This window comes from Coregonus clupeaformis, chromosome 25 (genome assembly GCF_020615455.1).
Source record: "Coregonus clupeaformis isolate EN_2021a chromosome 25, ASM2061545v1, whole genome shotgun sequence".
Taxonomy (NCBI): Eukaryota; Metazoa; Chordata; class Actinopteri; order Salmoniformes; family Salmonidae; genus Coregonus; species Coregonus clupeaformis.
The window spans coordinates 16,269,839-16,341,927 of NC_059216.1; the positions used below are offsets into that span (position 1 = coordinate 16,269,839).

The 72,089-nt window shown below is 42.2% G+C and overlaps 2 protein-coding genes across 5 annotated transcripts in view; both read right to left on the reverse strand.

Annotated features, from left to right (window-relative positions):
- The window catches only part of LOC121538775 (thyroid transcription factor 1), a 4,564-nt gene extending 3,852 nt beyond the window's left edge, over positions 1 to 712 (reverse strand). For both annotated transcript variants that reach the window (XM_041846938.1, XM_041846937.1), the window contains exon 1: positions 642 to 712. The gene's annotated coding sequence lies outside the window, so the exon portion shown is untranslated. The remainder of the gene's footprint in view (positions 1 to 641) is intronic.
- A 32,680-nt stretch (positions 713 to 33,392) lies between these two features.
- Positions 33,393 to 58,037, reverse strand: LOC121539170 (homeobox protein Nkx-2.2a). Of its 3 annotated transcripts, none has more exons than XM_041847474.2 (3): positions 53,876 to 54,558; positions 52,921 to 53,223; positions 33,393 to 33,842 (listed from the first exon to the last, which is right to left on the reverse strand). In XM_041847474.2, the coding sequence occupies exons 1-3, from the start codon at positions 54,129 to 54,131 to the stop codon at positions 33,649 to 33,651; spliced, it is 753 nt and encodes a 250-aa protein (XP_041703408.1). In that variant the 5' UTR covers positions 54,132 to 54,558; the 3' UTR covers positions 33,393 to 33,648. The 3 variants fall into 3 exon arrangements, with proteins under 3 accessions (XP_041703408.1, XP_041703410.1, XP_041703407.1); XM_041847476.2 differs by lacking the exon at positions 33,393 to 33,842 and adding an exon at positions 37,738 to 37,902 and having other exon boundaries at positions 53,876 to 54,556; XM_041847473.1 differs by lacking the exon at positions 33,393 to 33,842 and adding an exon at positions 57,891 to 58,037 and having other exon boundaries at positions 52,061 to 53,223; positions 53,876 to 54,181.
- Positions 58,038 to 72,089: the final 14,052 nt, after the last annotated feature.

Consider the following 72,089-nt stretch of genomic DNA (forward strand, 5'->3'; position numbering starts at 1 on the left):
TAATTTAGGGTGACCAGAACTCACTAAAACAAATAAAAATATCCATAACCCAAAGCACCAATGTTATCATATATGGTGGCATATTTCCCTTTGTTGAAGAGGGAAAATAATGGTCTAAACTCACACCATAATTTGATTTAGTATGACACGTCAGTAAGTAGGCTATCCTAATCGCGCAAATGAAGATGCGGCATGGTCAGCCATCAATTACTGGCAACGCAACACCAATCTCCGTTTAAGATGTTCATTATGAATAATAAATCATTGTTGTTATGCAATTTAATTCAGTAAATATTTAGGTTCTCACTTGCATCCTTCAATTACTCACAAACCCTTCTCATCGCATTTATCCAACGGAGTGTGTGGATTTTGTATAGGTTCGGAGGCATAATACAGGAGACAAGCTAATTCACGGCACTCAAAAGTCAGTAGCATTATGCATAAAGTTAACCTCACGTCAGAGTAAATATCGTACCAAGACCATATGGTAATTTATTTTGTTTGAAAAGTTTATTGCAATTCAACTGCAAAACACATACTACACGTGTTTTTACTTTTCTATTTCAGTTAAACCTCAATTCACCTGCTTTTATCAATATACTGTTAAACATGATCCACCTAAGTACAGTATGTGATCTTACCTGCGAAGGCCATCAAACAAACCAACTCTGTGAGCCACCTCCACGCTTTTGGCTATGCGCTAGGGCTCGTGGTGGGTTTTTGGGAACATGGGAAAGGTAGGCCACAGTCATAGCATCTCTAACGTTATGTAAATGAGGCAAACCTCTCAACCTTCTGGATTATTGAGTCAGAGAGCACGACCGGGTCCAGAGACCCTCCACATTGGAAAAGCACTAAAATCTCGCGCCGGTTGGCTGCACAGTTTAGAGTAATAGTTTTGATGCGTAGACGCTTGTCTTGTGGCCTATACATTACAACTTGTAGAGCTTGTGCACATGAAATTATAAGAGGCCTCTCTTCGACAGCAAGATATTTGGACGTGCGAGGAAGGAAATACCTAGGCCTCTAGAAGGTTTGTCAGATTTATATTTGAATGGGTTTATTGGTGCAAGTTTGAAATGGAATAGATATAGCCCTGCCACTGTTATTCAGATTACATTGTAATTACATTACAGCCTATATTGTGCTTGTCTGTTATGATTGCTTGTAGTCTATTTGCTATTTAGCTTTGAAATATATTATATTTAATGTATAACTCAAATAATAAATACATGATAAATCACCCCAAGATTGCTAACTTCAAAAAAGTAAAAATGTAGGCCTATCCTATTGACTTTCCACATAGGAGTTAAAGGCTTGCCCTCCGATTTTGAGATGTATTGTCCATAGACTTTGAATCACCAATTTAATGCAGGAAATACAATTTAAATATCAAATCTTATCAGGTACATATACACCAAACACTATTTTGTCTTGGTGTCATAGTATCGTTTGCGACGGTGAAGTTGTGTATTGTCCCTCGAAGATGAATAGGTTATGAGTTTTTCTCTGGGTTTTCCCAGCGCGTTTTCTCCAATTGCTTTCTTTTTTTTTCTGCTAAATGTATAGCACATTGTTAAACCTACTTGTTAACAGGGGACAATTAATAAGCTTTGCTCATAATATATTTGAAACTATGCACTAAATATAACTTTAATTTGACAGAAAACGTAATTTTCTAATTTGTTATCACACAGTTATAATATTGAAATGTCAGGCTTTTATTATTTATTGAAACTAATATCAAATTAGGGTATGGAACAATGTTGTTCGCGACCTGTATGATAGTCTTATGACCGAACAATCTTGTTTATTTGGGCCTATTTGTAATTAGATTGTGTCCGGATTAACCAGCTCGATCAATAGATCACGTCCTCCTTATGCATATGCATGCGCTCTAGGGCCTGTAATGCGATATTATTGTGGATGTGTAGACTACCACTATGGTCCAAGGCTACAATTATTGTATTATAAGGGTCTAATGACAAACAAGGATTTCATTTAAAAAACACATTACGATTCTTTCAAGGACACATATCTTGCTTCTGTGTTAAATGTCCGGAATTGAATGGTCATCATATAATAACCTGGATGGCCACCACTCAGGCGTCAGAAGCATGCGGTTGGGCCTGATGGCTAGGCTAACATTTAGCTCCAGGCTATTTCTCTCCACACTGCTGGTCGCACTGATGTCAATGTTATTGCTATTTTGTTTCATTAATGAATTGTTATGTTGTCAAACATAAACACCAAAGCATTATTTGACGATTTAATCATAAATGGGCGATACTTTTATATTCAAAACAGCCCCTCCCCCACTGACACTGGCTGCGGTATACAGCAGCAGCACAGCAGATGGACCTGAGCGCGTGGTCACTGAAGTGCTTTCTCCATCACTGCGCGTTGGTTCAATAACCTGAGAGAGATTTGGAGAGATCAGTGAAGGGCTGGAGCGCTCGGTGTAAGAGCCGGGGTCCTGACCTACCACCTCAAAGATACACCGGCGGAACAAACCCACTCTGCACACTCTGGTTGAATCAACGTTGTTTCCACGTCATTTCAATGAAATGATGTGGAACCAACGTGGAATAGACGTTGAATTGACTTCTGTGAACAGTGGGAAGTGACTGCTGCTGGGAATCAATAGACGAGACATTGCACTACTGGTCAATGTGCTATGTTGGTAGACTGATGTCAAATGTTGTAGCCCCTTTACCGTGTATGATGCTTAAAATCACATAAACTCAGGGTCTAAAAGGATCTAAAATGGAAACTATCCGAGGATCAGCGTTTACCTGTAAATGCGTTTAGGACGCACCGCTACACGCGGCTATTACTCATGTTTTTGCTAATGTTTTCTGCTGCATTATGCCTTTAACTGTATATTCCATGTTTTTTTAAACAGCCAGCCAAAACTAAATTCCAACCATACCATAATGGCACACATTGTATAAATTGTACAAACATATCTGGTGCCAATTTTGCCAAAGATCTGTTGTTTTGGCCAAATCACCTGAAGAAGTCCAGCATACGTGTGATCCTCTTTGTTTAGTCAATTAAAAGACATTTACATATATTAGTATTATAGGCCTACTAATTTACACGTTAGTCTTATTTTAGGACTTTCTCCATGTCCAAATGAATAATTGTTGATGACTGAAGTTGCCTGTTGGTCCCATAACGTCACACTTGAAGAAGGATATTAATGTATCTAAATAGATAAACGCACACCCCGGGATTGACTGATTGATCTTACAAGCAGACTGGTATACATTAGGATATTACTTGCGAAGGAGATAGAAATGCAAATTTCAATGCAAGTGATGTGACTTTATAAAAGTTTAATGTAAAACATATAAATATATACAGTATGTCGAGCATAGGCCCTCTTTGTCAGATCTAAGCGTCTACTATTCCTGAAAAGCTCATGCACTTGTATTTAGGGGAATATCCCCCCAAAAAACATAACAATTAAGATATTTCTAAACAAAGTGCGTCCAAAAAAATAAAGAAATCCAAGAAGAAATTGTATAATTGACTAATCATTGTCTATATTCTGCCTAATAATGCATATTTTTCTATGGTCAGAATAATCCTTTAGCAATTGCGTTGGCCTACAACGGGAAATTATTCTTACCATTAGGCCTCCCCACCTCTCCTTTCCCCTTTCGGCCTGTGTGTATTTTAATGTGAATATCCTCAAAGGTAATTTGAACACGCATCTTCTTAATAATAGTTTCCCTCAAGGCCATATGATAACTACAACAATGACTATGTCTATAGACTAGTTCTAGTCGATTACAACCACAATACCTGCAATTCAATTCGAAAAAGATATGCTATGTATGACATTGGGTTTAAACACATTTTCCAGCATCCTCTTGCAGATTGATATCCAAAACGTTTAAACTATGATTGCAATATATCAATGCAAGGACACTGCGACCAAACCGAATTTTTCTGATTGTTACAAAGATTAGAACTGGGTGGGTAACTCAAAAGATCCAACACATGCACTCAGGATTTCAACAAAGCCAAACTCTCCTTTTACACTGGCGACCATTTTGTGTGTAAAGGCAGGTGCATATCTTTCATTTGCGCTACTTGAAACAGTGCAGGCCCACTGCTAAGTAGGTTAAAGGTCCTCCCAAGAGGAGCAAGTATCTGACAGGCCTCTTGAAGGCCTTTTTCTTCTGCACGAGTTTTCATTCAACTACAATTAATTTCGCTTGATGGACGAAATGATGCTAATAGCCTGCAAAAAACATAGAAGGCAGTAAAACAAGTTTTAGGCATGAAGATAATTGCAAACAGTATTTTAGTAGGCTACTAGATTTTAAATCTGGGAAGAATTTAGGATATTTGCATACCTATTACAGAGCTAGTAGTCTGGAAACAAGGTTCTTCATCTTAATCTAACTTTTGTGAAGGATCAAGTTGACGTTCCTGCATGAAGGATTGTGAATTGAGCAAGAATGAAACTTTCCGGAATTTGTACTGGTCTATATGGTTAATATATGAGTATCCTACATTGACTAATATACATTTACAAACTTTGGAAATGGTCTAACAATTGCATATAGCCTACATCGTTCACTATCAGAGATTTTCAGTTAAATGTGTCTTTGTCAGTATACAGTTCAGGTGTGAAGATTCCTTTTTTGATCATGACAATCACTATCAACTATAATTGACTCCTATAGAGTGTACTTTTCAATATTTCTTTCAAAACGTTGTTCTTGGGCTAGGCCTTCTACTTGAATACATTCACTATGGTTTGTTTATTACATTTTTAATTTGTCTCAGTTGCACTTATCTTTTAAATAATAGGCCTAGAAACATTTAACGACCTCTTATGGTTATTGGATCTAAAAACCAAATTGAATGTTGAGTAATAACAAAAACCTGATGTTGCATGCTGTAAATAATAATAGATATTCATACAATGTGTTCTCCTTTGTGAACAACTGTTTTTATTGAGTCTTCGAAAATGTATTTTAAAAATGTCAGATAGAGGAAAGCATATGTGGGAACACTTTTTAATCACTTTTTTAAAACAGGTATGCTACTATATTGTTGCTTATGGAATCTGATGCATTGGTCACGTTAGCGCTTAAGAATTGACACCAGATATGTGGACCTTTAGCCCTCTCTTCAAATGAAAGTGTTGTTTTCCACTGCTATTTATTGGTTTGATTGTGGATATTTTCACACAATTATTATTCTTTACAAAAATAATTCAGAAACAAAGCCAAGGAAAGCTTATTAACACCATTGCGAGAACAAAGCGAGGTTAACACCATTGCGAGAACAAAGCGAGGTGTACCTTGTCTGGTTAGGTCGTTATGGTCAGTGGTGCATCTCTGACACACTTCTCAGCAGCATTAATTGTCCCAACAGTAAGGGCACATAAACAAAGCTTTTGGAGCGTCTGTGTTTGTGACTCAACCACAGTTCATAGCGAAATGTCCCTGCTGCCATTCTTCTACTTTATCCAATTGCTTGGTCTGTGATTGTCCTCATTTATTGAACTCAATGTTACACAACTTCCATTCCCTTTGAAGAGAGGATGCACTTGATCAACCATGTGTTATTGTCTTCATATTTTTTGTCTGTGGTATTTTTCCATAGGTAACTGAACAGGCCGTTAAACTTTTTATTAAACAAGAAAGAGTCAGTTAGCCTACAATACATTTTTTGACGTTTTAGTTTGGCAGACCTAGTATATTGTCCTGATTGACCTGCCTAAAAAACCTATATAATAGACCTATAATAAAGTTAATGATGCACTGAGGTTCTACATTTAAGATACCATTTTTTATTAGAGTAGGTAAATCTAGAGCAAAACATCGGTCTTCTATTCACTGTTTGTCCTGTACAGAAACCTATGTGAAGTATAGGTAACTGGAAGAGTGATACTACATACAATCAATATTTTAAAAAAATTGTTCTTGAATAATTCAAGAAGTTACCCTTCTTTTAGGGAGTTTGTGGGTGGTTGATGTCATTGATATACTGTAGCAGAAACTACCTGACTTATAAATTCAATTTTGGTCTCACAATCATGTCAAAAAAACTTTATCGAGAATGGTGGCACTCCTGTAATGTTGGCAAATAGACAAGTGGTTCCCGCAGTCCATGTTACATTCACTCAATGCCAGGAACTCCATTTTGCTTGTTTTCACATAACTGTCGAGAGACGCTTGGTCTAATCCAGAGTTTTCAAAACTCTTTCAATACCAGGCATTATGTGGAGATGAAGAAAACTTTTAAATTGTTTCAGAACTCAACAATAAAAAGGTGAACAGGAGCTGAATACCAATGAGATGTTTTTTTTTTTACCTGAATGTTATTTGTCCCACATTCGGCTTCCATGTAGCTTTTATCCGTTTAACCACACAGCATTATCTCAATAGATCAAAGTTCAGACAATATACTGTAATTACACAACACAACACAACGTCAACCTTTATATTTTAGCCTCTATTATCTGATGGGGTTTGTTAGGATCCTCATCATGCATTATCATATTTGTTTATTCAAATGTGATAAAGACAGTTTGCAGTGTTGGGGAGTAGTATTTATTTGTATTTATTAAGGAGCCCCATTATCCCCACATCCTGGTGTCCAGCAACATTAAGGCAGTTATATACAATAAAGAAATATTACATGACATTACATTTCATAACACTTTTCACAACACATTACGTGTGTGCCCTCAGGCCACTACTCTACTACCACATATCTACAATGCAAAATCCATGTGTACGTGTGTAGAGTGCATGTGTTAGCATGTGAATGCGTGTGTCTGACCCTGTGTGTGTGTCTCTTCACAGTCCCCGCTGTTCCATAAACAACATGTCACTCAACTAGCCTAATTTAACTTAATTTTGCGGTAGCTTGGTGGTAGTTGAACTACATTCAAATCTAGGTAGTGCTTTCAGTAGTTACAGTGCGGAAAAAAAGTATTTAGTCAGCCACCAATTGTGCAAGTTCTCCCACTTAAAAAGATGAGAGAGGCCTGTAATTTTCATCATAGGTACACGTCAACTATGACAGACAAAATGAGGAAAAAAAATCCAGAAAATCACATTGTAGGATTTTTAATGAATTTATTTGCAAATTATGGTGGAAAATAAGTAATAAATGCACTGTTGGTTAAGGGCTGTAAGTAAGCATTTCACTGTAATGTCTGCACCTGTTGTATTCGGCGCATGTGACCAATACAATTTGATTTGATTTGATTTGATTTAAATCAGTCCCTGATTAGAGGGGAACAATTTTTTAAAAATGGGTGGAACTCAGAGGAGGTTGGTGGGAGGAGCTATAGGAGGACAGGCTCATTGTAATACCTGGAATAGAATCCATAGAATGGTACCAAACACATCAAACACATGGAAACAACTTGTTTGACTCCATTCCATTTATTCCATTCCAGCCATTACAATGAGCCCGTCCTCCTATGGTGGAACTGGCTTTGAGGTCCAGAGTTGAGTTTGAGGGGGTTAGAAAAAGGTCTTAAACTGCGAGCTACGGTGCTACATTTTTTATTTTTTATTTTTATGTTTTAACCCTATCCCAAACCTTTACCCTTACCTTAACCACTCAGAATTAATGCCTAAACTTAACCGTCAAGTTGAGTTTTGGTTTCATGACTGCCAGCTGACATACATAAAAATACTCTGTAAGTAAAACGGCCAGACATTCTAGAGACAGCACCACACACGGCCCCCACAGTGCACAATTAAAATGTCCCCACAGTGCATATCTCTGTTGCTGCAGTTATGCACAGGGACCATAGCACACATCTTTTTTTTTCTGAAAACTGGATGTATCTACTAGTTTATAAATCCATAATTTTTTTATTTTAATTTTTTATAAATCCATAATAAAGTTATAACGATGTGGAAGTTGTGATATTGTCATTTTGATGCTTGCCAAAATATGATCTTATACAGGTGCACTGTTTTAATGCCCTTACAATGTGCACCACAATACCACACAATGCATTAAATGATACACACAAAATTCCAACCATGGGTTTCAGTATATAATAGTTTATTACACATTTATTAATAAATTAACAGTCTACAAACTGGATATAAACCCTTACAAAACCTCGTTAGAAAGGGTATACTTGAATGTAATGTTGAAGGGTGGGCCACCCCAATCCATCACTAATATTCGTAGTGGAGGTGGATGCGTCCGAGGTAGGGATAGGCGCTGTCCTGTCCCAACGCTCGGGCACGCCACCCAAGCTCCGCCCCTGTGCCTTCTTCTCGAAGAAGCTCAGCCTGGCGGAGCAAAACTACGACGTGGGTGATCGGGAGCTGTTGGCTGTTGTCCGAGCTTTGACCGTGTGGAGGCATTGGCTCGAAGGGGCGAAACACCCTTTCCTCGCCTGGACGGACCACCGTAACCTGGAGTACATCCAGGCAGCGAGGAGGCTGAATCCTCGCCAGGCCAGGTGGGCCCTATTCTTCTCCCGGTTTGATTTTACACTATCATACATTCCGGGTACGAAGAACGTGAAGGCAGATGCACTGTCCCGGCTGTATGACACAGAGGAGAGGCCCAGAGACAACACCCCCATACTGCCGGCCTCCTGCATTGTGGCGTCAGTAGTATGGGCGATGGACGCGGATATAGAGCGGGCATTGCGCACAGATCCATCTCCACCGCAGTGTCCAGCTGGGCTGCAGTACGTGCCTGCTCTTATCCGTGATCATCTGATCTTCTGGGCACACATGTCACCCTCCTCTGGTCACCCAGGTATTGGTCGTACAGTGCGCTGCTTGAGGGGAAAGTACTGGTGGCCTACCTTGGCTAAGGACGTGAGGGTGTACGTCTCCTCCTGCTCGGTGTGTGCCCAGAGTAAGGCACCTAGGCACCTCCCAGCAGGTAAGCTTCAACCGTTACCAGTTCCACAACGACCATGGTCTCACCTTAACATAGATTTTCTGACTGATCTTCCCCTCTCCCAAGGTAACACCACCATCCTGGTCGTTGTGGACCGCTTCTCCAAGTCCTGCCGCCTCCTTCCTCTGCCCGGTCTCCCCACGGCCCTGCAGACTGCGGAGGCCCTGTTCACTCACGTCTTCCGGCACTATGGGGTGCCAGAGGATATAGTGTCCGACCGAGGTCCCCAGTTCACGTCCAAGGTTTGGAAGGCGTTCATGGAACGTCTGGGGGTCTCGGTCAGCCTGACTTCTGGGTTCCACCCCGAGTCAAATGGGCAGGTGGAACGAGTAAATCAGGATGTGGGTAGGTTCATACGGTCCTACTGCCAGGACCGGCCGGGGGAACTCTCTCCGCCACTCCTCTACTAACCTAACACCATTTCAATGTGTTTTAGGTTACCAACCGGTTCTGGCACCGTGGCACCAGAGCCAGACCGAGGTGCCTGCGGTGGATGACTGGTTTCGGCGCGCGGAGGAGACGTGGGACGCTGCCCACGTTCACCTCCAGCGCGCCGTGCGTTGTCAGAAGGCCAACGCTGACCGTCACCGCAGTGAGGCCCCGGTCTTCGTACCGGTGGATTGGGTCTGGCTCTCAACCCGGAATCTGCCCCTCCGCCTGCCCTGCCAGAAGCTGAGCCTGCGTTTTGTGGGGCCGTTCAAAGTCCTGAGGAGAATCAACGAGGTTACGTATAGGTTGTTACTCCCCACTGATTACCGAATTAACCCCTAGTTTCTTGTGTCTCTCCTCAGGCCGGTGGTGGTTGGTCCGCTCCAGGAGTCTGAGGTGCGGGAGGTTCCTCCACCTCCTCTGGACATCGAGGGCACCCCGGCGTACTCTGTCCGTGCCATCCTGGATTCGAGGCATCGGGTGGGGTGCCTTCAGTACCTCGTGGAGTAGGAGAGGTATGGTCCGGCGGAATGGTGCTGGGTCCCGGTGAGGGATATCCTCGATCCCTCCCTGTTGCGGGATTTCCACCGTTGCCATCCAGCTCGCCCTGCTCCGCGTCCTCCTGCCCATCGGGGTGGGGTGCTGTCACGACTTCGGCCGAGGCTGCCTCCACTCCTTGTTCGGACAGGCTTTGGCGTTCGTCGTCACCGGAGTACTAACCACTGCCGCCCCAATCATCATCACACTTGTCTTGTCAATCACACACACCTGGTTCCTATCCCCTAATTAGTCTCTGTATAAGTGTTCCCTCTGCCCCCTTGTCCTTGTGGGTGATTGTTAATTGTGAGAGTATGCAGCTCGGTGGAGCTACTCATAACATTGTGTTGCCAGGGTAGATTTCCCCCCTTTGCCTATGTATTATTGGATTCCGTTCCAGTGTATTGCCAGGGATGCCGTGCCTGTTTCGTTGATTGCTATTGGAGCGCATGTGTGTGTCAACGAAGGAATAAACTCTGTATTCGGTGATTACCCTCCTGCGCCTGACTCCTTTCACCACACTCACCACAGTAAAGTGTTTGTGGATTTGATTTGTTAACACAAGTATTGGTTATTCTGGGGGTGGGTAGACAGTACTTTAAGAGCAATTTGTATATCATCAATTATTATAATTTTCATCATTAGAAAAACAGAACTCTATATTCTACATTGAAGAAGTTCATTCAAGATTTTACATAGCTAACTGTAACTGAGACTCCACCTCAGCAAACATGCCCCTGCTGCCATGACACTGGACTGTACAGTGATATTACATCCCTTACTAAGCTCTCTTTTGTTTGTGGTTTTTGTCTTGCGCCAATGGTTCTCTCTTTGCAGGTGATCAGTCATCCCTCTACATCAGATCCTCCTGAGGATGCTTGATGTCATCTTGTCCACCTGGTCATTACACTACCTGCTCCTCTCAACAATACTGCCCTCTCCTCTCTTGCTGCTTCTCCACTTGAAATGCCTGGCTGGCCTTTTCTATCAAACCATCGTGAAATTGTGTGCTAAAACGTTGCAGAAAGTCCTCTCCTTAATTCTCCTCCCACTGGCAGTGTCTTTGGGACACAACAAAGGATTCCTCCAGACAACTTGCTATATTCAAGTGTCTGTGATCCATTTCAATTTAAAGGGACATTCCACTGAAAATGCAGACTAAAATGATAAGAAATCTGTCCAGAGCCTTACCCATTTGTGCCTTGGCCTTGCTTAAACATCCTTGCTAGACACACAATTGGTAGCTAGCTAAATGGAGCTTGTGGAGGATATGTTCAATGAGTGTATTTAGCAAATGAGTAGTTTGCATGCACCATGACAGCTAACATTAGCATTAGGCCTACAAGCTGGGGCTGTAATTAGCCTAGTAATCTGTGTCCACATTGTGTCTGTGTCTGTCATGTTCTAGAGGGAATTATTTTTCAAGAGCATAATTCCAGCTCGCCTTTTAAGCCCTGCCTACCCAAACTCTGATTTGTTGGAAGAGTTGTACTTCTGAAAATCACCCTCCCCAGAATATTTTTGGGAGGCCTAACACTTTATTCATATAGTCCATTTGTAGCTGCTCTACTACTATCTACAAACTATAGGTAATATTTCAACTATTTACTAACCCTAGGTCTAGCTCTAACCCTTACCGTAACCCTTATCCCAACCCTGAACTTAACCCTTACCCTAACTTTAGCAAGCAATTGCTTATCAACAGATAGTTATGAGCATCTATAGATGGAAAATCTGTGGCCCATATTACCCTGTGATGAATGTCCTATAATCTCCTTCACTTATCTAAAGAGATGCCTAATATAAATGACCAGACATTTTTTTATGGAACAGTTTATGAGTAGCACATGTATTTATTGATAATAATGTGGGTTTGAGATGTCCTCTTGATTATTGTAGATCACCTGTAATGAGAAGAAACATGTGAGTTTGTTGTGCAATTGGTTTGTGCGCGCAAAACCTTTTGTTGTGCGTCGCCAGGTATAGTTCTCTTTGTAAACATGTATTGAACAATCAGAAGGTACTACTAAAATGTGATCATGTTTAACTATTTAAACGTTAAGCTAAAATAAATGGCAAATACTTGCCTTGTTTTCCTTGTTTCCTGGTCAGTTTGACTGTCAAACAGTGGGTGCGTTCGAGCACATGATTTATTCAGGGTACGGTAATGCGTTAGTAGTTTATTCGCGGGGAATGTACATCACAGGAGGTTGGTAGCACCTTAATTGGGGAGGACGAGCTCTTGGTAATGGCTGGAGCGGAATGGGTGGAATGATATCAAATACATCAAGCACATGGTTTCCATGTGTTTCTGCCATTCCATTAGCTCCTTTCCAGCCATTCTTATGAGCCCTCCTCCCCTCAGCAGCCTCTACTGATGTACATGTTTATATCCCTAAATTCCATTTATGCTTAAAGCATGGGTGTAGCACCTTTATTGAAGTGTGTGCTATGGAAATACATATGTTTATGATCCGCACATGTTGTATTGTATTTCATGTCTTTTGAATGTTAATTGTCATCATAATGTGAAATGGTTTCCTATTGGCTGCTTCTGCTTCTCCTCTTCTGCTGCTCATCTGCTGCTGCTGCTGGGTTTTCCAGGCATGGGTGAAGCCAGTTTTTTCTTTTGATAGAGCTCTACGTAATTGATTCAGTTTATGTTCTTTGTTGCTCTGACCGGTTTTGTTATTTTGTAATTATTGTAAGTATTTTTGGCACCTGGTATTATCTTCACGGTTGCTAATAAAAAGCCTCACTCTCTGCAAAAAAAAGTGAGTAGGGTGTATCTGCAGACTGCGGTTATTACATGCCGCGTCCACTACATGCTGTTAGCTAGCTAGGACACCGGCACACACGGTCCTTACCCCCCGCCTGCTGAGCACTGCTTTCCCGCAGGTATTTTAAAGTTAAGGCGAGGGAAATCACTCCCCGGTAGTGCCACACGAGAGTTGGGTTTGCTGCACTTAACAGAACTGCGGGAAAGCAGTGCTCGGCAGGCAGGGTCAAACGACACTGTGTACTGATGTCCCCTAGCCTAGCTAGCGGCTTCCTTCTTCTTCGGTGGGCGTTTTCGGCAGTTGGCATCCAACGTTGGTGCATTACCGCCACCTACTGTGTTGGAGTGTGGGCCAGAGACAGCGTTAGCAGCCTCAATGTCAGTGGGCGCAGCACGTAATAAGTGACGTGTAGTGGACGCAGCATGTAGCGTGTTAAAAACCCACTGCTGGGTCAACCTCGCATACCCAGACCAGGTGTTGTTGTTTTACGATTTCTGAGACTAATTTTCCACCACCAATGTGTAGCACAGCAACCATTTGTGCCAGAACACATCAGCTAGAGAGGTGAGGAGTGATATGTGCCAATTGGGAATGATTAGGTGGCTGTGGCACTAAGGTCAACACCCCTAGTCTTACAACACCCGTACAACATTCCAATCAAAAGACAACCCCATACGCAGGGCTGCTGTGGGGCATTGGCATATTCTTAGACCAGAGGGAAGAGTGCCCCCTACTGGCCCTCCAACACCACTTCTAGCAGCATTTGGCCTCCCATCCAGGGACTGACCAGGACCAACCCTGCTTAACTTCAGAGGCAAGCCAGCAGTTGCTGCAGGGTGGTATGCTGCTGGCAAAGTCTTCAGCACTGTATCAGATAAGGCAATAAAAAATGTTAAAACTGGACAAAAGACTGAGGAACTTATTATCTAACAATCTAATTAAATCATAAAAACATTTTTATATCGTATTATCATAACATGAGAAAATGTCTCCCCAACGGACACTTACCCTGCCCCTAGCCTACCACCCCCAAATACTGGTCTAGGGATGAACTTTTACCCTATAGTAATTACCATATACAGTGGGGGAAAAAAGTACTTAGTCAGCCACCAATTGTGCAAGTTCTCCCACTTAAAAAGATGAGAGAGGTCTGTAATTTTCATCATAGGTACACGTCAACTATGACAGACAAAATGAGGAAAAAAATCTAGAAAATCACATTGTAGGATTTTTAATGAATTTATTTACAAATTATGGTGGAAAATAAGTATTTGGTCAATAACAAAAGTTTCTCAATACTTTGTTATATACCCTTTGTTGGCAATGACACAGGTCAAACGTTTTCTGTAAGTCTTCACAAGGTTTTCACACACTGTTGCTGGTATTTTGGCCCATTCCTCCATGCAGATCTCCTCTAGAGCAGTGATGTTTTGGGGCTGTCGCTGGGCAACACGGACTTTCAACTCCCCTCCAAAGATTTTCTATGGGGTTGAGATCTGGAGACTGGCTAGGCCACTCCAGGACCTTGAAATGCTTCTTACGAAGCCACTCCTTCGTTGCCCGGGCGGTGTGTTTGGGATCATTGTCATGCTGAAAGACCCAGCCATGTTTCATCTTCAATGCCCTTGCTGATGGAAGGAGGTTTTCACTCAAAATCTCACGATACATGGCCCCATTCATTCTTTCCTTTACATGGATCAGTCGTCCCTGGTCCCTTTGAAGAAAAAAACAGCCCCAAAGCATGATGTTTCCACCCCCATGCTTCACAGTAGGTATGGTGTTCTTTGGATGCAACTCAGCATTCTTTGTCCTCCAAACACGACAAGTTGAGTTTTTACCAAAAAGTTATATTTTGGTTTCATCTGACCATATGACATTCTCCCAATCCTCTTCTGGATCATCCAAATGCACTCTAGCAAACTTCAGACGGGCCTGGACATGTACTGGCTTAAGCAGGGGGACACGTCTGGCACTGCAGGATTTGAGTCCCTGGCGGCGTAGTGTGTTACTGATGGTAGGCTTTGTGATCATTTTGACCCCACGGGGTGAGATCTTGCGTGGAGCCCCAGATCGAGGGAGATTATCAGTGGTCTTGTATGTCTTCCATTTCCTAATAATTGCTCCCACAGTTGATTTCTTCAAACCAAGCTGCTTACCTATTGCAGATTCAGTCTTCCCAGCCTGGTGCAGGTCTACAATTTTGTTTCTGGTGTCCTTTGACAGCTCTTTGGTCTTGGCCGTAGTGGAGTTTGGAGTGTGACTGTTTGAGGTTGTGGACAGGTGTCTTTTATACTGATAACAAGTTCAAACAGGTGCCATTAATACAGGTAACGAGTGGAGGACAGAGGAGCCTCTTAAAGAAGAAGTTACAGGTCTGTGAGAGCCAGAAATCTTGCTTGTTTGTAGGTGACCAAATACTTATTTTCCACCATAATTTGCAAATTAATTAACTAAAAATCCTACAATGTGATTTTCTGGATTTTTTTCCCTCAATTTGTCTGTCATAGTTGACGTGTACCTATGATGAAAATTACAGGCCTCTCTCATCTTTTTAATTGGGAGAACTTGCACAATTGGTGGCTGACTAAATACTTTTTTCCCCCACTGTACATGTCCAGGATTACCCACAACAATTGAGAGGTAGAGCCGACATGCAACGTCTTCAAAATATCACAGTATTGGATTGATAGCTTTTTCTAATAAGTGTAAAATTCTTAATTCGATTTTTCAAATTAAGTCAGGCAGCCCTGTCACTTGGTTTGCAATAAAGCTGAGGGATGGTGCTGAAATAATGTTCCTTATTTCTGACTTCTCTAGGGTGTTGTTGTTTCTGTAATCAAGTTAGAGAGGCTAGGTAGTACTAATAACACCAGAAAAATGTCTCATTGCTTGGTAGAAGCTGTTAGTAGATTACTGCTAACTATTCCATTTGTCACTCCCTCTTCAACAGCTTTTCCGCCAGCATGGTGACATTGGGTGGAACTCAGTTGGTAGAGCATGGCGCTTGCAACGCCAGGGTTGTGAGTTCGTTTCCCACGGTGGGCCAGTATGAAAATGGATGCACTCACTAACTGTAAGTCGCTCTGGATAAGAGCGTCTGCTAAATGACTAAAATGTAAATGTAATAGATTACTTATGCGGCTGGTCTCAGTCCCAACGGGATAAGATTTACCATGCTGGCCATCATTGAGTCCTGTGTCTTTGTTTATAAATTACAGCCTGCGCAGAGAGTGTGCATAGTTATTATTCTGATAATTGGAAGCCTCAACCAATGAGTGGAGACTCCACTGGTAGGTTATTCTGGAGGCCTACAGGCTGTCAGAGCAGTGGGACGACGTCAACCCAACACTGCAGAGCGACTTGAGCTTCAGGTATGCCAAGTTAGAACAGCTAAGGGCTGATGAGGATGCGGAGAAAATGCTGGCGGTGGAGTCAAATTGACAGAGTATGAATTTGGGCTTCGGCACAATGTGGGCGCCTTACCTGGTCATGTGCATCGCCTGTGAGCTCTTGGGCCTGGCGGTCCCCGCCTACTTCGCCATCAACCTCCTATGGTTGGAGTGCGCAAGCAGCTTATTTGTGGGGCTGGTGTTCTGGCTCAAGAGTGACTGGTTGGGGCCATACAGCGATCTCCCTGACGACATCTGCCAGTGGCAAGTTTACTGGCTCTTAAGTAGAGGACCCGTTAGAGACTCTAACAAACATCCCAAGGCTTTGTTCAGCCTGTCAGGCAAGGACAGTAACCTGCTCCTGCATGTCTGAATCAGGCCAATCAGGCCAAAGGAAAAGCAGACGTGACTCATGATACATAGGCCTACTGTACTGCCATAACATACCTCTGATAATGTTATGATTTACCAGTATTAGAACCCAAATGCAGACAAGTACACCAAGCCAGAGAAGGTTTAACAGGTTTATTTAAAATGTTCAATAGTCCAGGTTTCCAATAATAGGGGAAGAGCAAGTCCAGGTTACAGGGAGGGTAACAGATCCAGGTCAGGGCAGGTGTGGTACCGTAATGTCCTAGTGTCCGTGGTGAGTCCAAAAGAGAGGTCCGGTAGTGGAGAGCAGGATGGTGGTGGCAGGAGTGAAGCGGAGGCAGGAGTCAGGTTCCAAATATCTGTGGCACAGGAGAAAAAGTAAATAGAACAGGCCAAAACACAAAGAGCAAAAATAAACAGGTTGAGTCGGCAGCGAGACTAACATGGTCGTCTTGACTATGATCTGACGATGAGTGGTAAGTTTGACCGGGTCTTAAAGGCTGAGGTGATTATGGTGAATGAGCTGCAGCTGGAACACTGACTCCCGCACACCAGACTTCACTCCTGCAATCAAGGACAGACAGAGGGGAGGGAGAGAGCAGAGAGAGAGCTACCTAGCAGCAGTAGGCCTAACAGTACCCCCCTCTACGGACGCCACCTGGCGGCCGGCGGGTTTATCGGGATGTAACCTATGAAACTCTCGGACCAGAGCAGGATCCACAATGAAGCTCCTGGGCACCCAGGAACGTTCCTCAGGACCATAACCCTCCCAATCCACCAGGTACTGGAAACCACGACCCGGCGGCGAACATCCAGAAGTCGCCGGACAGTGTAGACCGGACCCCCACCCACGATCCTGGGCGGAGGAGGGGGACGAGAGGGCGGGCACAGAGGGCTAACCGACACAGGCTTAATCTGGGAAACATGAAAGGTGGAATGAACCCGTAGGGAGGCAGGAAGCTGTAGCTTAACCGCGCAGGGGTTAACAATAGACAGTATCTTGAACGGTCCTATAAAACGAGGCGCCATCTTCTTAGACTCCACCTTCAATGGAAGGTCCCGTGACTTCAGCCATACCTCTTGACCAGGAGAGTAACCGGGAGCCTGGGACCGGTGACGGTTGGCTTGCCTCTGCATGTACGCCGAAGCTCGGGACAGAGCTACCCTGGCCTTCCTCCAGACCTTGAAGCAGCGGCGCATGTGGGACTGCACCGAGGTACCGCCAGTTCCCTCTCTTGAGAAGGGAACAGGGGAGGTTGATAACCCAGAGCACACAAAAAAGGAGACAAACCAGAGGAAGCGTTAGTCAAGGTGTTATGAGCATATTCCACCCAGGGGAGCATGGAGCTCCATGACCCAGGGTTAGACCCTGTGACACAGCGAAGAGCGGTCTCCATCTCCTGGTTCGCTCTCTCGGCTTGCCCGTTGGTCTGGGGGTGATATCCAGAGGACAGGCTGGATGTAATGCCCAAAGCTTTACAGAAAGCTTTCCACACCTGGGAGACAAACTGGGGACCCCTGTCAGAGACAATATCCGTGGGTAGACCATGAGAGCGGAACACATGTTCAACCAAAATATCAGCCGTCTCTCTGGCAGTGGGCAGTTTAGGTAGGGCCAAAAAATGAGCGAACTTAGAAAAACGATCAATCACCGTAAGAATTACAGTCTTTCCAGACGAGGGGGGGAAGTCCAGTGACAAAATCCATAGCGATATGCGACCAGGGCCGGCTGGGTATAGGTAGAGGTCGTAGATGACCAGCGCTGGCCTGGGTGGAGTTCTTACTCCGTGCACATACCGTACAAGCAGCAATGAAGGCTCGAGTGTCCGCCTCCATCGTGGCCCACCAGAACTTCCGTCGCACAAAGTCAAGGGTCCGCGAAACTCCAGGGTGACAGGTAAGGGGAGACGAGTGAGCCCACTGAAGTACCTGGGAGCGAGCAGACTCAGGGACAAACATCCGGTTAGGAGGACCCCTCCCAGGGTCAGCTTGATGATGTTGAGCCTGTCTAACAATCCCCTCGATGTCACATGTGACGACCGCAATACTGCAGGTAGGAGGCAAAATGGGTTCAGGGTTACTACCAGTATCAACAGCCGAATGAACACGAGACAGGGCGTCAGGCTTGACGTTGCATGACCCAGGACGGTAAGACAGAGAAAAATTGAATCTCCCAAAAAATAGTGCCCACCTGGCTTGACGGGGGTTGAGCTGCTTCGCTGACTGGAGGTAAGCCAGATTCTTATGATCCGTCCAAACGATGAAGGGTTGTTCCGCCCCCTCCAACCAATGTCGCCACTCCTCGAGAGCCAGCTTAACGGCGAGCAGTTCACGATTGCCAACATCATAATTCCTCTCTGCCTGAGAAAGTTTCCTTGAGAGAAAAGCACAGGGATGCAGTTTGTTATCTTCAGGAGAACGCTGTGACAACACCGCACCTACCCCAGTGTCGGATGCATCCACCTCCCACGACAAACTGGCGGTCGGGGTCCGGCTGCATCAGAATGGGAGCCGAGGCGAAGCGATGTTTCAGTTCTTCGAACGCTGATTCGGCCCCTTCATTCCAAGCGAACGGTCGTGAGATGGAGGTGAGAGCGGTGAGTGGCGCCGCAATGCGGCTGTAGTCCTTGATGAACCTCCTATAGAAGTTCGCAAACCCCAGAAATCGTTGAAGTTGTTTTGCGGGTAGAGGGGGGCTGGCCAGTCCGTGACAGCAGAGATCTTAGCTGGGTCCATCCGCAACTCCCCCTGAGCGATGATGTAACCCAAAAAAGAGGTCTCAGACACATGAAATTCACATTTCTCCATCTTCACAAACAGTTTGTTCTCCAACAACCTTTGCAACACCTGGCACACATGCAGTTCATGTTCCTGGGAGGACTCTGAGAAAATCAAGATATCATCCAGATAGACAAAAACAAACCGATTCAACATGTCCCGAAGGACATCATTGACTAGTGCCTGAAAAACAGCAGGGGCATTAGACAACCCAAAAGGCATAACCAGATACTCAAAATGTCCCAAGGGTGTGTTGAAGGCAGTCTTCCATTCATCACCTTTACGAATGCGCACCAGGTGATACGCATTTCGTAGATCCAGTTTTGTAAAGATGGTAGCACCATGAAGGAGGGGAAAAGCAGAATTAATCAAAGGCAGAGAATACTTGTTCTTAATGGTGATGTTGTTAAGTCCACGGTAATCAATACAGGGTCTGAGGGTCTTATCCTTCTTAGCAACAAAAAAGAATCCCGCTCCTACAGGTGACGAGGAAGGACGCATAATACCTGCCGCCAAGGAGTCCCGAATGTAGTTCTCCATAGCCTCCGTCTCCGGCCGGGAGAGATTGTACAGGCGACTGCTGGGGAGCGGGGCTCCTGGCTGGAGGTCAATGGCACAGTCGTAAGGCCGGTGAGGAGGAAGAGAAGTAGCTCTGTGTTTGCAGAAAACGGATGCCAGGTCATGATACACGTCAGGAACATTAGAAAGATCCATGGACTCCAGTGGAGGTCGAGGCACAGTACTGGCAGGAGTCAGAGCAGAACACAAACAATTCACATGACAAAATGTGCTCCATGAAACAATTCTACCTGTCACCCAATCAATGTGTGGATTGTGTCTTATGAGCCAGGGGATACCAAGGACCAGAGGGGTCTGTGGGCAGTCGATAATATGGAATTGAATGTTCTCCTGATGATTTCCCGACACTCTAAGACAAACAGGAACAGTCTGATGGGTAATATGGGTCAACAATTGTCCATTCAGACCCTTAGCCTGCAGCGGACAGTCCATAGGAACAGTCTCCAAATCCATTTGTTGAGCCCACTCTCTATCCAAAAAGCTTTCGTCTGCACCAGAGTCAATCAGCGCACTAACAGAGAGATTCTGGAACTGCCACTGGAGGGATGCCTGGAGCAGAATGCGGGGAGAAGAGGAAGAATCCGCTGCTCGGCTCACCAAAACTTCTCCCATTAATGATGAGCCGGCCCTTTTCCCGGACGAACTGGGCAGGAAGGAACGAAATGACCAGCTTCTCCACAATACAGGCAGACCCGAGCCTGAATGCGACGTGCACGCTCCTCTGAGGACAACCGTGCACGACCCACCTCCATGGCTTCGGGTTCAGTGCTCCTCGTATCGACTCGGGAAGACACGGCTTTCTCCGTAGGGGAAGATGCGGGGAGGAGTTTGTTGATGACAGACAGGTTGCTTGGAACTAACACTCCTCTCCCGGCGGCGCTCCCGAATCCGATTATCCAACCTGATGGTGAGTGAAATAAGATTATCCAGCGTAGGCGATTCATCATATGACACCAATTCATCTTTTAAAGTCTCAGACAAAGCATTGATGAACACTCCTTGTAATGCCTCGTCATTCCAACCACTCACTGCTGCTAAAGTCCGAAACTCCACTGCCATCTCCGCCACACTGCGAGCCCCCTGCCGAAGAGAAAACAACCGTTTCGCAGCCTCCTTGCCTCGTACGGGGTGGTCAAAAACCTTCCTCATCTCAGTGGTGAAGGCAACGTAAGCGTTGCAAATGTCCGACTGACTCTCCCCAGACCGCGGATCCCCAGGCACGAGCGGAACCGCTAGTAGAGTTGATAAGGTAGGCAATACGGGCTCTTTCTGAGGCGTAGGTGAGGGGCTGTTGTTCAAACACTAACGAGCATTGAGTCAAAAAATCGCCACAGGTTCCCATGTTCCCGTCATAGCGCTCTGGAGCAGGAACAAAAGGCTCTCTGATCTGGGCTGAAGGGGTAGTAAGGGCAGACACTTGATTGGTGAGTAATTGAACCTGATTAAGCAGCACCTGACTGTCCTCAGCAATCGTCTTAAACAGGGTATCATGTTGGCCAAGTAAAATGCCCTGATTGGCTATGGCAGTCCAAATTTGAGTGCACTCTGGGGTGGTATCCAAGCTACTGTCTGCTGGGTTCATCGTTTGGTCAGATCATACTGTTATGATTTACCAGTATTAGAACCCAAATGCAGACAAGTACACCAAGCCAGAGAAGGTTTAACAGGTTTATTTAAAATGTTCAATAGTCCAGGTTTCCAATAATAGGGGAAGAGCAAGTCCAGGTTACAGGGAGGGTAACAGATCCAGGTCAGGGCAGGTGTGGTACCGTAATGTCCTAGTGTCCGTGGTGAGTCCAAAAGAGAGGTCCGGTAGTGGAGAGCAGGATGGTGGTGGCAGGAGTGAAGCGGAGGCAGGAGTCAGGTTCCAAATATCTGTGGCACAGGAGAAAAAGTAAATAGAACAGGCCAAAACACAAAGAGCAAAAATAAACAGGTTGAGTCGGCAGCGAGACTAACATGGTCGTCTTGACTATGATCTGACGATGAGTGGTAAGTTTGACCGGGTCTTAAAGGCTGAGGTGATTATGGTGAATGAGCTGCAGCTGGAACCCTGACTCCCGCACACCAGACTTCACTCCTGCAATCAAGGACAGACAGAGGGGAGGGAGAGAGCAGAGAGAGAGCTACCTAGCAGCAGTAGGCCTAACAGATAATGTTGCTATAGGTTCAGATATGGACTTGAGAACACTAGCGACAACAGAGAAAGATAAACAAATAAAATAATAATAATAATAAATAAATAAAGCAATTATGCTGTTACAGACTTCTACATATAGTCTAGTTAGTAGGACTATATGATTGACAATAGTTCTTGCCCTTGACATTAGGGATGGGTGTGAGTACTTGACTACTCAATTCAAGATTTGTTTTTGATTGTTGAAAGTTGAATAGTACTCTAAATTAACAAATGCAATTGTTTATTATCTATGCATAGTCACTTTACCCCTACCTACATGTACAAATTACCTCGACTAACCTGTACCTCCGCACACTGACTCAGTACCGGTACCCCCTGTATATAGCCTTGTTATTGTTATTTTATTATGTTACTTTTTATTAAATTTTTTACTCTAGTTTTTTAGTAAATATTTTCTTAACTCTATTTATTGAACTGCATTGTTGGTTAAGGGCTTGTAAGTAAGCATTTCACCTGTTGTATTCGGCGCATGTGACAAATACAATTTGATTTGATTTGATATTTAGCAGACTGAGATGTGTTTACTATTTGTGGAGTATGTCAAATGCAGTGAAAATAAGGTCAATTTAGTTTTCAGTTGTGCATCAGAACCAGTAATTGGAACAACCCGATAACATACTGCAAACTTTTTTGCCTTCAGACCCGTTTCATGCTATCATGCGACTACTGGAGTACTTGACATTATTTTAATGAGAGTACTCGAACACAGACATTCTTTCAAACGGCCACCCGTACTTGACATAACTGTAACTGTATGAAGGTTGTTACCACGCACACTGACACATTCTCTCTCTTACACACGTGCAACGACATGGGCAACCGTTTGTGTATAGCCTACTTTATATGCTTTTTTCATGTTTCACTCTCACTCCTCGAGTTTCAGATTTCAATGTAACAGTAAGTAGGTACACACAACGTATGGTTTTTCAATATACTTTAGAGAAACTAGAGCACTGACGCCTTTAGAAAAATGGTAGAGACTTTGTTTAGGATTTTTTGTACCTTTTCCAATGTACACTAACTGACTCACACTGACAATACCAGAATGTATGCAAAGTCAATGGTGTATGACAATTTAGGCTACATCAACCTGAATCTTTCAGTAGAGATTAGGCCTATTGAGTAGGAATAAGGTGGAATACCCTACTGTATATCCACAATTTGTCAAATTACTCATGCTGACTTTGTTCATATAGCTTAATCTGTTTTATTAAATTAAATTGCATGTGAAATGCATTTTTATGACTTTGTCGTCTAGATCAGGTGTCCAACCCATTCCTCGGAGGGCCGAGTGTCTGTGGGTTTTCGCTCCTCCCTTGTACTTGATTGATGAATTAAGGTCACTAATTAGTATGGAACTCCCCTCACCTGGTTGTCTAGGTCTTCATTGAAAGTAAAAAACAAAAACCAGCAGACGCTAGGCCCTCCATGGAATGAGTTTGACACCCCTGGTTTAGATTAGATCCAAGATGGCGTAGCAGTGCGGTTGTGTTTTCTGTCGTGTCCTCGTGTAAATAGCCAGTTTTTTTGTTTTTTTGTCTATTTTGTATATATTTCTCAATTTTACTTTTTTACTTTTCATTCTTTAACTAAATATACTTTCCTGCAACCCGCCTCACCCAACGTGGAAAGGATTTTATTATTTCTTTATAACTTTTATCAAGAACCTTAAGCTGAAACTAGTCTAGCTGCAACCGAATGGCTGTGGTAGCCAGCTAGCTAGCTACTAGCTATTAGCCACCGTTAGCGTCTTCACCATTGTCCGTGGCCTGCACTACCCACAAGCCAGCTCTAGCTCTAGCCTGGACAATTTGTCGGCCAGTCTGCACAGCGTGCTATCGACCCAGAGCATATCAGATTTTCTGCCGGAATCACTGGACCCTAACGCCGGATCATCGCAACTAGCTAGTGGCAACCGAATGGCTGTTGTCGTTGGCTAATTACCATTGCCCCTTAGCAAGCACCAGTTAACCTTGAGCTAGCCTCGAGCCAGGCCCATCTCCCGGCTATCTACCTCTCTGTCAACCGGATGGGACCTCCTAGTGTTGACACGGAGCCCCGCCGATCCAACACGACTGGTCTGCCGACGAAATCGTCTGATGTGGTTTCAACAGGCATCCCGTTACGACGTCGACCACGAAGATCCATCTGCTAGCCCCGGCCCGCTAGCACACGCAAGCCGTGCCTCTTGCTCGCCAGTGCTGTAGCAGCCCCCGAACTACCTCCGAACTCTCCTATTGCTGTTCACTGGACCTTATGATAACTCAGCTATACAGCTGATGCCTGCTGGACTGTTCCTTTATACGGTACCGCATCCTGTTTATGTTTAGCCTCAGCCCAAACTTTGTCGCCATTACCAGCTGTTGTGTTAGCCCTCTCGAATAACACCTGTGATTGCTTTATGCCTCTCTCCCATGTCAATATGCCTTGCTTATTGCTGTTTCGGTTATTTCTTATTGTACTATTTCACTGTAGAGCCCCCAGTCCAGCTCAGCCTGCCTTAGATAGCTCCTTTGTCCCACCCCCCATACACGCGGAGACCGACTCAATCGGTGCCTCCAGTGATGCTATCTCTTTCATCGTTACCCAACGCTCAGGTTTACCTCCACTGTACTCATATCCTTCCATATCCTTGTCTGTACATAATGCCCTGAATCTATTCTACAACGCCCGGAAATCTGCCCCTTTTATTCTCTATACCCAATGCACTAGAAGACCAGTTTTTAAAGCCTTTAGCCGTATCCTTATTCTACTCCTCCTCTGTTCCTCTGGTGATGTAGAGGTTAATCCAGGCCCTGTAGCCCCCAGTATCACTCCTACTCCCCAGGCGTTATCATTTGTTGACTTCTGTAACTGTAAAAGCCTTGGTTTCTTGCACGTGAACATCAGAAGCCTCCTCCCTAAGTTTGAGTTATTCACTGCGTTAGCACACTCCGCCAACCCTGATGTTCTAGCAGTGTCTGAATCCTGGCTTAGGAAGGCCACCAAAAATTCAGAAATGTCCATCCCCAACTACAACATTTTCCGTCTAGATAGAACTGCCAAAGGGGGTGGGGTTGCAATCTACTGTAGAGATAGCCTGCAGAGCTGTCTGTGCCCAAACAGTTTGAGCTTCTACTTCTAAAAATCCATCTTTCCAGAAATAAGTCTCTCACTGTTGCCCCCCTCAGCCCCGAGCTGTGCCCTGGACACCATATGTGAACTGATTGCCCCCCAACTATCCTCAGATTTCGTACTGCTTGGTGACCTAAACTGGGATATGCTTAACACCCGGCCAACCTATAATCTAAACTAGATGCCCTGAATCTCACACAAATTATCAACGAACCTAGCCAGGTACAACCCTAAATCTGTAAACATGGGCACCCTCATAGATATCATCCTGACAAATTTACCCTCTAAATACACCTCCGCTGTCTTCAACCAGGATCTCAGCGACCTCATTCCATCAGTAGAGGATGCCTGGTTGTTCTTTAAAAGTGCTTTCCTCTCAATCTTAAATAAGCATGCCCCATTCAAAAAATTCAGAACTAAGAACAGATATAGCCCCTGGTTCTCCTCAGACTTGACTGCCCTTGACCAACACAAAAACATCCTGTGGCGTACTGCTTTAGCATCGAACAGCCCCCGCGATATGCAACTTTTCAGGGAAGTCAGGAACCAATATACACAATCAGTTAGGAAAGCAAAGGCTAGCTTTTACAAACAGAAATGTGCATCCTGTAGCACTAACTCCAAAAAAAATTGGGACACTGTAAAGTCCATGGAGAATAAGAGCACCTCCTGCCCACTGCACTGAGGCTAGGAAACACTGTCACCACTGATAAATCTATAATAAGGAGAATTTCAGGAAGCATTTTGCTACGGCTGGCCATGCTTTCCACCTGGCTACCACTACCCCGGCCACCAGCTCTGCACTCTCCACTGCAACTTGCCGGACTGACGATACGCACCCCTGGCTTGGTGCGTGGAGCAGGAATGGACCGGACTGGGCTGGCGACGCGCACCACAGACTTGGTGCGGAGAGCAGGAACGGGCCGGACAGGGCTGACGAAACGCACCACAGACTTGGTGCGGCGAGCAGGCACGGGCCGTGCCGGACTGATGACGCACACCACTGGCTTGGTGCGGGGGAGCTTGGATGGGCCGGACTGGGCTGGCGGCCGCGCACCACAGACTTGGTGCGGAGAGCAGGAACGGGCCGGACAGGGCTGACGCAAACGCACCACAGACTTGGTGCGGCGAGCAGGCACGGGCCGTGCCGGACTGATGACGCACACCACTGGCTTGGTGCGGGGAGCTTGGATGGGCCGGACTGGGCTGGCGACGCACCCCGTAGGCTTGGTGCGTGGAGCAGGGACTGGCCGGGCTGGGCTGGCGACGCACACCGTAGGCTTGGTGCGGAGAGCAGGAACGGGCCGGACAGGGCTGACGAAACGCACCACAGACTTGGTGCGGAGAGCAGGCACGGGCCGTGCCGGACTGCTGACGCACACCACTGGCTTGGTGCGGGGAGCTTGGATGGGCCGGACTGGGCTGGCGACGCACCCCGTAGGCTTGGTGCGTGGAGCAGGGACTGGCCGGGCTGGGCTGGCGACGCACACCGTAGGCTTGGTGCGTGGAGCAGGGACAGGCCGGGCTGGGCTGGCGACGCGCACCGTACACTTGGTGCGAGGGGCTGGAACAGGCCGGACCGTACTGGGGACACACACCACTGGCTCTACCTCGGGATCTGGACGGGCCGGACCGGACTGGTAACACACCCCAGTACCTCTCGCCGTGCCTCTACATCCTCCATCCCCTCTTCGACCAGTGGCCCCCGTAACCTGGCGGCCTCCTCTGGCAACCCGCTGGGCCGCTCTACTCGCGGCCTCCTGCTGGTCCGACGTCGTGAGCCCCCCTTTAAAATTTTCTGGGGGTCTCTCCTCCCCGTGGGCCAGGCCTCCATCGTTCTCGCCAGACTCTCACCCCACTGCTCCAAAGTCCAACCTCTCTCCTCTTCTCTTGGCTTGGCCCAGTCGAGACTCCTACTCAACTGCTCCCAAGTCCATCCTCTCTCTTCTTCACGCTGCTTGGTCCTGTTATGGTGGTTTCTTCTGTCATAAACCGTCGTGGATGTGGTGGAGGAGTCAAGCGCAGGAAGCAGAGGTTAGTCCAACTAGACTTTTAATAGTCTCCAAAACAAGTATACAAGCCCCGACCTCGAAACACGAAGTGGCGAGGAAAATTACGCACACGCGTAAAACACTTGAACAAGCAAAATGACACGGAAAAACAAACACGTATCATTAACAAAGTGGCAACGGAAAAACAACACACCAATACCCTAGATTACAACACGGAACTTATAAGACACGTAATCAACTCTCAATCAGACACAGGTGTGACAGACAGACAAAAGCAATGGAACACAGAAACGGTGGCAGCTAGTACTCCGGGGACGGCGAACGCCGAAGCCTGCCCGAACCAGGAGGAGGAGCAGCCTCGGCCGAAACCGTGACACTCACTAACTTTAAGCATCAGTTGTCAGAGCAGTTTATCGATCACTGCACCTGTACACAGCCCTTCTGAAATTAGCCCACCCAACTACCTCATCCCCATATTGTTATTTATTTTGCTCATTTGCACCCCAGTATCTCTATTTGCACATCATCTTTTGCACATCCATCATTCCAGTGTTAATACGAAATTGTAACTATTTTGCACTATGGCCTATTTATTGCATTACCTCCATAATTTACTACATTCGCAAACACTGTATATATATTTTCTGTTGTATTTTTTACTTTGTTTTGTTTACCCCATATGTAACTCTGTGTTGTTGTTTTTATCACACTGCTTGGCTTTATCTTGGCCAGGTCGCAGTTGTAAATGAGAACTTGTTCTCAACTGGCTTACCTGGTTAAATAAAGGTGAAATAAAATTAAAATTAAAAGATTGTGCCTCTTGCCAAGTGCCTAGCTGTGTGTTCACATAAACTGGCCAATCCTGTTGGTGTAGGCTACATTCTAAAATTATTAAAACCAGAGTTTGAACCTGCCATAGCAAAACATTTAAGCAGTGTCTTTGTTTATAAATTACAGCCTGCACAGAGAGTGCGCATAGTTATTATTCTGATAAATGGAAGCCTCAACCAATGAGTGGGGACTCCACTGGTAGGTTATTCTGGTATGTCAAGTGATTCTGTGATTATAATTGACCAAGAGAAAAGACAGCTACTGTACGACAATGAAGCCGTGTGTTCACTTTGCAATAACGTGGAAATGGAACGTATTGCTTAGGAGACTGGGTTGCGTTTATCTGTGATGTGGTGACTTCATAGCAGTGTACATGTATACAATCAATCAATCAAATGTATTTATAAAGCCCTTTTTACATCAGCAGATGTCACAAAGTGCTTATACAGAAACCCAGCCTAAAACCCCAAACAGCAAACAATGCAGATGTAGATGCACGGTGGCTAGGAAAAACTCCCTGGAAAGGCAGGAACCTAGGAAGGAACCTATAGAGGAACCAGGCTGAGGGGTGGCCAGTCCTCTTCTGGCTGTGCCGGGTGGAGATTATAAGACAACATGGCCATTAAGGCCAGATTGTGCTTCAAGATGTTCAAACGTAGATGCCAGCAGGGTCAAATAATATTCACAGTGGTTGTAGAGGGTGCAAAAGGTCAGCACCTCAGGAGTAAATGTCAGTTGGCTTTTCATAGCCGAGCATTCGGTTGAGACAGCAGGTGCGGTAGAGAGGGGGAGAGAGAGAGAGAGAGAGAGAGAGAGAGAGAGAGAGAGAGAGAGAGAGAGAGAGAGCGAGAGAGAGAGAGAGAGAGAGAGAGAGAGGGAGAGTCGAAAACAGCTGGTCCGGGACAAGGTAGCATGTCCTGTGAACAGGTCAGGGTTCCATAGCCGCAGGCAGAACAGTTGAAACTGGAACAGCAGCACGACCAGGTGGACTGGGGACAGCCAGGAGTCATCAGGCCAGGTAGTCCTGAGGCATGGTCCTAGGGCTCAGGTCCTCTGGGAGGGGAGGGAGAGAGGGAGAGAGAGAGATAATTAGAGGGAACATACTTAAATTCACACAGGACACCAGTTAAGACAGGAGAATTACACCAGATATAACAGACTGACCCTAGCCCCCCGGCACATAGACTATTGCAGCATAGATACTGGAGGCTGAGACAGGGGGGGTCAGGGGACACTGTGGCCCCGTCTGATGATACCCCCGGACAGGGCCAACCAGGCAGGATATAACCCCACCCACTTTGCCAAAGCACAGCCTGAGACAAGGCTGAGTATAGCCCACAAAGATCTCAGAGGGGGCGCAAGACCGGACTTGAAGATCACATCATGTGATCAACCCACTCAAGTCGAGTATATCGCAAAAAAGCCTGGCACGACGTGACGCACCCTTCCTAGGGACGGCATGGAAGAGCACTAGTAAGCCAGTAACTCAGCCCCCGTAATAGGGTCAGAGGCAGAGAATCCCAGTGGAGAGAGGGGAGCTGGCCAGGCAGAGACAGCAAGGGCGGTTTGTCATTCCAGTGCCTTGCCATTTACCTTCGCACCCCTGGGCCAGACTACACTCAATCATAGGACCTACTGAAGAGATGAGTCTTCAGTAAAGGCTTAAAGGTTGAGACCGAGTCTGCGTCGCTCACATGGATAGGCAGACCATTCCATAAAAATTTAGCTCTATAGGAGAAAGCCCTGCCTCCAGCTGTTTGCATAGAAATTCTAGGGACAATAAGGAGGCCTGCGTCTTGTGACCGTAGCGTAAGTGTAGGTATGTACGGCAGGACAAAATCGGCAAGACAGTCGTGAAGAGGGCACGACAAAGCCTATTCCCCGTCAGGAGACTGAAAAGATTTGGCATGGGTCCTCAGATCCTCAAAAAGTTATACAGCTGCACCATCGAGAGCATCCTGACTGGTTGCATCACCGCCTTGTATGGCAACTGCTCGGCCTCTGACCGCAAGGCACTACAGAGGGTAGTGCGTACGGCCCAGTACATCACTGGGGCCAAGCTTCCTGCCATCCAGGACCTCTATACCAGGCGGTGTCAGAGAAAGGCCCTAAAAATTATCAAAGACTCCAGCCACCCTAGTCATAGACTGTGCTCTCTGCTACCGCACGGCAAGCGGTACCGGAGCGCCAAGTCTAGGTCCAAAAGGCTTCTTAACAGCTTCTACCCCCAAGCCATAAGACTCCTGAACAGCTAATCATGGCTACCCAGACTATTTGCATTGCACTTTAATGTACCTTCAAATTCTTCCACAAGATTCCTCCTTCCTTGGGTCTTGGTCCTGTTGTAGCACTGTTGGCAGAAGTGGAGAGGCTTGCCATGGAGAGACACTTGTGGTTTCCACTGGAACAGAGAAGGGTCCTTCCGGCCCAATTTACTTGCTTATTTTTTGCCATGGTGTTTAACTTTGAAAAATCTACTTCCTATTTGTAGCAGATAGTTTTAATGTGGAGTTGGTGTGTGTACTACTTTACGTTTAATTCTTAGGTTATAACAGTGTAATTAAAGTGTAATATGCCATTTAATTGTATGGTAAACCCTGGTGATTTACAGTATCTAGACCTACCATAAAATAAAGTCCCTAATCTCTGATCCTAAAACACTGCCTGACCATCTTCAAGCTAGGCACACTCAGCTAACCTTGTAGTTATGCTCTTCTACAGGAAAGTGTAGCCTTTTCCAGAGGGGCTTGTTGGCATCAAAATACTTTGATGTGTTTTCAATCAATGTCAAAAACATTCATTTCCCCCTTCTTATTAGTTGTATTTTATACAGTATGTACATGTTCAGGGGTTACTCAAATGTATGAATAGTGTATGTGTAAGCAGCTAACTAAAATACACACACACACACACACACACTCAACATTTTGAAGGAAGGCATGGTCCTGATGTGAGCCAATCAAATGATTGGTTTTTGTGTTGTCCTGGTTACATACAGTGCTTTCTGTCTCTTTTGTTGATGAAAATGTACCTCAGTGGACTCCAACATAAAACTGTCCTTCTTTTTGGGAAGAAAACACACACATTTTCATAAATGTATACAGACTGAACTTTATTGCAGCACTGCCAAACACAGATAAATAAATGTTTATTTCACGACTGTCAAACAGATTTTAAAAATGCAGTGGTGGAAAAAGTACCCAATTGTCATACTTGAATAAAAGTAAAGATACCTTAATAGAAAATGACTCAAGTAAAAGTGAAAATCACCCAGTAAAATGCTACTTGAGTAAAAGTCTAAAAGTATTTGGTTTTAAATATACTTAAGTATCAAAAGTAAATGTAATTGCTAAAATATACTTAAATATCAAAAGTAAAAGTAAAAGTATGAATAATTAAAAATTCCTTAAATTAAGCAAACCAAACGGCACAATTGTCTTGTTTTTTTAATTTACAGATAGCCAGGGCACACACCAACACACAGACATAATTTACAAACAAAGCATTTGTGTTTAGCGAGTCTGCCAGATAAGAGGCAGTAGGGATGACCATGCATGTTCTCTTGATAAGTGTGTGAATTGAACAATTTTCTGTCCTGCATTCAAAATGTAACGAGTACTTTTGGGGGTCAGAGAAAATGTAGGGAGTAAAAAGTACATTATTTTCTTTAGGAATGTAGTGAAGTAAAAGTTGTCAAAAATATAAATAGTAAAGTAAAGTACAGATACCAAAAAAAACTACTTAAGTAGTACTTTAAAGTATTTTTACTTAAGTACTTTACACCACTGGAAAAAGGTGTCATTAAAATAATACAATCAATACAAATGAGACTTTTACAGGGACACCCATAAAAAGGTTGATGAATTTTAAACACTTGACAGCCAAAATACGCAACATAGATCTATGACTTAAAGTGGAACTGACAGCATTTTAGCAACATGAAATATTATTAAAATCTGTTCATATACACCCCCAGGAAGAATTTTTTACATTTTCTGACAAGCGAGGACTTAGATATGGTAATCTTCACATTTTCCTAAATTCTTCGAAGTACGTACACTAAGGCATTTGTGAAAGTTCTGTAGCAATATAGAGTGGGAAAGTGGCCTTGTGTCTGGACGATTAATAGACACTGCAGGAAATAAAACCTAATAAAAACATCTGTCTCATCCAGGACCGGAGTCTACGCAGACCGGTGCGCCATAGCCAATCAGAGGTACAGTAGGACTATATGCAAATAAGCCATTTGCCACAAGGGCCTGCCATCAATCACTTAGAACTGGACTGTGTGTTTGCAGGCAGTTGCAAAAGCGCGACTTTAGATCATTAGAACGCATTGCGCAAAAGCCACAAAATACACTTGATTGGTTTTCTGCAAATATGTAGCTAAATACCACGGGAGTGCTCTTACATTTGGGAACTTTACAGTCCTATTGATCAAACAACCATAAAAAGGTAGGCTATCTTTCCCTATATGCACATCAACAACAACAAGATCAACAACTAATGCTAGCCAGAGCAAGATGAGGTAAAATCTAACGAAGGAACATTAGATAAACCCTATCAAACGTTTTCAGCTAGTTGGCCGTCAAAATTGCACTGATAAACAATGGGGAATAGCCTGCTCATCCTTCTGCAGCTTGCCTGCCAATGCATGCGTTGTCCCAACCAAGCACCCAAGCTTACTGACTAAAGTTGGCTAGCTTGCTAGCTAGCTACTTCCAGACACACCTCACTGACCATTTTACTCGACCTAGCAGAGCTGGTTAGGCTGTTTACATGTTATATTGAGCGTTCTTGACTAACTATTACTTTTTTTGCCTACGTTTCATGACACGGTCATATTCAACGGGTGTTGCGCATTCGTAAATTAATCAGTTATTCTGCACTCTAGGCACACTCAGACAAGAGTGCACTGAAAACGGAGTAGATAGCGTGCCAGAGTGAATTTGCAAAAGCAAGAGATGTGCTAACTGGATAAAAGTCGTTCAGCATAGCTAGCTGGCTAGCAAAGCGATTCACATTTCTTGCTAGCTAACAAAATGAAACGTGCAACTCTAGCTGTGTAGCCACTGAAAAATGATACGAGGGGAAAAAGTCAGTCACTCACACATTCTTCCAATGACATGATGTCCTCCTAGCAGCAGTTACCTATCTAGCTAACGTTAGGCTCTGTGTTTTTAGCTTGCTACATAAATAAATACGCTAGCATATTAGCCACGTTATGACTGACTTGTGATCATTGCACTTACTAGTTTGATTGTATTGACATTCCCAGCCTTGTAACATTCGTCCGTTTTTGTCCAAAATATTGAGTCATTATGACTGAAACAGTGCATCCCGAATGGAGGCAGCAAACAATGTACCAGGCCAGCTGTGATTTACAACCTGATAGCAATATTTTTGGGACTACCAAGAAATGTATTGGTGAATTATATTAATAATGCGTTGAACTGCATCCATCTATTCTGCCAACAATGCCTTAGTGTACGTCATGGAATGTCAAGTCAAATAGAACCTATGTTTGTTTCATATATGCAAAGTAGTTAAAACACTGTCAGGTCCTCTTTAACATTTAAAGAGGTTTGAGTTGTTATATTATACACAGAGCTTCCGTCCAAGTTATGTCTTGTTATCATGGTGCAGGTTAAACTGTTCTCTGATTGAAGCATGTCTGTCTGTCTGAGACAGAGGACTGGTAGTTATTATCAAACTGAAAATCCAAGCATCGATTCACACTGTTGGCATCTGAAGCATCTCAGGTTCATCTTGTGAAGAATGTGAGACAATCCATTTAGGGAAAGGCATAAACACTCAACTCTTGGAACATGATTGTTGGCGTAGTCTCCAATGGCCATCTTACTTGAGAAGATTGTGCTTGTTATACAAGACATTTCAAGTCCTGAGGTGGAACATTGGGAAAGAGAAGACAAAGAAAATAAGACCATACAGAAATTAGAATACCGTAACCTCACAGCAATACAACTTTTGAATGGAGGAAAATCTAGTGCAGGAGTGTATTTTGTGCATTAATATACTTGCTATGTGTGTTGCAGTGGAAATATGAAACTTGTAATGTAGTTGACATACACTCTTTATGAATGCATCCTTAATTGCAATAAGACAGGATACTATAGCCTGAATACAGAGAGAATTTAAAAAATCTGGAATATGAGCATCAATTCAAAACAATTGATCAGACTTCAACATTGGGAATGCTACTAAAAACGGAGGATACACATAAATCCTCTGCCATTTTCCCCTCGGTTCTCACAGGTAACTTGATAGGCCTCCAGTGTGCTTTGCTTTTGGAGACTACTACTTTGCCAATGTATTTTCAATCTATTCTATTCGAAACTTGGGATTTATTGTAAACAACTTCAAGTTCTCTCTCGACGGCACTAAACAAACTAATTGATGTCTAAGCAAAGGATCTTAAAACACAGACAGTTTTTAAAAAAATAGCCAACTCAGCGTCTCTGACAGCAAAAGTTGCTGGTTTTGCCTGGTAAGCAGGATCTACTAAACCTATATGTTAAATGACCAGGTGATCTCTGATGCCTTTTCTTTTTTAGCATTTCTCTATGTTGTGTCGCATTTCATTGACTATGCCGTTTGCACATTTCAGCGCTGTAGGATACTAGCTACTACTACCCTGTCAAAGTGGAAGTCTAGTTCATACCATAATATTAACATATTAATGTTCATATTGAATTATGTTTGGTCATGGGGTCAGGAGAACAAACATAGGTTGTACTTACTTTGTAATATTAGTAATAACTTAGTTTTTCTGTCCACAACAATTATAAAGGGTAATGTAATGGCAGTGTAACAAAAAACCATGACAAAACAAAACAGTAAAATGTGATTGGATGTATGAAGGCAACAACTAGACCCAAGACGTTAACTCACTAACGGCCTTTACTCAATGCACTGCACAGTAGCCATTTCCTGCAGTCAAATGACCTAGTAGCCTCATGGGTGGAATATTATTAATATTTTTCACAATTTCATAATTAATAAACATTATTTCAAAAAAGCCGCCAAAAATCGGGTGTTTCTATGGCAAACGGTTTTGTTATATTTCAGACTTCTGTGATGTATATAAAGTGTAATATTGGGACACAGACTCAAAATGGAATACAGTATTTGATCCCCTGCTGATTTTGTACGTTTGCCCACTGACAAACAAATGATCCGTCTATAATTTTAATGGTAGGTTTATTTGAACAGTGAGAGACAGAATGACAACAAAAAAATCCAGAAAAACGCATGTCAAAAATGTTATAAATTGATTTGCATTTTAATGAAATAAGTATTTGACCCCCTCTCAGTCAGAAAGATTTCTGGCTCCCAGGTGTCTTTTATACAGGTAACGAGCTGAGATTAGGAGCACACTCTTAAAGGGAGTGCTCCTAATCTCAGCTTGTTACCTGTATAAAAGACACCTGTCCACAGAAGCGATCAATCAATCAGATTCTAAACTCTCCACCATGGCCAAGACCAAAGAGCTCTCCAAGGATGTCAGGGACAAGATTGTAGACCTACACAAGGCTGGAATGGGCTACAAGACCATCGCCAACAGCTTGGTGAGAAGGTGACAACAGTTGGTGCGATTATTCGCAAATGGAAGAAACACAAAATAACTGTCAATCTCCCTCGGCCTGGGGCTCCATGCAAGATCTCACCTCGTGGAGTTGCAATGATCATGAGAACGGTGAGGAATCTGCCCAGAACTACACGGGAGGATCTTGTCAATGATCTCAAGGCAGCTGGGACCATAGTCACCAAGAAAACAATTGGTAACACACTACGCCGTGAAGGACTGAAATCCTGCAGCGCCCGCAAGGTCCCCTTGCTCAAGAAAGCACATATACAGGGCCGTCTGAAGTTTGCCAATGAACATCTGAATGATTCAGAGGAGAACTGGGTGAAAGTGTTGTGGTCAGATGAGACCAAATCGAGCTCTTTGGCATCAACTCAACTCGCCGTTTTTGGAGGAGGAGGAATGCTGCCTATGACCCCAAGAACACCATCTCCACCGACAAACATGGAGGTGGAAACATTATGCTTTGGGTGTGTTTTTCTGCTAAGGGGACAGGACAACTTCACTGCATCAAAGGGACGATGGACAGGGCCATGTACCGTCAAATCTTGGGTGAGAACCTCCTTCCCTCAGTCAGGGCATTGAAAATGGGTCATGGATGGGTATTCCAGCATGACAATGACCCAAAACACACGGCCAAGGCAACAAAGGAGTGGCTCAAGAAGAAACACATTAAGGTCCTGGAGTGGCCTAGCCAGTCTCCAGACCTTAATCCCATAGAAAATCTGTGGAGGGAGCTGAAGGTTCGAGTTGCCAAATGTCAGCCTCGAAACCTTAATGACTTGGAGAAGATCTGCAAAGAGGAGTGGAACAAAATCTGCAAAACCTGGCAAACCTGGTGGTCAACTACAAGAAACGTCTGACCTCTGTGATTGCCAACAAGGGTTTTGCCACCAAGTACTAAGTCATGTTTTGCAGAGGGGTCAAATACTTATTTCCCTCATTAAAATGCAAATCAATTTATAACATTTATGACATGCGTTTTTCTGGATTTTTTTGTTATTCTGTCTCTCACTGTTCAAATAAACCTACCATTAAAATTATAGACCGATCATGTCTTTGTCAGTGGGCAAACGTACAAAATCAGTAGGGGATCAAATACTTTTTTCCCTCACTGTATATCTGACATGGTACAGGTGTCTTCTTCTTTTTAAGCCCATAATCAAATCAAATCAAATCAAATTTAATTTGTCACATGCGCCGAATACAATAGGTGTAGACCTTACAGTGAACTGCTTACTTACAAGACCTAACGAACAATGGAGTTTTAAGAGAAATAAGTGTTAAGTAAACAATAGACAAGTAAAAAATGTAGGTATAGTTAAAATGACTATGCATAGATAGTAAACAGAGAGTAGCAGCATGTGTGTGAGGTGTATACTTTTGTTTCAAAGTAGATTTGTGTAAGACTACCAAGAAACACACTGTGTGACCCTGATTTAGCCCACTGCAGTAAAAGGTTAAAAGTGACCCAAATTAATAAATTCCAAAGCCATATAGCTGGGTCATGATCAGTTGTCATCAAACCAGATGAATCATTCTCTAATATAATAAATTATACCTGAAATTGTCTAAAATGAATTTTCCTCACTGCAGTTTGGAGTCTACAGAATGCAACCCTGACCTCATACACAGTATAGATGTGCTATGCTGCAGAACTCTTGAGAAAGCATGCAATGGGCAGGCAGCTGAGACCTTTAGACAGTTATCATTATGGAGACAGGTAGCGTTGACATATCTGAGTGCAGGACTACTGAAGGTCACTATGGCACACAACACCTACTGAAAGAACCATGTATATAGCTGTTTTTCATCTTAACATCAACATCCATGTATATTGAAAAGACAGGTTTGGCCAGGTGCAATGTAGCATTTACATTCACAACCATATTTGTTATTAATTCTTCCAATTTAGATTACTGTATGGATTTTTTAATGAAGCATTACCTCTATTCTATGACTCAGGACCATGCATGTGTCACATGGCAAAGCAATCACGGATTCTTTCAATTGGTGTTGGCCAGATGGTGCAAAGAAGAAGTAACACAGAAGAGTTGAATGTTATCATATTTAATAATTATTCACCTGACTTTACACGAACACAAAGACAAAGACTAAAGAAATGGGGGGGTTTGCTGCAAGTGTGCCTGGATCCTTCCATCATCCCAGACATTGCCTGAGTTTCACATACTGTCCAGCAGTTCACTAGTCTGCATGGCTTTTGGCTGGCACACACCATCTAGCTTCACCAGGCCACAGTCATCCAGCTATATCCTCTGGGCAGCTGAATCTTCACACGAAGCATTCCACCTCCACTCTATACACCAGTTTTTATACTGTGCAGGCCAGCATAGACCTGGTAGGGATAGAACACACACACACGCATGCACACACACACACACACACACACACACACACACACACACACACACACAAACACATACACACAAAGAAAGCTCTAAAAAGACAGCTCTTAAATCCACAATCTGTAAGATATGCATATCACCAACAAAAATATTGAGCCTTTTCACATGCAAATAGCATTCGATTTTGTAATTCCCCATGAGAGCAACATTACTTAAAAATAACATGATTTATTGCTAATACATGTTGTTGTTGTTTTTTAATTGACAATGAAAACATAAACAATGAAGTATGTCAACATGGTATCAACACACAGTTTACAACAAAGCCATTTTAACACAACCAGATTCAGTTCTCTTTGTCTTTACTCACCTGTTTCCCTGGTTTCACTGTAGTTGCTAGTCCAGTAGATATTTGGATGACTCAAATACTGACAGTTGTGGTACTAACTACAGTCCATCCATGAAGCACCCAAGGACCACACTATTCCATAAAGTAGAAATGCTCCTGGTCTAAATCATGTCTGGCTAAATTGACTGCACCCCAAGAGGCGGGCATCATGCAGGCCCAAAATAGAGAAAGCTTTTCAATGGATTTAAAAAGTATATATTATAAAAAACTGATACTGTATTATCATATATTTACGCATATGTCCTCAGTCATTTCCTATCAGCTGGTAGTGAAGAAGTAGGCCTTTTCCAGGGGTTCTCTACCATTTGTTAGAGTTTTAAAAAAGGTCTGCTGGTTGAATATGCACATTTGTATTATTCTGATGTTCGAAAAGGGATTTTAGTCAAAAACCACTATGATAGGCCTTAAGCTATTGAAAAATACTTTCATGTATTATTTTCCAAAGGTCAGGTCCTTGACTCAAATGAGGGAACAAGGCCCGCTAGGGTTTCCTGCCCATGTTGAGACGCTGCCTGTCATATTCTGCCGGATTCCTAGATGTTTACTTGTGTTGCCATGGAGAGTCTTTACAAAGTTTGAAACGGATAGACTCTCATGTGAACACATACAGTGCATTCGGAAAGTATTCAGACCCCTTCCCTTTTTCCACATTTTGTTACGTTACAGCCTTATTCTAAAATTGATTACATTCATTTTTTCCCTCCTTAATCTACACACAATACCCCATAATGACAAAGTGAAAACAGGTTTATAGAAATGTTAGCAATTATTTAATTTCTTTAACAAACAGAAATGCCTTATTGACATAAGTATCAGACCCTATGCTATGAGACTCGAAATTGAGCTCAGGTGCATCCAGTTTCCATCGATCATCCTTCAGATGTTTCTACAACTTGATTGGAGTCCACCTGTGGTAAATTCAATTGATTGGACATGATTTGGAAAGGCACACACCTGTCTATATTAAGTCCCACAGTTGACAGTGCATGTCAGAGCAAAAACCAAGCCATGAGGTGGAAGGAATTGTCCGTAGAGCTCCAAGACAGGGTTGTGTCGAGGCACAGATCTGGGGAAGTGTAACAAAAAATGTCTGCAGCATTGAAGGTCCCCAAGAACACAGTGGCCTCAATCATTCTTAAATTAAAGAAGTTTGGAACCACCAAGACTCTTCGTGGAGCTGGCCGCCCGGCCAAACTGAGCAATCGGGACAGAAGGGCCTTGGTCAGGGAGGTGACCAAGAACCCGATGGTCACTCTGACAGAGCTCCAGAGTTCCTCTGTGGAGATGGGAGAACCTTCCAGAAGGTCAACCATCTCTGCAGCACTCCACCAATCAGGCCTTTATGGTAGAGTGGCCAGACAGAAGCCACTCCTCAGTAAAAGGCACATGACAGCCCGCTTGGATTTTGCCAAAAGGCACCTAAAGGACTCTCACACCATGAGAAACAAGATTCTCTGGTCTGATGAAACCAAGATTGAACTCTTTGGCCTGAATGCCAAGCGTCACTTCTGGATGAAACCTGTCACCATCCCTACGGTGAAGCATGGTGGTAGCAGCATCATGCTGTGGGGATGTTTTTCAGCAGCAGGGACTGGGAGACTAGTTAGGATCGAGGGAAAGATGAACGGAGCAATGTACAGAGGTCCTTGATTAAAACCTGCTCCAGAGCGCTCAGGACCTCAGACTGGGGCGAAGGTTCACCTTCCAATAGGACAACGACCCTAAGCACACAGCCAACACAACACAGGAGTGGCTTCGGGACGAGTTTCTGAATGTCCTTGAGTGGTCCAGCCAGAGCCCGGACTTGAACCCCATCTCTGGAGAGACCTGAAAATGGCTATGCAGCGACGCTCCCCATCCAAACTGACAGAGCTTGAGAGGATCTGCTGAGAAGAATGGGAGAAACTCCCCAAAGGGCTAATGCTTAGGAAGATTTAAAATATTAGATTATTATTCATTTTTCATCCACATGTCCATAGATCTATGTTAATTCCCCTTTATTCAATATAGGACATAGTGAAACATTTTTCTTAAAAACCCTTAGTGGGCTTCCTGTTAGTAATGTGACAGAAAACAGGGTAGGTAGTCTTTTTGGGGTCTGTCGCTTCATTAGGAGACTCGGCAGTGTGTTTTTTCAAATTCTTGTTTTTATGTTTTATTTTAGTTTAGGGTTACACAAATGTCTTATTAATTGTCTGGGTTAAGTTATTCTATAATACTACTGTAACATAAACAGATAATTTAAAGCAGTCTCCTGGAATGTTCGGGGCAGTGGGCATGTGGTCAAGAGGAAGAAAATTCGAACATTCTTACAAAAGGAAAGGGTTTCAACTGCTATGATACAGGAGACCCATTTATCTTCAACAGAACATGCTAAACTGAAGAGTGACTGGGTGGGCAAGGTGTATTTTTCTTATTTTAGTTCAAACAAAAGAGGCACTGCAATCCTTGTAAATAAAAATGTCACATTTAGACACAGACCCTGAAGGACGATTTATTTTGATTACAGGTAATATTCTGTGTCAACATATTACTACTATACTAAATGTATATGTCCTGAACATTGACTCCCCCAAATGTATGTCTGACATGATTTTATTATTTAATGAACACTGCAAGGGACTTGGGTTTATAGCAGGAGATTTTAACTGTACTTTGGGTAAAATTGATAAATCATCAACTGCTCCAGTCTCGAATTATATAGCCTCAAATAATCCTAGAATCATTTGTGATTCATCTGGTTTAGTAGACATATGGAGAGAGCTAAATCCTAATGTCAGAGACTATACTTTCTACTCTAGATCCCATAATTAATATTCTAGATTGGAAAAATGTTTTATGCCCTCTACTTACATGCATGCTGTACAGTCATGTGCTATTGGTTCTATAGTAATTTCTGACCATGCCCCAGTGTATAAAGATATTGAAATTGGCAAAACAATCCCAAAACGAGATATTGGAGACTTAATAAGTCTCTGCTTAATACTGAAGGATTCTGCTCTTTGATAAAAGATAAATCATCACATTACTGGCTCAACAATCAACTCTCTCCTGTCTCAGCTGCAACTACCTGAGATGCTGCTAAAGCAACCATACGGGGTTACATAATTTCCCAAGCTCCTCTGATCAAGAAGCTTAGAATGGAAAAGTGGGAAAACTTGGAGGCTGAAGTAAACCATTTAGAACTTTTTCATAAACAACAACCAACCTAGGCAAACTGGAATTCACTAGCTTGTACTAAGGCCAAACTCAATTTAGATCATACAAAGCATGTTAAAACAATGTTGTTTTTTACCCAGCAAAGATTTTCTGAGTTCGGTAACTGGCCAAGCCGTCTACTTGCACACCAACTTAAAAAAGAACAGAATGAAAGATCAATTAAGTCTATAAGGATGGCAGATGGCTCCACTTCTATGATCCATTGCTTATCAATAATAAGTTTTGCGACTTCTATAAATCTCTTTATACTTCACAATGTACAAGATCGAATGCTGAAATTACAAAATATATGAATAAGATCATCTTGCCCACTAAATCAGATGAGAATAGAAATAGACTAAATGCTCACTTTACTCCTGAAGAGGTTAGGGAAGCTATTAAGGCAATGCCTTCTGGTAAGGCACCCGTCCTAGATGGCTTCTCGGCAGAGTTCTACAAGAAGTTCTGGCCTGAGATATGCCCTATCTTCCTTCCTGCTCTAAATGATATGTTCGAAAGAGACATCATACCAGAGTCCTGGAAAACTGCATCCATTAGCCTGATACTAAAAAATGACAAAAACCCATTAAACTGCTCTTCGTTTAGACCTATCAGTTTGCTAGGAGTTGATGTTAAAATAGTCGCTTAGACACTTCCTCACAGGTTGGAGGTCCTACTTCCAGACCTCATTAAACCTGATCAGACTGGAACAGACAATCCAGATTTGGAACAGACAATGTGAGACGCGCTTTGAATATCATAAACCATCTTGGCAGAATTAAAAACCCTGCACTCATTGTCTCTCTTGATGCCGAAAAGGCCTTTGATAGAGTTGAGTGCAAATTCTTGTTTGCTGTATTAGCAAAAGTTAATCTGGGTGACGTTTTTATTAATTTAGTAACATTACTTTATTCTGACCCATCAGTTAACTCAAATGGTAAACTATCAGAAAGATGTCCGACTGGTAGGGGCTGTCGTCAAGGCTGTCCTTTATCTCCTGCTCTCTTCTCGTTAGTCATAGAACCACTGGCTGAGGCAATAAGGTCTAGTAATAACATCAGGGGCATCTCTGTGGGTAACGAAGCACATAGAATTTCATTATTTGTTGATCATGTGCCTTTATACATGTTTAAACCAGAGACCTCTGTCACTAAAGTAATGAACATCATATCTGAATATAGTAACCTGTCAGGGTACAAAATGTATGTGGATAAATCCATGGCTTTACCTTTGAATATTCCCTCTACAATCAACTTAGAAACGATATCTCCATTCTAATTGACTGAAACAGGCTTTAAATACTTGGGCATATACAGTTGAAGTCGAAAGTTTACATACACATTTAAACTCTGTTTTTCACAATTCCTGACATGTATTCCTAGTAAAAATTCCCTGTCTTAGGTCAGTTAGGATCACCACTTTATTTTAAGAATGTGAAATGTCAGAATAATAGTAGAAATAATGATTTATTTCAGCTTTTATTTCTTTCATCACATTCCCAGTGGGTCAGAAGTTTACATACACTCAATTAGTATTTGGTAGCATTGCCTTTAAATTGTTTAACTTGGGTCAAACGTTTCGGGTAGCCTTACACACGCTTCCCACAATAAGTTGGGTGAATTTTGGCCCATTCCTCCTGACAGAGCTGGTGTAACTGAGTCAGGTTTGTAGGCCTCCTTGCTCGCACACGCTTTTTCCGTTCTGCCCACAAATGTTCTATAGGATTGGGGTCAGGGCTTTGTGATGGCCACTCCAATACCTTGACTTTGTTGTCCTTAAGCCATTTTGGCACAACTTTGGAAGTATGCTTGGGGTCATTGTCCATTTGGAAGACCCATATGCGACCAAGCTTTAACTTCCTGACTGATGTCTTGAGATGTTGCTTCAATATATCCACATTATTCCTCATGAGGCCATCTATTTTGTGAAGTGCACCAGTCCCTCCTGCAGCAAAGCACCCCCACAGCATGATGCTGCCACCCCCGTGCTTCACGGTTGGGATGGTGTTCTTCGGCTTGCAAGTTGCCCCCTTTTTCCTCCAAACATAACGATGGTCATTATGGCCAAACAGTTCTATTTTTGTTTCATCAGACCAGAGGACATTTCTCCAAAAAGTACGATCTTTGTCTCCATGTGCAGTTGCAAACTGTAGTCTGGCATTTTTATGGCGGTTTTGGATCAGTGGCTTCTTCCTTGCTGAGTGGCCTTTCAGTTTATGTCGATATAGGACTCCTTTTACTGTGGATATAGATACTTTTGTACCTGTTTCCTCCAGCATCTTCACAAGGTCCTTTGCTGTTGTTCTGGGATTGATTTGCACTTTTCGCACCAAAGTACGTTCATCTCTAGGAGACAGAACACATCTCCTTCCTGAGCGGTATGACGGCTGCGTGGTCCCATGGTGTTTATACTTGCATACTATTGTTTGTACAGATGAACGTGGTATCTTCAGGCATTTGGAAATTGCTCCCAAGGATGAACCAGACTTGTGGAGGTCTACAATTTGTTTTCTGAGGTCTTGACTGATTTCTTTTGATTTTCCCATGATGTCAAGCAAAGAGGCACTGAAATTGAAGGTAGGCCTTGAAATACATCCACAGGTACACCTCCAATTGACTCAAATGATGTCAATTATCCTATCAGAAGCTTCTAAAGCCATGACATCACTTTCTGGAATTTTCCAAGCTGTTTAAAGGCACAGTCAAATTAGTGAATGTAAACCCACTGGAATTGTGATACAGTGAATTATAAGTGAAATAATCTGTCTGTAAACAATTGTTGGAAAGATTACTTGTGTCATGCACAAAGTAGATGTCCTAACCGACTTGCCAAAACTATAGTTTGTTAACAAGAAATGTGTGGAGTGGTTGAAAAACGAGTTTTAATGTCTCCAACCTAACTGTATGTAAACTTCCGACTTCAACTGCACTGTATGTTACTCCAAATCTTAAAGACCTGTTCACTTAAAATTATATGCCTTTGCTCACAAAGATTAAACAGGACCTGGTTAAGTGGTCTGCCCTACCAAACAATTTTTTTGTCAGGATTAATGTGGTCAGGATGAATATCATTCCTCGGCTAAATGATCTGTTCCAAAATATCCCCTACCATCTATTTCAGTCCTTTTTTCAGAAAATGAATGCCAATATCTCTAAATATACCTGGAACAATAAGAAACCTAGAACCAAATTTACCAAACGAATTAAGCCTAAGGACTTAGGAGGGGTCTCTTTGCAAAATCTTCAACTATATTACTGGTCTGGTCAAATCAAGCACACAGTTGGTGCCTAGACAGACGTCACTCACTTTGGGTTGGGATGGAATCAATAGCATGTCATCCAAGAGCAATAGCTTCCTTACCATTTATTAACAGCTTTGAAAAGATCCAGGCCTTATCTGACATGTTTACAGTACATAATACACTCTTAGCTTGGAAAGATGCAAGGAGACCATATATCACTCTGGTCACCGATTGCCCTTAATCCTGACTCCCCACCCCCAAATAAGGAGTATTGGACTTCTGGACTGGAAGACGAAGGGTATTGCTGACCTTCTGACCTTACGCCTTTATTTACTCAGGACACTCTTAAATCATTCCAACAGATAAAAACTGATTTTGACTTACCCCAACTTTTTTTTTAGAGGGTCAGAAGAAAGTGGATAAACGACATTTTCAAATTACTGTAATTGAGAAACTATTTACGAATCTTAATGTTCTGAGAGGTTTAATCTCTGACTTATATTCTATTTTATTGAACAGAAGTGTCTCATCCTATGATGCATTGAGACGTTTGGGAGAGAGACATTGGGCATGCATTCGGTGAGGAAGACTGGACTTCTATCAGCGAAAGTGTCTACCCCAAATGCACCTCCATAAGCACACAATAACTCATTTTCCCCCCAAAAATTTAATAGAACCTACTTTACACCTGTCCGCCTTCACAGAATGTTTTCAATTTATGTTCCAAATGTAAACAGGATACTGGCACCTTCATGCACGTTTTTTGGTACTGTAGCAGAATCCAGTCTTATTGGAATGATATCCATTTACACATCCAGAAGATCTTGGGTAGACAATTAGCTCTTTCACCAAATGTATATTTACTCTACTTTGATTGTAACGTTGTGTTTGACACTGACTCTGAACGTCTGTTCAATACCCTTGTTTACTAAGTCAAAAAATGTATATTGTTAATATGGTCCACACCTGAAGTACCATCTGCAAGGATGTGGCTTTCTCAAGCTTCTGCTATTCTACCCCTAGAGAAACTTACCTTTGATTTACACCAGAAGTCTGATACATTTAGGAAAATCTGGTTTCCATTGTGGTCCTATGTAGAAACCTCCTATAAAAGCCCCACATTATAATTGTGATGTTTTTATTTTATTTTATGACTGCCTTTTTTTAGAATGTTTTGCTGTGTCCTTATTCCTTTTATGGCACTTAGTCTGTGTGGTGATCTTTGTAGTTAGTCTGTGTGGTGATCTTTGTAGTTAGTCTGTGTGGTGATCTTTGTAGTTAGTCTATGTGGTGATCTTTGTAGTTAGTCTGTGTGGTGATCTTTGTAGTTAGTCTGTGTGGTGATCTTTGTAGTTAGTCTGTGTGGTGATCTTCGTAGTTAGTCTGTGTGGTGATCTTTGTAGTTAGTCTGTGTGGTGATCTTTGTAGTTAGTCTGTGTGGTGATCTTTGTAGTTAGTCAGTGTGGTGATCTTTGTAGTTAGTCTGTGTGGTGCACTTTGTTTGGTTGTCTATGTAAACACTGTTAAAATTAAATTAAATTCTAATAAAAATATAATTACAAGAGAAAATTAAATACAGAAATGTCTCATTTACATACGTATTCAGACCCCTGAGTCAATACTTTGTAGAAGCACCTTTGGCAGAGTCTTTCTGGATAAGTCTCTAAGAACTTTCCACACCTGGATTGTGCAATATTTGCCCATTATTATTTTCAAAATTCTTCAAGCTCTGTCAAATTTGTTGTTGATCATTGCTAAACAACCATTTTCATATTTTAGAATATTTGTATTCTGTGCAGGCTTCCTTCTTTTAACTCTGTCAATTAGGTTAGTATTGTGGAGTAACTACAATGTTGTTGATCCATCCTCGGTTTTGTCCTATCACAGCCATTAAACTCTGTAACTGTTTCAAAATCACCATTGGTGAACTCCCGGAGCAGTTTCCTTCCTCTCCGGCAACTGAGTTAGGAAGGACGCCTGTATCTTTGTAGTGACTAGGTGTATTGATACACCATCCAAAGTGTAATTAATAACTTCACCATGCTCAAAGGGATATTCAATGTCTGCTTTTTTTTCTCTTTTTTTTACACATCTACCAATAGTTGCCCTTTTTTGTGAGTCATTGGAAAACCTCCCTGGTCTTTGTGGTTGAATCTGTGTTTGAAATTCACTGCTAGACTGAGGGACCTTACAGATAATTGTATGTGTGGGGTACAGAGATGAGGTAGTCATTCAAAAATCATGTTAAACACTATTATTGCACACAGAGTGAGTCCATGCAACTTATTTTGTGACTTGTTAAGCACATTTTTACTCCTGAACTTATTTAGGCTTGGCATAACAAAGGAGTTGAATACTTATTGACTCAAGACATTTCAACTTTTCATTTTTAATTCATTTGTAAAAATTTCGAAAAAATCATTGCACTTTGACATTAGGAGGTATTATTGTGTGTTGGCCAGTGACAATTTTTTTTTTCTCAATTTAATCCATTTTAAATTCAGGCTGTAACACAACAAAATGTGGAAAAAGTCCAGAGGTGTGAATACTTTTGAAGACACTGTAAGGTGTTCTAAACCATTATGTTGTAAAATCCGCCAAGTTTGCAGTTCATCCCTGAGGAATATCGCAAAATGAAGCATCTGAGAACCAGTCAGACGTCATATCAAAAAGGTTTGCTTCCACCACTGCATCTCTATCAATGATGTATATAAACATTGGTCTCCATGCTAGGTTACTCACTAGTCCTTACGACAGTGAATCGCCTTTATGTGCTTCAAGGTGATCCTCTTATGATGAAATCAAAGCTAACAAAAGTAAGCTATTTGTTACTAGCGCCAACTCTGCTGGCCTGTTGTCCTGGCTATAAAATTATTTGATGCTGCAAAATAGCTGAAACGGATGGATGGTATTGGTAACCTATCCTGGCTGAATGAATCCAACATCAATACAAATGATACGGACTCGGAGGCTTTCTGTAGAGAGGTTGTTAGAAATTGCAGTTTTTATTGTTGCTTATGTGTGCTTAAATAGCCCCCCCTGGATGTAATCGTTTGTATGAGCAGGGCGCCATTGCTCTGAGATGAAGAGGAAGAGGAGGAGGAGGAGGAGGAGGAAGAAGGGGATGATGGTGTCACAATGAAACGTCCTTTTTAATATAATAATAAATAACTTTACATTGGTCAGTACCCATGAATGACTTTATCCAATTCCACCGCTGAACATATAGGCAGCTATTTATCAAAATATGATATTCACAATCATCCTCTAAATTCCACCAACGTATTGAAAATTGCATGTTGTAATTGCCCTTAGATGTCCTCGGTGCTACAACAATCAGAAATATCAATCAATTTCATGCATATGGCAATCAATGATATGGAAAATTTATTTCAGAATCCAATTGCGCCACACTGTGGAGTTGGTCTCTCTCTCTCTCTCTCTCTCTCTCTCTCTCTCTCTCTCTCTCTCTCTCTCTCTCTCTCTCTCTCTCTCTCTCTCTCTCTCTTTTAATGAGTGGGTAATTGGTTTTATTTTCAAAAGTGTAATATAATATTGGAATGCATGTCATTGAAAGTTTGTCTTTGTTTCTAATTCAACCCATTTTTTATAAGCATATGATTGTTCTTTTTAAAAGGCACCATATTGATCAATAAGTAAAATAATATTAAAATATAGTAAATTATAATGATTATACTGCCTATTCGTTTTGAAGACAAGGGCACAGTATAGATCCAAACTATAGACCTCTGCTTCCATCTTGTGGCAACCAGGTGTAACAGTTTAATTTCCTATTATTTCCTCTCTCTCTCTCTCTCTCTCTCTCTCTCTCTCTCTCTCTCTCTCTCTCTCTCTCTCTCTCTCTCTCTCTCTCTCTCTCTCTCTCTCTCTCTCTCTCTCTCTCTCTCTCTCTCTCTCTCTCTCTCTCTCTCTCTCTCTCTCTCTCTCTCTCTCTCTCTCTCTCTCTCTCTTTCTTTAATATCTGCAATGTGCCACGGTGGTAGGCGAATCTAATCTGGATCTTCTTTAAGGCAATAAAACTAGATTGCTTCCTTTAAATGAAAGCCCTGCTTATTATAGCTTTGAAATCCTCGTTTATTTGGAGATGTACACGATACAGAATGATTTATGTTGAGGTTCAAACGGTCAGAATGACGAAGATCCACAGAGCCCCAAGTGCACATTTCCTGAAGTATTCTATTCTAAAGCATATAATAGCATTATCCACGGGGTGAGCTATGGTGCCCACACCGATATGTTTGTTTAATGTTGTTGAGTTTCGTAGTGCATCCTAAAGCATTTTCAGATAAACATAGCGCTGCTACTGTTCTGGCATTGAAAAGCTGCATAATTTCCTCGTGTATTCATCAGAATATAAGAACCAAAATGGGATGCCAAGGTGCATGTGCGTCATGGAGAATATTGCTACCTGGGTTTGAGGTGTACACACTTCCATATCCAAAAAAAAACCCGTAGAACTTCGCCTAAATGTGATAGACCTTGAACATATGCAATAGTAACTTTTGCCATCAAAATTTAACATACATTGTGCATGCTCTTGGGAATTAGTAATAGCCTTGATAATAATCCCCTCTCTGACATAGAAAAAAAAAAAAAATGCTGAATCTTGGTGAGCTTTGTGCTATTCAGCAAGTTAGTCATTGTTATCGAGAATAATGCGCGTTAGGTCTGCATGGAGACCTGTCTTTATTATATTCCATTCTTATCCCAAGGTCAAAGACAACAAACAAACATAATAAATAAATAAACAAGTAGGCCTAGAGCTATCGGAGAAATGCATTTAGGCCTGCATCCGACTAGATTTATAAGAACAAATGTAAATGCAAAACCAATATCCCGTGCTCTGTCTTCTCTATTTGTTGGCCTATTGCATTCATCGTATAGTCATTGTTGAAAACAACACGTTTATCCTCTAAAAACTAGTCATTTACGTGTTTTAAAATACCCATATAACATGGTAATTATCCATTCATAGTCTACAATGTGTCTTCAAGTGAATGTAAACGTCTGGAAAATTAAACGGATAAAGCTGAGGGAATTTATTATTTCATGCAGATTCCAGAATTCCTAAATGTCTTGTCTCGTGTCATGGTATATAAATCAAGTCAGATATGTTCCACGGAGATCAGAAATATGCTACCCATGAAACTGATACAAAGCTAACAGGAAATAAGACTGCTCGAAATTATGAGTTTTAAAATAGTTTTGCTGCGGAGTGACCACACACTTTTGGGGACAGACAATAATCACTCTTTGAGCTGGGAGGATCGAGGGGAACGAGAGCGAGAGAAAGAGAAATGAGAGGGCTGTTGTTAGCGTAGCTCTATCGAGGAAGAAGGATTCCCTGTTATCGGTGAATGGGGGTTCTTTTTCCCAGAATAGATATAGCACGAATTTTTAATTCGTTTTTCTTTGAGACAACAATGCTTTATTTGAGAGCTGGACACAATTTGGGTTTTGTGAGGGATCCTTTTCTCCTTGCCCGAGCCCAGCTGTCCATATGGGATACAACGTGTACAACAAGGATCACAATGGCACTAACTGACAGGCACGACAAAAAACCAAGGATACATCTCCCTGACTCGGGGATGCACTGGTCGAGATAAAGGAATTGAATAGCCCCAAAAAACTCTGACAGGCTCTCTATCCACACTGTCTGCACTCCCACTCTGGATCCTCGTTAATATGCACGCCTCTAACATCCACGACAACTGGCCCTACGCCTTTGTGTGCTTTTTGTGTGGTGTACTGTATATTGTGTAACGATAGACTGCACAAAACTGCCTCCTCACAGTTCTAAATCTCTGGGCATCGGGGTTAGGGCCACACAGAAATCAACATGTTTTATTGACTTAAGTAGACTCAAATGATGTCAGCGCTCTTACGCAGGTTGCTAGAGCGATGGGTGTTTATTAGATTGTATAATTGTAGCCTACTTGTGTAGTCTAGTTGTATTGTGGCCTGACATTAGTGTCATATTTTTCACTCGAGGGTATAGGCGTATAGCCAAATGCAGGCAACAATAATCTAGAAAAAGTATGTTATAAATGAAAATCAAATGCTATAAATTATATTTCCATTTATTGATCATTCCCACTTCCACAGGTCTGCGACCTTTAAAAATATATATAACAATTATAGCACCATGGGTGAGGAGCCGTATAGCCGTATAGCCATATAGTGGTGCTATATGAAATCGAACTATTAGCCTATAAGTCATTCAAGAATGGCTATTTCCATTGAAAAACTATTTATAGCCTATAAACAACAACTTCATTTTGAATAAAGAATGCGATACAACACCGCCATTAGCTTGTAGTAATAATATTACATAGTTAATAGAGCAACGAATAATATCAGGGAATACATCACCAGCACAGCTTGCAATTGTAAACATTGTAGCCTCTCTGAAGAAAACAAATTGAGTCTCTGTAGCCTGGACCAAAAGCAGTGGCCCCTTGAGATAGGATTCTGTAAATAATTAGCAATTGGTGTCAATTTAGCTGTTTGTTCAATGATAGTGAGGGCGACTCTAACATCTGTTCTATAAGATCTCGGTGCTGGGACAAACACAATGCAGTTAAGATTTTGCCAAAGGTAATCATATTTACCCAATTTACTGAATTGGGTCTGATAATCGCAATGCGCTCTGTGATTCACTTGGGACCCATTTGGTTCTTGAGTCGACTATTTTGGTACACTGTTTTAGATAGCTATTTGGATACACATCCATAGCCCATCCATCTATTTGCCTGCATCCATAAAAAGCTAAAGCATAAGCTAGCATTGAGCAAGGGATATTGAAGACTCGTGAATTGACTGATATTCCTTTCACTGTTTGTTTGTTTGACAACAATGACGTGCGTAAAACCGTGCATAAAATCAAAACGTCTTTGCAATAAATCCGTTTTTAAAATATAGGCCTACCACTTCACACCCCAATCCGAGAGGAGTTCGAGACCTTGAAAAGGAGAGCTTTTGACTCAAAAGCTTCTTAGCTGAAGAAGCCCTCTTATATTATACTAAGTGAGTGGATTTTAGCCCCATTTCACAAGTGACTTTAGCCTACTTATTACTGACGTGTCCAAATTCAGAACATTTAGACGGATTTATTTAGGTTAAAAAAGAAATAATTTAAGTGCGCGAAACATAAATTCACCTCCTTTCTGTGCCACTTTACACAACACGTATAGGCTGCCATGCATCACCTTAACAACGTTTAGCGTATGTATTCAATATATCAAATAGGACGTATAGTTAAGACACGCAAACCAAAACGTAATTTCTGAAACACAGCATTTTATTAAAATCCTTATAAAAATCGGGATATTTCCCCATCAACGCGCGATTTAACTGTTATTCACATAATCATATGGGATCTGTTAGACAGTCAAAACAATTTCGCCAGAAATGTTCCCTTCTTTTTGAATTGGAAATATGTATATCTCCACTTATACGATCCTGAAATGTTTCTGGGTTGCAAACAATTACCACAAAGTATTTACAAAAAAACAAAAACAAAGGGAAAAAAGCTAAAAGTTGCCAATGTTTATTCATGGCCATAAATATTTTCGGTCCATTGTAAAATAAGCAAGAAATAAAATATTCTATAATTATAAAGTGGTTTTGTACGTGCTTATAACACGAAGGACAAAAAGAAAACATATCTACAACACAAACATACTGTACAAAATTTCACAAGAGCATTGACATTCTTAAATCTAGGGAGAGGCTGGACCCAGTTCTCTTAACGAAAACATGTAAACACGGCGCACATATTAGCCCCGAAAAAAACTGTAGATATGGGTCGAGCTGCAAAATGAAAAGTCTTTATTTTCTAGTGAACTCCCTATCGTGCTCCTAAATGGCAGCCCCGTCAGTCTCAACTAGTTCACCAAGTCCACTGTTGCGTTTGCACCAAGTGATGTGCTGAAGGGAATTGTGGCGTGGTGGCGGCGCTGTACTGAGCATTATATTGCATTTGATGAAGGGTCTGGGCGCTATACGCCGAGAGGGGGAATCCAGCCTGAAAAGTGGCCGCCAAGTCCTGAGCTTTAAGAGTATGACAAGGCTTTCCATCCCTGACTAAGACAGGTACGGCCACCCGCCGGGGAGAGGGGAGATGGGTCACTTCCATACCTTTTTCAGCGCGCGCTCTCTTCATTTTGTACCGATGATTCTGGAACCAAATTTTCACTTGAGTTGGTGTCAGGCGAATCAAACTCGCGAGGTGTTCTCTCTCTGGCGCGGAGAGGTATCTCTGTTGCCTAAACCGACGCTCAAGTTCGTACGTCTGTGCCTTGGAAAACAGCACTCTTCTTTTTCGCTTCTTACCGGAGTCGCTGCCGTTGCTTGAAGTTTCCTTGTCATTGTCTGGCGATTCGTCCGCAGAGGGTTCTGGGGACTTGGCTGAGTCTTGAGAACTAGCTGAAAGACCATGCACTGCGTGGGAGAGACAAAATACAACCATTAAAATTGTTTTCTCTACTGAAGTGCACCTGCCAAGCACACATGGAAATGCTAGGCTACTACATGTAATAGGAATTTTTCAAAGCAACATGTTAAAGTAACGCATTTCGTTTGTACAGCCAAAATACAATGTTATTCGTTTTTTTAAATGTTGGGACCCACAATAATGATTCCCATCAGTCCCAAAAGAACGTGATTCACTGAAGCAGCAACACCATGCACTGTCTGCCTACAAATCCTCATCCTGCAAAAATGTAATACACAGGGTCAAATTTCTGAAGTCGATTTTATGTGGCTTTATAGTCGATGCATTTACAAGTCTCTATCGATCATATTCTAAAAACGTTTAGTGTAACTAGAGCACATGTAAACATGAAATTATTTAAATGGTGGTAACGCCTTAAGACGAGCGCAGCAATGCATGGCGAATAAAGATGAACGCTGCACATCATTCAAGGGCACCATTGAGCCCAGACACGACGGAATAGAGATTATACATTCCATCAAGTATAAATTGGATAACATATATATGATGCGTTCTCACTCACAAAACAGGCAGATAAAAGTCTTAACTTTTAACTGCATTGCAAATTAACTTACGATTCTTAAAGAGTTGGCTACTTACGTGAATATTGGATAGTGTCTGTGGTGGCAAGCCATCTTGTGTAAGGATTGTCACTACTATCATAAAAGCGGTTCTTTATAGGCAGATTTTGAACGTTTACTAGTGGACTTTGCACCAAAACTCCAGTGGTTTTTGTCGTCTCCGATCCCTCGTTATCTTCTTCCGGTCCAGTGATAGATCCTTCTTCATCATTCGTGTCAGGGAGGTCCAAAATGTCCTTTACAGAAAAGCCCGTCTTTGTGTTGGTCAACGACATATTCTGGGGAAATGTATGCTGGAAAGTTGCTGCACCAGTTTGGCAATCCGCTGTTTTAAAACACAAAACACAATTGCTGATCAGAAAAAAGGTTATCTCACTGCCGTTTTACGTTTTCTATTCAAAGCAAATCATGAGCCTCTGTCGATAACCATTGCCTAACCAAGTAGTAGAGGAATCAGTTCTGTAAGTCCAGGAAGAATGCCAAAGTGGTTGAAGTGCTATATCTGGCTCATTGATACTGTGCTACTGCTGGGTGCTACGGAGAAATAAGCCATTACCGGTCCGATCAGCCCATATAAGGTTGGTCTCAACACATGAACCTGCAGTGAAAAAGCATTAAAAACGCAAAAGGTTGGCCACGTGTGGGCGGGTCTTGGGAGTCAAGTGGATGAAGACAGTGTTTGCAGATGTGAAATTGCGGGTTTTGGGGAGATCCGAGCCTCTACCATTGGTGCTTCAGAACATGATGAGTGGTATAACGTGTCAATTAATTACAAAGATGGGAAGGGCCTTTTTTTACACCCTATTTACATACAAAGGACCTCCAAGTAGCTTTATACTCCGAATACTTGAAAGCGAGTTTTAACAAATTGCTCCTGAAAAAGCTTTTGCTTTATAGGCTTCTCTCCACATATATAAAATATTGAATCATAGGAAAACTGCGTTTTTGGCGGTTGGTCTAAATCTGTGGTCTGGATGCCCGGTCGATAGCCTAATACTTTATATCATACTTTCTCTCCTAAATAAAATTATGTTTGAATTTTCAACACAAATTTATGTAAAACATTTCAGTCAATATTTTGGTTCAGGCTTAGGGGACAAGGGGCTTAAAATCGGATTCTATTTGTTTGGAAAACATCGATCGGACCTAAAAAGGGCAATGATAACCGACTGACAATAATAATAATGACGAACAGCCTATAAGGAAATAAATCAATAATACTCATCATAATAATAATGTAACATAAGCCTATGAATATTAGCAGCGTTTTAGCCGAGATTAAGAATAGTTTTTTATATAGGCTATTTAGGACTATATCCTATACTTGACAATTATGATTTTAAACCTACTATATTGAATTGAACAGAATAGGTTCTCACAGCATTTTTGTATATTTTTGTACACATTTTTCCAATTCCATTATTCTTATGACATTTCTTCTATGTGCGTTTTCCCCCAGAACATAGCAGAGTAGCCTATTGTTTGTGCAGGCTCCTTCGACGAACTTTATAAGTGCTCCATCGTCACCTCTTTCGTAGAAAGCGAAGTATCATTGCAGATTACTTTATTTTCCTCCCTTCAATGATTTTTTTTTAGCTTCCCCTGTCTCTGCTGTTGCCCCTCTGCCTCCTATCTAGTATGTGATGTGGGTGACAATGTTGCACGTTTCTAGCAAGTCCTCTGCGCATCCTGGGTGGTCGGACCCGGGCAAACACAAATACAAACCGATTGCTAAGCTGCAGACAATGGGGGAAATGTAGACAAATGTCCGGTTCCTGTTGGAAGGTTTTGTCCGGGTGCAGTTTTTGCATTTATTTCAGGGGCGAAATAATGGATGATTGACGCCCCTGTACAATGCTTTCTAACTGTTTGGAATAAATCTGAGGTTGTTCCTAGTTGTCATGGCATTCAACTGCTTTCAATGGACTATCTCTTCACTCAATCCTGAATCCTTCGACAATATTAAGGAAAGTCCATTTTAGCACACACATAGACACATACACTCTCCTTATCCTTCTCCCTCTCTAGGGCACAGACGAGGAAGGTGTCGAAACAGCTTCTCTAGTGCCTAAACATGCCATTTACTTTACTGGCTCAATAAATACAGTGGGCTACAAAGTGGGGTACCCTCCCACCCACAGGGGTAATTTTCACGGAGGAAAGAGCGTCCTTCCACAGTTTGAAATAGGCCTACAAAAGATTTGTATGAGAATATCAACATTATTATTGTTATTATTATTATTTTATTATTATTATTATTATTGGTCCCCATCAACACTGCATGGTGGTAGGTCTGTTTTCCGTCTCTCACGGAGCTAGCAGTTCACCTAGCTAAATATTTCACCAGAGCAGAGTTTTGGCACCTAGAATAAATCACACTGTCTCAATCAGCTACAATGGTTCTATTGAACTGAACGGGGTTTGAGCAAAGTCGAGCCGTGACATAGCAAGACTTTACTGCCCCACATAGGCTACAACGGTAGACTTTTTTTGCAACGCCTATGTGCACATCTCATCAATAGGCTACATTCAATATCGAGCTGTTCCTTCATTTTACAACGAGTCATTTTTATGTTCCGCAAATTTGAAGTTTATACGTTATTTTTAGTCATGCTAGGTTATAGGCTTACCGGCATTGCGCTTGGACATGATTCTTGGTGGCAAAATGAGAGAGCGCGCTGGTGTTGGTGGTAGGAGCACACGAGCGCGATCTGTGGGCAGTTATTGGGGATGTATTTGAACAATTTAACTGAGGGTTTCGGCAAGAAGAGGTAAATGTGCACAGGCTAAGTGGCCGTACTTCACTTCGAGAGCCATCTCCTTGTGTTTACCTGTTTACTTTCACAGGTAACTCAAACAGGCCGCTTGCCTTTTCACTCTGACTATGGGCAGTGCATGGCATTGTTTAGCAAAGTAATTAACATGACGGGACCGATTCCTGGCAAAAGTGACTTATAATAAGTGTATGCACCATCCAACCAGCCCACTGCACGAAGTGAGTTTAACTTACTAAATGAATTAATAGGCTACATATTTGATATGTTATTACATTTTAGTCATTTAGCAGACACTCTTATCCAGAGCGACTTACAGTCAGTGAGTGCATACATTTTTTTCATACTGGCCCCCCGTGGGAATCGAACCCACAACCCTGGCGTTGCAAGCGCCATGCTCTACCAACTGCTCTACACGGGGCTATATCATTTCACACTGACAATTAAAATAAAAAGCACACTAATTGCTATGATAACAGTAGCCTACTAGTAGGCCTAATGATAGTCGTATTCACAGCAATCCAAATAATAATAACAATAATAATAATAATAATAATACTGTAATAAATCACCTCTGTCGTTATATTTAACTCGGGAAACTACGTAATCTGAGGATGACAACACCATGTCATTCCCTGCTGCTAGAGGGTCTCAGGCTCAGCGTTGAAGGGAGTGAGTGAGTGCATCTTCTGGTGGGTATCGGACCCAATAATGATCGAACAGGGAGAGTGCTGATGTGCAGAATAAGCTCGAGCACGAGCTCTGGCGAGGATATGCGAGGCTTGTGGCTTGCATTTACCGCCCAGTTGTCGCTAAAGGCATGGATACACTCTATACAATAATACACTCTAAACAATGCATTTTGAATTCACATGGGAATTCCTAGGTATTTTATCACTGGTTGTGTGTGTAACTAAAACTGGAGCATGCATAAAGGTATGTAATAGTCGGGTGATATAAATAATTAGCCTATACTCCACCGAAATAAAAATAATGTTGGATTAGTTTTTGTTTTATAAGAATACATGATAGAGAGCTAAGTGCTGTAAACAGCTTATTTTATAAGACGGTTCTCATGCTTATAATGGACACAATACAATACCAAACTAGGCTACTGCAGAAACATGCATTCACCATCATCACATAATTAATTTTCAAATTAATCAAAAAAGGCCTTCGGAAGAATAGATAGTTCACACCCAAATCGTCCCAAATTATAAAAAAACGAACAGTTTTGTTCACAAATGAATGAGGAAATACCTTTTATACAGTTGATTAAATAAGTCTTCAGATTGACTGCATTAAGATTGCTTCAGGACGATGTATAATATCTTTGATCATTCCTTTCTTTAATCGCTGAATTTCAGTGTGTTTCGATGCCTCAGGCTGGCGGTTAGGCTTTGATAAAGGTAACCCCGTTTGCCTCGAGGTGCTGCTCATGATAAATGTATAAAGTGACAAGACCAATTTTCCCCTCTATGATTAAAGGCTATAAATAATATGCAGGTAAAAGTATGTCCGGTTTAGTTATGTGACTAAGTCATGGCCCGGGGAGGTTGGCCCGAGGCACAAATCATTTGGAGCGGTTTGATTCCAGAAATCCAAGCACCTTTTGCTGGCGGGCAAACCCAATGCCTTTATTCGTCTCCCTTCTTCTAATGATTAAACATGCCACAATGAGATTAGCGCTGCGCCCTTGCCCGGAGGAGATGCCTTCATTTGTTAAACCACCAGTGTATTTGTAACGTTGAATTTCATGCTGCAATGTCTTAGTGTGCCAGGCCTTTATCGGCTTCTCTGAGACAAACTGCTTAACGCTTTATTATTTTTAATCACTTCCCCCTTTCAATGTCTAACCGAGAAGAACAATTTGCTTGTCTCTGCGACCTGCTTGAAATTAATCATACGAGAAACAACCGTTGACTCTTTGTGCATGCATTCACCCTGCAAATACGATTACATTTTCTCAAACAATTCGCATCACCTATACCAAGAAGCATATGGCTCTGGAGTCACTAATATAACATAAACATAAGAAACAAATGGCTCTGGAGTCACTCATATAACATTAAAATACTGACAGTGTTCTTATGCAGGAGTGTTACTCTGGCACTGAAGAGACATCTGTAATACTCTAGCGGACTCTACTGCCCAAGCAGTGAAATGACAGGAAAAAGAAAACACCGACGTCAGATGCAGGCCTGCGTAAACGTTTCTCTCTCAAATTTTACTCAGAAGCAAACCTTATTTCACGCAAGAATATATACTGTCTTCACGTTTTAATCCTAACTATTGCATAGAATATGGTGGGAAATGTGGCCACAGTAACTGTCATAGTAAAACGTAATCCCCACGTGTGTGTAAAATCATCAACAACCAATGTTCCAATTGTGACTAAAAAACGTTGTTGTGATACATATGCAAGTCTAGGAAGATAACATATGCAATATGCATAAAAATAAAAATAAAACACATGGACATGTAGGCTATGGCATCCTTGACTTGATGTTAGGAAAAGGTAGGAAGCAGGCATACACGCACAAACAAACACAGGGACACAGCTAGAAAAAAGAAGCAGTATTATTCTACAACACCTGCAGTGCACAGTAGCCTAGCTGAGTGATTTACAGCTAGAGTGCTTAATTGAAACAATAACAAGGCGGTTTACCCCGCCTCTGTTATGGTAAAAATAGCATTTATAAATTATATTCATCATGACTCAATGGGCATATATAATTAATTTATAAGTACAAAAAATGGATGTAGCAACTAATGATTCTAGATTTAAACTATCATAGGCATATTGAGCTCACCTGGTGATTGATGACTGGAAGGGGCTGTGTGGTGTAGCCAGAGTTAAGACAGCGCGTGCTTAATGAAATGGGAGTCAGGAGTGCGCGCAGAGATAAGCCTGATGCGGTTTATATACCCAGAAAGCAAGTGGAACTCTTCTGATGTGGTCCATGTACGTTTGCATAGCTGGCAAAGTGGCTCTGCTCTTGCTGACTCGCTAACATTGCATGATGTTTGTTTTCCCCCTGCTATGACGTGAGACAAAATATTGGCCATATGTTCATCCGCAATAAATTGGTCATGAGAGCAAACACTGCTCCCTCTTGATGGTGCTTGTAACTGAGCCAACCAGACTTTCTCGTTCAGGTTGCTTTTTGTGCCACTAAATCGCGTGATGTTTTAAGATGTTGTTTTAGTTTTTATATGTGAAACTTAGATATTTTAAAAGTGAACTGAAATTGAGCCCAGGAGTTTGTCTGTTCTTTAGACCATGGCTCGTAGCGCTAGTCGTTGTGCAGAAGGGTCTCTAATAAATTGCTTGGTAACCAGGAAGCAACAGTGCCGAGTGACCAGATGTGGCATGTTATCCATGCGACACCCCCGTTTACATTAGATACCCTGATACAATGATTGATTGCCAAAGTCACTATGATTCTTTGCAATTGTAAGCCATTCTCTCAATGATGCAATTTACACACAGTAGTAGTCTAATAGGCCTAACTAAATAACACAGCATATGCACACTGGCCTATATCTAATGCAACAAGCGTGGAAATAAGGACATTAAAAAAAGTACGTATTTTACAGGTTATGCATTATATCAATCAATCGAAATGTATAGGGCTCCCGAGTGGCGCTGTGGTCTAAGGCACTGCATCTCAGTGCTTGAGGCGTCACTACAGATCCCCTGCTTCGATTCCAGGCTGTATCACAACCGGCCGTCATTGGGAGTCCCATAGGGCGGCGCACAATTGGCCGGTGTAGGCTGTCATTGTAAGTAAGAATGTGTTCTTAACTGACTTGCCTAGTTAAATAAAGGTAAAATAAATAGGCCCAAAAAACATACTTCACCAATATCACTATTTATGAGATTTAATTGATATATATTTTAGCTTTATAGCGTTAATGTTCAACGTTATGGTGAGGCTTGCTATCATGCCACTAACAATTAGGACTAAATATACATTTATAATACAAATACAATAATAATAATATAAATATTATTATTATTAATCAATAAATATAATGTCAAATAGCCTACCCATTTTGTTCCTATTATTCATACTTTGAGCACCATACCAGTCATTATGCTACATGCTGCTACCCATAGGCTCCAGTAAGCAACTTCTCACCCGATAACAGTGATAATCTCAGCAATTTAACTGTACATTTTCATTATACACTACCGTGGGATTTTCCAACGATATGATGTAGGCTATAAAGTGTTCATTATTTCTAAACGAGGGATAGGCTACGTTCACTGTTGTAGAACGTTTGTCAGTCATCATGCAGGCTTGGCGATAATATTCATATGTAAGTTGTAAAAGTAGCTCCAAGTCTGACATTTGTATATGACTCAAGAATCATAGCAAATAAATTAAAATAGGATATTTTAGCTGGATGTAGGATACTATTCATAATACAATAGTAGTATGAATTACAGTGTTGCAAAGTATGTCTCCAATTGTGCATGCAAAACTTTTAGTCTGGATAAAAACCTTTATGTTTTATTATGCATGACTGTAAGTCGCTTTGGATAAAAGCGTCTGCTAAATGGCATATTATATTATATATATTATATTATTTTAAATTCGAATAGGATATCTACACATAAACAACTAAATGATCACGTTTTTCACCATATTAAGACCAGAATTACTAGACATTTTGACTGTAATTTCGATATGGGCTGGATCTCAAATAATGTTTGATTATCCTCTGATACATATTGCAGGAAATTAAAAATGTATTTAATTCAGAAAACTTCCCAGATTGTAGCAAAAGGACTACTAAGTACATCTATGTGTGGTTGTAAGGATGAGGCGGGGATGCCAATGATTGCTGTGAAGAAAGACATATGAAGCAAACATCAGCTGTGGTATTATGACAGGGGGGAGGACAACTTGAATCAAGCCACAATGATTTTATTGTGGGCAGTTTGGAATTTTTGCATGATAATAATGGTGTTGCCTAGTACTGCAGGAGCGACCATCAATCAATCCAGAATACATTATTGATGTTTTTCTGTACACATCCACTTTACTGCTGAAAGACTGAGATTATCCTCCCTGCTATCACTACGTTCAAGAGTATAGCTAAGACGTAGGGAATACAAATAAATACATTGGCCTCATCCCACTTTTCAAATTCCACATTAAGCCAAAGTAGTTAGTTAGAGTTTGAATGTATTCATAGGTCCTGAGGAGTGAGAAATACCTTCCACTCACCCGCACTGTGAATCCTCTTGTGATGCTTGAGATTCATCAAAAGTGCTCTGGAGACTAAATACAAGACCTCCTGAACAAGGATGCGTAAGATAGACCCAGCGGTCAAACTATTATAAATCCCTGGTCTGAAGCCTGATGACTAAGACACTTCAGATGTAGTCAACGGCCATATCAAAACTCCGACGGCACGGCATTCTCAAATCAATCAGTCTAAGTTTTAATATATCGAGCACTCGAGGAGAGCTGAGAGAGGAGCTTCTCGATTCACAAATGCCAGGGGAAATGGGGTTGATTTTCACGGGACGATGCACTTTCGGAAAAAAATAAGAATTAACACGAGGGCACACTTGGGTGGTTTTGTGTGAGCCCTGCAGAGTGGCTGAGACTCCTGGTATGGGAGTAGTTAATATACATTACCTTTGGTTCGTATCATAGACAGCCCTCTCCTATTAAAAGGCACAGCCATTTTTCCTCATGCACTCAGAGAGAGTGAGGCACTAGGAGTCCTAGCCCTGGGTGCCAGACCTGATGAATGGAAGTCTTCGGCCCACTAAGAGCTGAGAGGGAAAGTAGAAATAAAAGCCTTGTTTTCCTCAGGCTGAGACAAAAGTGCCTGGTTCAAAAGATTGGAGAATACTATCATTTCTTGTGTGGGGATGGCACAATGTGCGGAGAGAGGAGATGTGGAGTGCTGGGTGGCGGGTCTTAAACATTCCGGCCTCTCACAGTTCCTCTTGGAAGGCTAAGGTAAGGAGACAATGGATGGACAGAGAGAGGCTTAGTAGAGTGGTAAGATGCTTCCAAAGAAATTAATTTAAACTGTTATGATATCATAGGAATTGCAAAATTCGTAACATTTCACACAAAATTTATGAGGTACTACACAATTGGATGACGCAGTACACAAAAAACGGGGACATTTTGGCTTGTGCCAATATCACTTTCAAAACTACTGTCTGAAATTATACAAAAGTTATTTAACTAATGTCACCAAACTCAAAATGAAGAATGTTTCTGGTTTACTCCGATACTTAACCATAAAATAACAAATTTCCCATCCAGTCACATACTGAACTAAAACGACAACATTGAGCAACACTTATTACGTTGACATACTAGATGTAAATTCATTAACGCTGTAATTTGCTGGGATGAAAATTAATTGAATGATGCAAACCATTTTTTTGACCAGTGATCAATGGAAAGATGAGCGAAACACATTTACAGTGGAATGTTGAGTTGCTTCCAGGAATTTCTACATGATCACTGCTGAAATTCCTTCCAATGAATATACTTAAGACATAAAAGCTCGCAATAAATTGTTCGACAGGGACCACATATATGAGGAGGCTTTCTAAACAGTTATGTTCAATAAGCAATGTACTGTATATGGATGGAGCATTGTTGGGTGCTCTTTCACTGCTGTAAGAATAAGTTAGAAGTTCATCCCGCAGTGTTATTTTCCATCAAGTGGACAATAAGTGTTTCCCAAGGTGAAAGCCGAAGAGCAGTATCAAGCCACACGGTTATGATCAGCTCAACAATGCTTTGCTCTCCATTGGAGAGGCTTTTATAATGGGTGGAGAAGTCTGAGTTAAATAAAACAGATGCAAGCAGACTGTCTGAGATCTGATGGTCTGTCAGAACAGTTATGAACTTTTTCCACCATCATGATTCTCCACTGTTCCCTTTGCCTTGATGACAGCTTTGCACACTCTTGGCATTCTCTCAACCAGCATCATGAGGAATGCTTTTCCAACAGTCATGAAGGAGTTCCCACATATGCTGAGCCCTTGTTGGCTGCTTTTCCTTCACTCTGTTCATGTAGTATTATTGTACAGCTACATTCATAAACCTACATAATGTATGGAAAACATGGACTGCTGTTGATTAAAGGACAAGTATACAGTACCAGTTAAAAGTTTGGACACACCTACTCATTCAAGGGTTTTCCTTTATTTTTACTATTTTCTACATTGTAGAATAATAGTGAAGACATCAACACTATGAAATAACACATATTGAATCATGTAGTAACCAAAACAGTGTTAAACAAATTTAGATTTTAGATTCTTCAAAGTAGCCACCCTTTGCCTTGATGACAGCTTTGCACACTCTTGGCATTCTCTCAACCAGCTTCATGAGGAATGCTTTTCCAACAGTCTTGAAGGAGTTCCCACATATGCTGAGAACTTATTGGCTGCTTTTCCTTCACACTGCGGTCGAACTCATCCCAAACCATCTCAATTGGGTTGAGGTCGGGTGATTGTGGAGGCCAGGTCATCTGATGCAGCATTCCATCACTCTCCTTGGTCAAATAGCCCTTACACAGCCTGGATGTGTGTTTTGGGTCATTGTCCTGTTGAAAAACAAATTACAGTCCCACTAAGCACAAACCAGATGGGATGGCGTATCGCTGCAGAATGCTGTGGTAGCCATGCTGGTTAAGTGTCCCTTGAATTCTAAATACATCACTGACAGTGTCACCAGCAAAGCACCCCCACACCATCACACCTCCTCCATACTACACAGTGGGAACAACACATGCAGAGATCATCCGTTCACCTACTCTGCATCTCACAAAGACATGGCGGTTGGAACCAAAAATCTCTAATTTGGACTCATCAGACCAAAGGACAGATTTCCACAGGTCTAATGTCCATTGCTTGTGTTTCTTGGCCCAATCATGTCTCTTCTTATTATTGGTGTCCTTTAGTAGTGATTTCTTTGCAGCAATTCGACCATGAAGGCCTGATTCACACAGTCTCCTCTGAACAGTTGATGTTGAGATGTGTCTGATACTTGAACTCTGTGAAGCATTTATTTGGGCTGCAATCTGAGGTGCAGTTAACTCTAATGAACTTATTCTCTGTAGCAGAGGTAACTCTGGGTCTTCCTTTCCTGTGGCGGTCGTCATGAGAGCCAGTTTCATCATAGCGCTTGATGGTTTTTGAGGCTGCACTTGAAGAAACGTTCAAAGTTCTTCCCACCAGCCTCCTCTGACATGTACAATATCAGAAGGACATGTCACAAAAGATGGCCTAATGGAAATAAGTCCAGTGGGAGCCTATTATATTTATGGACTATTCAGACAACCTTGTAGTTAAACCATGCCTTCATCAGGACATTACCTTTTGTTCCTGAAAAGCTATGCTGCATGTGCTTCTTTATAGATGGCTACATTGGACCAGTTTTCCAAAGGAACATATTAACCTTTTGAAAATAATGTGAGCAACAACATAAACTTTGAATCAGATGCATTCTGGGATTTAAATAACAAACGATTAGTTATTGGAGGAAAGCTACTAGAGCCTACTGAAATGCCATATGAGATGTTTAGCCACTGGGATGCTCTCACCACAGCTATTTCTTGGACTGGATTGAAGTCATGGCATATACGGTGCCTTCGGAAAGTATTCAGACCCCTAGACTTTTTCCACATTGTGTTACGTTACGGACTTATTCTAAAATTGATTAAATAGTTTTTTCCCCCTCATCAATCTACAGACAATACCCTATAATTGACAAAGCTAAAACAGGTTTGTAGACATTTTTACTAATTTATAAAAAAAACAACAACACTAATATCACATTTACATAAGTATTCAGACTCTTTACTCAGTACTTTGTTGAAGCACCTTTGGAAGCGATTACAGCATATAGTCTTCTTGGGTATGACGCTACAATCTTGGCACACCTGTATTTGGGGAGTTTCTCCCATTCTTCTCCGCAGATCCTCTCAAGCTCTGTCAAGTTGGATGGAGAGCGTTGCTGCACAGCTATTTTCAGGTCTCTCCAGAGATGTTCAATCGGTTTCAAGTCCAGGCTCTGGCTGGGCCACTCAAGGACATTCAGAGACTTGTCCCGAAGCCACTCCTGCGTTGTCTTGGCTGTGTGCTTAGGGTCGTTGTTCTGTTGGAAGGTGAACCTTCACCCCAATCTTAGGTCCTGAGCGCTCCGGAGCAGGTTTTCATCAAGGATCTCACTGTACTTTGCTCCGTTCATCTTTGCATCGATCCTGACTAGTCTCCCAGTCCCTGCCGCTGAAAAACATCCCCACAGCATGATGCTGCCACCACCATGCTTCACTGTAGGGATGGTGCCAGGTTTCCTCCAGACGTGACGATTGGCATTCAGGCCAAAGAGTTCAATCTTGGTTTCATCTTTAGATGCCTTTTGGCAAACTCCAAGAGAGCTGTCATGTGCCTTTTACTGAGGAGTGGCTTCTGTCTGGCCACTCTACCATAAAGGCCTGATTGGTGGAGTGCTGCAGAGATGGTTGTCCTTCTGGAAGGTTCTCCCATCTCAACAGAGGAACTCTAGAACTCTGTCAGAGTGACCATCGGGTTCTTGGTCACCTCCCTATTGCTCAGTTTGGCCGGGCGGCCAGCTCTAGGAAGAGTCTTGGTGGTTCCAAACTTCTTCCATTTAAGAATGATGGAGGCCACTGTGTTCTTAGGGACCTTCAATGCTGTAGATTTTTTTTTCTGTGCCTCGACAGAATCCTGTCTCGGAGCTCTACGGACAATTCCTTCGACCTCATGGCTTGGTTTTTGCTCTGACATGCATTGTAAACTGTGGGACCTCATATAGACAGGTGTGTGCCTTTCCAAATCATGTCCAATCAATTGAATTTACCACAGGTGGACTCCAATCAAGTTGTAGAAACATCTCAAGGATGATCAATGGAAACAGGATGCACCTGCTCAATTTCGAATCTCATAGCAAAGGGTCTGAATACTTATGTAAATAAGGTATTTCTGTTTTTTAATTTTAATACATTTGCAAAAATGTCTAAAAACCAGTTTTCGCTTTGTCATTACGGGGTATTGTGTGTAGTTTGCAGAATTAAAACATATATTTAATCAATTTTATAATAAGGCTGCAACGTAACAAAATGTGGAAAAAGTCAAGGGGTCTGAATACTTTCCGAAGGCACTGTATTCCACCCAAGAGCTATCGAGTGAAGAATTAACACAATTGCCATGTTGCCTGGATAGACTGTCGGTACATTGTTAGCAATAGGGCAGTGTTAGTCGTTTAACATGTTACTATTCAACACAGTAATGGTTCTACATACAACAATAAACTCTGGATGTGAAAATATGGTTGAATGTGGTTGTTGAGGTTTACATGACTTCGATATAAAGAGTTACTATTATGCCATTTGTCCTTTATATCCAGTTTCTTTTAAAACTACATTTGAAAGTATCTTGGAGCTGTATCGAAGTGCCTTTGAAGGTAGGAGAAGACTAATCTACTTTTTTAATTAATACAAAGAAGAATCTTATGAAATGTTTAACTCGAGAGAAGATTAAACGGTATGTTCTAAATCATTTTGTGACAATGCTCTTTCTGATAACGGACCATCGTTCAATGATGAAAAGTAATGAAATACCCTTGATAGCACCATCAAGTGCATGTGATTAAGTTGTCTTCTGTCAGGGAGAAGTCCCCAATCTGTAGAATTCATGTTGCACTAGTATCAACTGTTTTTTACTGACTAACTTTACAAACCTCAGATATTTTTTTTTATTTTCTTCTTGATAACAGTTCCTGTGTACTACATGTGCTAAAACTGTAGGCCTATCTTAAATATGACATAGTAAGCTCTAAGCATACAGTAATCTAGTTTTTGAAAATGAACACGTTCCCAGGTTTGAATTCTGATCTCAAAAATCTATGTTGAAGGGAAAATAAAATCATTTTTGTGTCTTAGATGGTGCTGAAATCAGCAATGACCACTCACTCATCGGTGAGTCACACCTGGTAATCAGTGCCTGCCTCTCTGCATTGTAGACCTTGTAGTGTGTGTGTGCATGCATGTGTGTATTTGTGTGTGTATGTGTGTGTTCGAAGGCTACAGAAAGTAGTCCGTATGGTGCACAGTGAAACCTCGAGATCCAATCCAGATATATCACCCCTATGGTTGCTCTATAGCACAATGGAGGGCAGCAGGAGGACCTACAAGGATGTAACATTCACCTTGAACCAGACCGCATTACCCATCTGCACATTTCTTAAGCCTTTTGATTAACAATGTTTCCAAAATATAAGCAGAAAAGGGAAAACGCAATTTAGAAACATCAATGTGGCTTTTACAGATGGCCAGCCAAAATATCAGGATAATTAAGTTATAGATATTCTTTTATACAAGCCCACGATGGCAATTACCATGTTTTGTGGAGAGGTGAAAACTTTTCTTGAATGTGATGAAGATAGATAGAAATCAATTAGAGGCGGTTGGACTCCCATTATAAAAAATTGAAAGGACGCTTTTATAAGTGATATCAATTGAAGAATAAACCTCCAAGGGCAAATTAATGAAGAGAACTAATCTTTAATCGGTCGTCTTGTTGGTTTATATGAATACAACTCCATTATAGAGGTAAGGCCCATCCACATTTTCCTTTGACTGCATGGCAAGGCCCTCTTGAGCTATAGGATTCCAGAAGGCAAGGGGAGTTATAATATCGACTAAAATAACAATTGTTGCGTTACTAAGTGAGCTAAATGTCTTGCTTACACATTTGCACACGCAATGTACAATACGAAGTTCAATGATTGTAGGAAGCTGAATAAGAATAACAATGCCTGTTAAGAATAACAAGTATCTTTTCAATCTCTTAAAATTTGAGCGTAACCTATGCTTCATTTTTCATTTTAAAGTAAGATGATTTACATTTCATGTCTTCACCACCAACTTTACAAACATGCATGTGTAATACACTTGCTGATTTAAGCAGTGAAGTCTGGGGTTGAAAATAAGACATTATTTGTGTGATCAAAGTAGTCATATGTGAATACAGCAGCCATGAGCGGTTAGGATTAATAGAATGACATTCATGTGATTGCGGCCATGGATATCTATTCTACACATAAACCAGCTCGATGTCTATTACAGCAGGGTTTCCCAAACTCGGTCCTGGGGCCCCCCTTGGGTGCACGTTTAGTTTTTTGCCCTAGCACTACACAGCTGATTTAAAAAATCAGCTCATCATCATGCTTTTATTATTTGAATTAGCTGTGTAGTGCTAGGGCAAAGACCAAAACATACACCCAGGGTAGAGTTTTGGAACCCTGTATTACATTACATTTCAGTTATTTAGCAGACACTCTTATCCAGAGCGACTTACAGTTAGCGAGTGCATACATTTTTCATACTGGCCCCCCCATGGGAATCGATCCCACAACCCTGGCGTTGCAAGCGCCATGCTCTACCAACTGAGCTACAGGAGGATTACAGATCCTGAATGAGGTAGCTTACCTATCACAACGTTTATTCAACATTACTATGGTGGCCTATTCATCATTGCTCCATATTCATTCCCCAAAGTAATCAAAAGCTATCTGTGATTTACAGATAACTATGTAAGTGTGCTTCTCATGCCAGTCTCCCTAAGGTCCTAGACTAGACTGTACCTCTCCCTACTCCCCTCTCTGTCGCCATCTATTGGTGGGAGCATATTCAACTAAGCCCTGGAGCCCAGCTGAGGAAGAGTAGGAGAGTAGCAGCAGCAGCACATTGTCCCCTCTCAGGTAATTGCTTCTTTTATCCACAAACAGCTACTTTCACATTGGACATCCAGCCGTCCTAATGGCCCATTATTTAAATAAATGGGGGTAACAGTGTGGGGTTGGTGACCCCCTCAGAGCCGGCAGGCCTCTCCATACAGGCACACCTGCTGAGACAAGGTAACGTTTATAACTGACACCTTCACGGGCCAGAACAAAATGGCTGGCAGGGTCAGTGCTGGAGGAGCGCACAGGGCCCGTCATATTGCAAACATATCCATTTGCTAAAGCTTTGCTCTTGTGGTTGCCAGGCTACCAACTAATATAGGGCGACCAAGCGTGCGTCAGGAAAACAGAAGTAAGATGTTGACTTTGAGATAAGTACCTCTTCAAATTAAACAGCCACCACACATTGCATTCAAAATAACATTTCCAGAGGTCAACTTTAAATGGCTCCTATTTGGCAAAAAAAATCCTTGTGGTCTTTAACTCTTGAAAATCCCTGAATTTGCATACCAGTCGTGTTAGTTAGGGCCAATTAATCATTAATGTTTTAATTGCGTAGAATGAAGGGGATAATATCATTCTACCGTATTTTTTAGTCTGTGTGCTCATGTCGACTAAACACTCGGATGTCTCCTTATTAAAGTACACAAAAAGAGAATTATGTCCTTCGCTGTCTAAACATTGTCATGGTGCTGCTTGAGGGTAGCATTGGTGAATTGGATACAGGAGAGGGTTAGGCCTCTTATGGCTAATGTGATCAGTCACACTTACACACCGGTGGTCAAGGCATGTCAACTCCCTCTCTCACTGTTCATGAGTCAAGGTTCAGAAAAATTGTTTTGATGGCGCTGATTGCACCACTAACCCCACTCACCATGAAGTGAGTTGTCCATTGGGCCTGTTGGGAAGGAGCCAAAGCAGACAAACGGCCAGAGTGATGCTCAGTAGCACAATGCACCCTCCCTTCAGTTGACTGGTCCTGAAATCAAAGTGGCCAGTTTACCCTTGGTTTAGATGAAGTTAGAAATTGGTAATATATACTGAACAAAAATATAAACACAACATGTAAAGTGTTGGTCCCATGTTTCATGAGCTGAAATAAAAGTATCCCAGAAAAGTACAAAAAGTTATGTATCTCAATTTATTTGCACAATTTGTTTACATCCCTGTTAGTGAGCATTTCTCTTTCGCCAAGATAATCCATCCACCTGACATCTGTGGAATATCAAGAAGCATGATCATTACACAGGTACACCTTGTGCTGGGGACAATAAAAAGCCACTCTAAAATGTGCAGTTTTGTCACACAACACAATGCCACAGATGTCTCAAGTTTTGAGGGAGCGTGGAATTGGCATGCTGACTGCAGGAATGTCCACCAGAGCTGTTGCCAGAGGATTGAATGTTCATTTCTCTACCAGAAGCTCCAACATCATTTTAGAGAATTTGGCAGTATGTCCAACCAGCCTCACAACTACAGACCACGTGTAACCATGCCAGCCCAGGACCTCCACATCCAGCTTCTTCACCTGCGGGATCATCTGAGACCAGCCACCCGGACAGCTGATGAAACTGTGGGTTTGCGCAACAGAAGGATTTCTGCACAAACTGTCAGAAACCGTCTCAGGGATGCTCATCTGTGTGCTCGTCGTCCTCACCAGGGTCTTGACCTGACTGTAGTTCAGCGTCGTAACCAACTTCAGTGGGCAAATGCTCACCGATGGCCACTGGCACACTGGAGAAGTGTGCTCTTCACGGATGAATCGCGGTTTCAACTGTACCGTACAGATGGCAGACAGCGTGTATGGCGTCGTGTGGACGAGCGGTTTGCTGATGTTAACGTTGTGAACAGAGTGTCCTATGGTGGCGGTGGGGTTATGGTATGTGCAGGCATCAGCTACGGACAACAAACACAATTGCATTGTATCGATGGTAATTTCAATGCACTGAGATACCGTGACGAGATCCTGAGGCCCATTGTCGTGACATTCATCTGCCGTCATTACCTCATGTTTCAGCATGATAATGCACGGCCCCATGTTGCAAGGATCTGTACACAATTCCTGGAAGCTGAAAATGTCTCAATTATTCCATGGCCTGCATACTCACCAGACATGTCACCCATTGAGCATGTTTGGGATGCTCTGGCTCAATGTGTACGACAGCGTGTTCCAGTTCCCGCCAATATCCAGCAACTTCACACAGCCATTGAAGAGGAGTGGGACAACATTCCACAGGCCATAATCAACAGCCTGATCAACTCTATGCGAAGGAGATGTGTCGTGCTGCATGAGGCACATTTTTAAAGGTATCTGTGACCAACAGATGCATATCTGTATTCCCAGTCATGTGAAATCCATAGATTAGGGCCTAATGAATTTATTTAAGTTGACTGATTTCCTTATATACACTGTAACTCAGTAAAATCTTTGAAATTGTTGCATGTTGCGCTTATATTTTTGTTCAGTGTATGTTTTGGTTTTCATTTTTTCTGATAACAGATAGGCCACATCACCCAAACTCCTCTGATGACCAATTCCCATGAGCACGTTGGACCCCCAGTCCACCAGACAACCCTTGGGGTGGGGGGTCTGTCGAGGAGGGGGGTACTTAAATAATCCATTCTGGGTTCAGGAGTTGGTCGAATGATGAGACCTTTTTCACACCAACTCTCCCACGAAACTCCCATCACCTGGAAA

Bases quoted from the DNA above. Each gene is read 5' to 3' on its own strand.
- LOC121539170 (XM_041847473.1), bottom strand. From the start codon at position 54,131: ATGTCGTTGACCAACACAAAGACGGGCTTTTCTGTAAAGGACATTTTG. The intron at 53,224-53,875 runs GTAAGTAGCCAA...TCTCCCACGCAG, and splicing joins AGACACTATCCAATATTCAC to TGCATGGTCTTTCAGCTAGT.